The sequence below is a fragment of the Lissotriton vulgaris genome, chromosome 9 (genome assembly GCF_964263255.1).
Source record: "Lissotriton vulgaris chromosome 9, aLisVul1.2, whole genome shotgun sequence".
Lineage (NCBI taxonomy): Eukaryota > Metazoa > Chordata > Amphibia > Caudata > Salamandridae > Lissotriton > Lissotriton vulgaris.
This window is the reverse complement of record NC_141697.1, coordinates 447,513,990-447,586,078: the sequence shown is the minus strand read 5'-3', so window position 1 is coordinate 447,586,078 and position 72,089 is coordinate 447,513,990.

Below are 72,089 nucleotides of genomic sequence, written 5' to 3'. Positions count from 1 at the left end.
TTCCATCACTTTTCATCTTTCTCACATTCTCTCAGTACCACTGCTTTAGTTTTCTTCCCCTCTCTTTCTTTATTTTGCTCCTTTACTCTTTTTCCTTTCTCACTCATTGTACTGCAGTTCACTCAGTCCTTCCCTTTGTTTTTCTGTGTACTTACTCTCTCACTCCTTTTTCCTCCATCGTTCTATATTAACCTCATTCCCTTCATCCCTTCACTCTGTGACTCCCCTTCACTCACTCTCAGTCATCTTCTATTCCTCTTTCTTATTAATAGTTCCTTATGTAGACTCCTCTCCTTTTCACTCATTTTCCTTTTACTTTCTTATCTTTCCTGATTTCGTTTTGGTATCTCACATTCTTTTAGTATCTTACTTACCTTCAGTAATTTGTATGGCTGAGATACCCGCCACCCCCTCTCAACACAATCCCCAAGAATTGGGAAACCGGAAACAGTTCTGAACTTTTGGAAGGCGGGAGAGAGTTACCCTCCCGGCCGTATTTATTAAAAATATGAAACAAAATCAAAACATTAAAATAACAGTTTCATATCATGTACAATTTCATATCCACATTACGATGTTTGGCTAACCTTAACACATATCTAATACAAAGGTTCTCCTAGCCGATACTAACATCCTTACAAAATGCATTTCAAATTGAAATTGTACATCCTAACGTTAAGGGCCAACGGCAAGGTCGTAACCGGTGTCAGATCCCTAAACCAGAACTCCCCCCTCACTTGTGAGGGGCGGCCGCACAGAGGACTGCACCTCATGTGCCATACCAATTTCCCTTGTCTTGACGGGGGCCCCTGTTAACTCGACGCCATGTACGTGGTCGTCCGAGGACTAATGTGAGGTGTCTAGAAGGTAGCGTAGACCCCCCTCCCCACCCCACACAACTTACCACATCTGCCGTCGCAGATGTCCTGGCCCCGGGAAATTCCCAGGAGGGGCCCGTAGCCCCTCCTATCCAGGGAAGGGGCCTTGACCGCCTTCCCTTTCCTTTAGGCGAACCGTCCTTTAGAAGGGACCGCCTCCCCGTTGAGGGGCCAATGGCCACCTCCCCCCGGGCGCTCCCATCCGTAATGGGTGATGCCCCCCCTAGGGATCTTCCAATGACTGCTCACCGATCATGACCTTACCGCCACAGGCCGGATAGTTGACCGGCTATCCGGACCCCCCACAAAACTCCTACCTAAAGGTCATGCTGTAAACTCCTTAACCAGGCTACGAAGTCTCCTATGAGTAAAGAATTCCCCACCCGGGACAAATGGACCCCATCCTCTAGATACATATTGTCCCCCCTGATACAACCATGAGGAATCGAATGCAATGTACTGGTACGGAACAGTCTACCCAACTTGTTATTCACCTTTTTTACAGAATGATTTATAGCAGACACTGAATTAGCCCCCCGCCATACCTTTCGTGGAATCATATGGGACCATGCAATCGTGCACCCTGGAACTCTTCTCGCCAACCAACTTACTGTGGATAGTATCGCCTCGAGAAGTAGTCGTCTACCAGTGGTCACCAAATCATTGCCCCCAAGATGTACTATGAGTATAGATGGCGGTGACCTTGTCCGCCCTAACAAACCCTCGAGAAACTGTTGAAACTGGTCAATACAGAGCCCGCCCCTTCCGTAGAAGGTCACCCTGTACCCATATTCCCCAGCTGTGTGAATCATGTCACCTGCTTTGAATACGTCCTCACGTATGAGTGGCCCACGACCCACACCACTCTTTCCGCAGCCGGTGATCTCTGACCGCTGGTTCCCAGGTGTCGGGTCGACTGCACAGTCCGCCCCGCCTCGTAGGTTTGCGAAACTGTAACCAAACAAAGACAAGAAGCGTGAGTACATGATATCAGCTTCACAACATGTGCAACCGCACATACCTTTTGTAACAATTCGAGGACCAACGCCCCAACTGTTTCACTTTTTCCACACTCAGACCCCTGGCTGTAGCCTCTGTAGCAGCCCCTATCCGGAAGGAATGAGTCCCAAACTCGCCCGGGTTCAAGCCCGCGGCCGAAATTGCCATTGCAAACACCCGCTGGAACTGAAACCTTGTCAGTGGGGTGGCATCTGCGTGCCTCAGCAATGTCCCCCCCCATGATGCCGCCCTCTGCGCCAAATACTCCTCAACGCATGCCACCGGGCACATGGGAGATCCGGGAATCCGCTGGACTACTACACTGTCCCCGATCGCCCCCTGATCGGTCTTGGACCTGACAAACGAGACAATCATCGTCTCCCCTTTTACTTAAATGTGCTCTCGGCACAACCCCCCCCGTATCCTGCTTGTTTCTTGCCACCAGTTCGCTTACCCGCATAGCCCCATAGAATGCTAATGCAAAAGCGGCCCGGAATAATACTGTTTCCGACTGGGACGAACATGTTGCAGGGAGTACGGATAGTAACAGGGCCAACCTATCCAGACCTATCGGGTGCCTTTCATCTACTCTGCGACCCTCAAGGCGTTGCCACCCCCGCAGCGCTTTCTGTACTACGAAAGACGCTGTAGGATCCTGGATACCATGGGCCCGCGCCATGAAGGAAATGGCGGCCCGATGCCTCTGGGCCGTAGCCACCGATTTGCCTGCCCTGCGTAATGACAGTAAAAATTCTATGACAAATTCCTCCTGGCCCCAAAACTCCCTCCTAGCAGAACCCAAAAAGGACCAATAGGAACGGAACGCCCATTCATATGCCTTCCTTGTCCTGGGTGCTAAACTCTCTCCCACGAGGTTTTGTAGTTCGGGGCACCGAGAGACCAGAGAGCTTCGGGAAATGGTGCCGCCACCGGGTCCGCTGTGGGCAGAAAACCCCAGAAGGCCTGCATACGGAAACGAGAAAGCGCATCAGCAGCCTGATTCAGCACCCCTGGCACATGCCTCGCTCTAAAGAGCACGTTCAATTGCATACATAGTAAAACAATTTCCTTGAGCAACCTCAGGATCCACTTGCATCGTGCTGCCTGACTATTGATACACTCAACCACGGTCATGTTATCAGACCAGAACACCACAGAGTGATCCCTAAACCCCTCAGGCCATGTTTTCAAAGCCACCAGAATAGGGAACAGTTCGAGAAAAGCAATGTTACTTGTAAGTCCACACTCGTGCCACCATGACGGCCATGTTTGCGCCGACCAGTGATTGCCAAATATGGCGCCAAAGCCTATACTCCCCGCCGAATCTGTCCACAGCCCCAACTCTTCGGAGGACACCGCCGGCATGGTCCAGACAACCCGACCATTGAAATCCGCCAGGAATGCCAACCAAATGCGCATGTCCTGGCGAATCTCAGCCGAGAGCCTCGTGCGGTGGCGCCCCTCTTTAAGACCGACAATTGGCTTGTGCAATCGAGCGGGAAAAGGGGCGGGCCATTGGCATTATCCTAAGGGCAAAATTCAACTGACCCACAGTCTGCTGCAATTGATGCAAGTTCACCTTAGTTTCTCTAATGCATGCCTCAAGCGAAGCCCTGAATTTCCGCACCTTTTCTTCTGGCAACCGGAAACAACCTTCCTCGGAATCGAGCTCTATTCCAAGAAACTCGAGCGAAGTTGATGGCCCCACAGTTTTGCCTGGCGCCAATGGCACACCAAACTGTCTCATCAGATCACAAAATTCTTTTAAAGCCTGTGCACATTCTGTGTCCCCGGCAGCCCCCAGAAACAGAAAATCGTCTAGATAATGCATAACATGCTGAAAACCCGTCATCCTTGTGAATGCCCATTGCAGGAAACAACTGAATTTTTCAAAATAAGCACAAGATATGGAACAGCCCATTGGCATACATTTATCCATGTAATAGCGCCCCTGAAACATGAAGCCCAGGAGACGCTGATCGTCCGGGTGTACCGGGAGCAACCGGAACGCGGACTCAATGTCAGATTTGGCCATCAGCGCTCCGGGCCCCAGGCGATTCAACATGGCGACTGCATCATCGAAGAATGCATACCGCACCGAACAAAGCTCTGGGTCTATCGCATCATTAACCGACAAATCCCTCGGGGCTGACAAATTATGTATCAGTCTAAACTCACCCGGGTCCTTCTTGGGGACCACTCCCAAGGGTGAACAAACAAAATCAGGAACTGGTGGCATGTTGAATGGTCCCGCCACCCGACCCCGGGCTACCTCTTTCCCAAACTTCGCTTGCACCACTGCCGTATTATGTAGGACCGATAGTTGGTTCCTACACTGTGCTTTACCCTGAAAATTCCCCACCGGGATGCGGAAACCATAAGAAAAACCGTCTTGCAACACCCCAGCGGAGACATGATCAGGGTATTCACTGAGCCAAGGAATCATTGCCATGGTATCAACTGGTGTAGGTAAAGCTGCCCCTCGGACTATGTCAGACCTGTTTGGCGCTTCCCCTACTTCCGTTATCACCCGTTTTGGCTCTGCACATGGTCTCGGGATGCGAGGACTGTCCACACCCCCCACAGTCATGCCTAAACTTGCATGACCCCTGGGGCCTCGTACACTTTCCCCTGTTAAAGTTCCAGCATACCCCTTTTTTACCTGTATTGCCGTTCGGCCTTGGGTGATGCTCATTACTTGCCCCTGTCCGAAAGGGCGCCCCAGATGGTTGGCGGGAAAACTCACCCCCGCCCCCCCCCAACAATGGCGCCTTTAACATGCCTGAGTTCTCCATTTTTTGCCAAGAAATGGAGTCGTAACAATCCCACGTCAGGCACGTGTCGAACTCTTTAGCCTTACGAAAAATATTATCATAACAAAACCACTCATTGCCAACATATGTCTGAGAAAATTCCATAATACGTGACTGGTACACAGGTAACTCGGTCAACAAGTCAGGTCTCCGTTCCCCCATAATCGAAGTGAATATGCCAAATGCTCTACCCCAATTACCTATCGTCTCATCGACTCTAAAGGCGGCCATTTTTGCGCGCCAAACACTCGGATGCATAAGTTCTTTCTGAACTTTCACATGCTCAATCTCATAATGATCAGTGAGCAAGGAGAACATGTTTACATATTTCTCAGCCCATATCCGTTCTTTGACTTCCATCGGGATATGCTGAGCCAATTTCTCCCTTCTCGAGGGTACTGACCCCTTCCCCGCAATCGGCATTAGCTGCTTACCTGAGCTAGAAGCTGTAACCGCCGTTGCTGCCGAACTCGTGCCAGCTGCGGGTTGCTCTACTGGAGCCTGCGGGGAAACAAATGGACAAGGTGGTTTCGCGGCCTCTCGTGACTGCCGCAACTGCCTCATTAATTGCTTGGCCTCCTCGGCTGTGTCCCCCGGAGCCACAGGACCCCCGCTGCTATTACCCAACCATGCCGCCAGCTGGGCGGCCAACTCCGGGGGCATGTCTCCCTCGTCCACTGGGGTAACCACCACGGGGATCCGCTGGCCCTCGGCAGGAGCCGGCGCGGGAATCTCCGCTGGTCTAGGAGGGCTCGCTGGGGGAGCCTCCGGAACTGGGACCTCGTCCTCATTTGACCCATTCCTGGCCCTCTTCCTTCTTCCGACCAGGGCCTCCGTCGGGTTGGATCTTTTTGGCCTTCCCGCACCGTCCCTGGCCGCCATTTTTCTCTTCATCTCTGCCATGTCTTTCACCAACATCCGGAGCATCTGGTCGGTGCTGACCTTCTTTGCGACTCTCTTGCCCGGCATTTTCCCCACGTAGGTGAAAGGTCCTGACGCGATCTGCAGTGCTGGAAGAGAAAAGAGAGAAATTACAAATTTCAAAATTGGCTCTTCGTTCCGTCTCGAGCTCACGTGCAGCGAGGAGGTGCAGCTTCAGAGCACAGGAACAAGAGGATGCTTCCTTGGCTCCTTTTATTCTTCTCTGGGCGGGCGTAAACCCGCCTCCTCCCGCCTCCAGGGGCGTGGCTGACGGCTTCAGTGTCTAGGACAACCCACTCTTGGGCGGGAAAAAGCGCGCCCCGGCTACGCCGCTTCGGGCATACCAGCCGAGACGCGCCTCCCGCCCAAAATGGCTTCCCGGGGGGATCGGGGTACTCCACCATACGTTCGGGGGGACCGAGTGGTCGCCCCTTTCCATTCTCCTTCTATTTCTTTTTCACTCTTTTTTGTCTTTGTACATTACTTTATTTCTGTTTTTGTATCCTTCACTCTTGCTTTATTTCTTAGTACACTTTTTTGATTTTTTACCTCTTGACCTGTTTCTTCTATTTTAAAATATATATTTTACTAATTATAACTTGTTTTTTCTTTTGTCTTTCACAGATACAAGTAAGTTTTCATTAATTATATGGTAAGTGTGTCTACAAAATGTAGTTTGTCATCACCCTTTGCTTTAACCTCACTACTTTCCTCTCACCCTACCTCACCCCTATTTCCTTACTCTGCTTCCCTCACTAATTCTTATCCTCCATGTTTACTTCTCTTTTCCTTACTTTCCCACCACATTCAACTTCTTTCAGTGCCCCTGCTCATCCACACTCCTTCACTTACCTTTTTTACTGGTTCACTTAGTCCCTTTCTGACACTCCTTCCTTTACTCTCTCTGTTCTTTCTCTCTGTCACTCCCCATGTCTTACCCTTATTCACTTTTATCCACCCTCTTTCACTCCTATTTACTTACACTCACTGCTATTTTCTTTCCCTCAGTCACCACTGTTCCTTTTCTCTGGTTCTGTCACTACCTGTCATTCCCCATCCTTAACTCTCCTTCCTTTTACTTTCATCACCCATTCACATTCTCCCAGAACCTCTGCTTTAGTTTTCTTCCTCTTTCTTCTCTTCTTTTGCTCCCTTATTCATTTTCCTTTTCTCAGTTACTTCCTCTTATACCTTTTCTCTGTTTTACTATCTATTACACAGTCCCTCTGTGTTTCTCCCTCTAGCTCTCTTTCTCTTTACACTACTCTCTTTGTCCCCATTCCTCATGCTCACTCCTTCAATATTCTTTTTTTTGGTGCGCTGACGGGACGCGCCCCGGTATGCGCACCGGGGCGCTTACCGGTACGCACACCGGGAGCGCTCCAGAGTGAAATATAAGAAAAAATATTATATTTAAAAAAATGTATATTATATTATTATGCAATATAGGATTCATTTTTAGAAAAACATACCTTTCTCAGCTATAGACATTTGCGAAAAAATAACCTTAGAAATTCACTAAAAAACACATAGGTATGAGGCCCTATAAAAAGTTAGGAATTAGCAGTTAAAAAACCTATGAAATTCACCGAAAAAAACCATAGTTTTCACACCAGTTATAGTTAGGAATTAGCAGTTAAAAAACCTATGAAATTCACTGAAAAAACCATAGGTTTCACCGCAGTTATAGTTAGGAATTAGCATTTAAAAAACCTATCAAATTCACTGAAAAAACCATAGGTTTCACACCAGTTATAATTACCTGGAAATTTTACTGACATAAAACCATTGAAATTCCCACGTTATAGTTAGTTGGACTCACTATAACTTGCGCATGTAATGCACTGCTGATGACATCACATATTACATCACTCATGACATGGTCAGTGACATCACTCATGACATCACTGATGACACCATCCTTGTGACAGAGTGACTGACCTCCTTTCACTGTAAAGTAACCCTTGAAACACATATTTAAAAATAGAAACTAACATTTTCAAAAAAGTGGAGATACCTATACCAGTTACAACAACCAATTCAGTAATTCCACCATTTATATACACATCCACTCATTCACCAACAGTTCTATATAGTCACTCATACATATACTCACTCATCATATGTAGTGAGACACCTATACATCCGTTAACACACCGACAGTCTTCCAAAATTTGCTCACACACATACTCACAGATGCAAATAAACTACTGAACATCCATTTATTTGCATATAGAGCAATACACACACTACCACCTTACTTCTATTGAAAATTACACATATTTATTCTCTTAAACAATCACTTTTCGAAACACATACTTATTTAAACAGGAACTCTTACAATCTCTTACTCTCACATATACTCACTTATATGCATCAATATTCACATATTCTAGATTAAAACATATGTAGTTACTGTTTAAAACACTAGTGAGACAGTCATTTACTCACTAACATACACATATACACACTATTCAACCATACAGTCCTGCACATATGTAGTCTTCAAAATACATACAAAAAAGAGTCAGTCACTCATGCATCAATGTTGTAAGTAATTCCAACACTAAACAATACAAACACTCATACTGATACTCAAAAAACATCTAATAACCCACATACACACATGTAGCTACTCACCAACCCATGCAGCCACTTGTACACAAAGTGAAACACTGATACAAACATTTAAATATTTAAACAATACTCGCTAATATATGTATTCGCTATGATACACTTAATAAGCCAGTTAACCAATCAATTTTATTTTTTTTAAAACACCCATTAAGACACTTATTGAAACATTGAAACATTTATTCTTCCATCGACCTTTACATATACATATATAAAACATGTTTATTTTCAGAAAGACACACATTCACTGGATGGTGTCATCAGTGATGTCATGAGTGATGTCACTGACCATGTCATGAGTGATGTAATATGTGATGTCATCAGCAGTGCATTACACGCTCATGTTATAGTGAGTCCAACTAACTATAATGTGGGAATTTCAATGGTTTTATGTCAGTAAAATTTCCAGGTAACTATAACTGGTGTGAAACCTATGGTTTTTTCAGTGAATTTGATAGGTTTTTTAAATGCTAATTCCAAACTATAACTGGTGTGAAACCTATGGTTTTTTCAGTGAATTTCATAGGTTTTTTAACTGCTAATTCCTAACTATAACTAGTGTGAAACCTATGGTTTTTTCTGTGAATATATATATATATATACATATATACATATATTATATATAAACATATATATGTGAACAAGGGTACTCAGTATCCGAAATGCGTCTGACAGTGGTGGTTAAATAAACAAAGCCTCCAATACTACAAAAAGCAATTTCAGTTCTAATACATTCACCGCAAATTATGACCCGCATAATTACATACATGGACAGACACATGTAAGACATTCAAATTTGTGCAATACAGTTTGTACACTCTAAATTATATTGTTTCTACGTGCCCTTTAAGTTTATGTGGGTGTGCACTTATTAGATGTATGGATGAGCATTTCATCTATGTCTATGCACCTTGTGATTCACCAAAGAGGTGGAGTATCACGTACTAAAAAAATGTATTTAAATGTTTGCTGGCCAGGTGTATGGTGTGTGGTCAAGAGCACAAGTTGCTTGAAACGCGTCGCCTGAGAGGTTGAAATAAATCTCCCTTACTGCAGTCTTGGGTCCGTGTCTTCATTGCAGAAGTTTGCTGATATGAAGATTCTGTTCGTACATTTTACGGAGGAAAGCTGTCCCCGTTCACGGTACCCACTCGTTGATAAGAGGTCTCGTTTAACAGCTAATTGTGTTTTTGTTCCGAGGAGGAAATTTGCTTGACCCCCTGGACTGAACAACAACCACGAGGATCGGAGGACGAAGACGTGCTAACGGCTGGTCTGATAGGCGGGCTGGGAGCGAGTGGCGTCCAACCACAACAGTGGTGTTATTCCGGAAAACCCAGGTAACGAGTGTAAGGCGCAGGCAGTAAGAAGACCGGCATCGGCAATTGTCATCGGTGCGTTATATTTTAAAAATCCTCTCGCGAACACCATGTCAGCGAGTTTGGAGAGAGAGCGTGAAGACACTGCAAAAGCGCTGCTTAGTAATGTACAGAAGAACGCTTCAAATGCTACCGCGGCTATCAGCCAGCTCAGTAGCGTGCAACAGGACGCGAAACAGTTACTGAAGACACTTGAGAAAAAAACCAAGTCAGAAATCACGAAATGGTGGGAGCACAAATCGCTCACCAAATACGTGGAGGCAGCCAGAGTTCCACGTGGCCTACGGATTATGCTGGCGCCCAGTTTCGAAGACCCAAATCCAGCTATGTTGAAAGAGTGGGGCGAAATGAATTTAGACGTCTCAATGAACCTGGTGAAAGTTCTTATCAAGTATGCCGTTATAGACCGGGAAAAGCAACTGGAGGAAATTAAAAGCCTGGATGAGCAACTGGATTCAATTACCGACCCTGATACAAAATTGTTGGTAACATCCACGCGCAAGGAGATAAGTGAACGGCTTCGCAAGCATGAAGAACGCATAAAAGTCAGGAAAGTGCATAAATTTGCGAGGGACTTAAAAGACTACGAAACCGGTCAAGTATATACATTCTCTCGCAAATATGACAAAGCCAAACAATCTAAACTGACCAAGCAAGCTGTCACCAGTGGTGGTATGACTAGAACCAATCCACTGGAAGAGCACAATGAAAACTCTGACTCGGAAACAATCTCTCTGGCCAGCACATCAAGCACATCGCTTTCTGAAATCAGCAGTGCGGAAGGAGGACAAGCAAGTAAAATATTAAATCTTGGTGAAGAGATTGATTTTTTAGTGGAGGACCGGTTGCAAACATTGCGTCCCAGACTGCGAAGGAATCAAATCGCAAAAGGCGCAATGCAAAACGCCATGCAACACAAAAGAAACGAAAAGCCTCAGCAGCAGCAGCAAAAAAAGAAGAAGCAATGGTACAACAAAAGGAAATAATGCGGGACTGTACCATAACAAACCATTCAGATGTGGTTCTATCAACGGCAGAAGAACAATTATTATCTCTTGGATTGAACTTTTGTCCCGAGAGTTCGTTCAATTACACGAATACCAGAGCGGATGTTTTTAAGTTTATCCTTAAACTTAAACTAAAAAAATTCTTTTCTTCGAAACCAGCAACCAAAGACAAGGAAAGTAAAGCCATTCGGACTGCCAAATCTGTGGGTAACTCTACGGCTCCAGCAGCCCGAGATGCCAGGCTGCTACTAACCCTCTGTGATCTGGGGGAGTCTGGGAACTCAACATCCCACACCAATGATGAAGCCATTTTAAACACACAACGTGAACTTTACAATGTGGATATCTGCCAGAAGGGAGCTGGTGACAGTCCATTCAAACCGGTAAGCACGTTTCTTCCTGTTATGCCTAAAGACGCGGTAGACATTTATCACAAATGTGTTATAGAAGATCTCAAAAAGTTAAACCGCAAGGTGCAGGCACAAACACATAAAAACAATGCCATTGTGAATCAGTATAACATGTTGATGAAAAAATTGAGTCAAAATCAGGAAGTGGTGGTTAACAAATCTGACAAGGGTGGAAATATTGTTTTGTGGAAGAAGGAAGAATATATTGTAGAGGCCATGAGACAATTAAATGACACCAATTGTTATGAAAGGTCGAATGGAATGGCATATAAGAAAGCAAAGGATGAACTTAAAAAGATGCAAATTTCATACAAAAGAAACAATTCGATCTCCCAAACTGAATTTGACTTTCTACACATTGAACATCCTGTAATACCCATCTTATATATGATTCCAAAAATTCATAAACAGAAAGTCCCTACAGCGGGCAGACCGATCATATCGGCCATCAACAGTGTAGGAGAAAACATCTCTCGCTACATTGATTTCTTTTTACAGGACATTGTTAAAAGCTTACCGAGCTACCTGAAAGATACGGGGGATTTTTTAAACAAATTGGACTCAATCCAGTGGCAAGATAATTGGTGTCTGTTGACTCTAGACATAGAGTCTTTATATACTTCAATAGACCACTCAAAGGGTTTAGAAGCAATCAGACAATATCTAGGTTTAAGATCATGTGAATATTATACTCACAACAAAATGTTATGTGAACTAATACATTGGTGCTTGCACAACAACTATTTCATGTTTGCTAAGGAAGTGTGGAAACAGGTCCGGGGTGTGGCAATGGGATCGTGCTTCTCCCCCAGCTACGCGTGTTTAAACGTGGGCTGGTGGGAGGGGCGCGGTCTCATTGAAACACCGGGATTTCAACATGTGCAATACTGGAAACGGTTTATTGATGACGTGTTCTGCATATGGGAGGGGGATGAGCAAAGTGCTCTTACATTTGTTGATGCACTAAACAAGAATCAAGAAAATCTTTTCTTCACCTCCAACATCAGCAAAGTGCAGGCAGACTTTTTAGACGTCCATATAACCATTGAAGATAATACTGTGACCACATCTTTATTCCGAAAACCCACAGCCGGAAACAGTATATTACATGCCAGTAGTAAACATCCTCAACATGTGATTGCCAATGTTCCATATGGTGAATTACTGCGTGTTAAAAGAATAAGCAGTACTCCTGAGATGTTCGAACAGGAAGCTCAAAACACCATTTGCAGACTTAAAGCTAGAGGTTATAATGATAAAATTTTGAATAGTGCCTTGAGAGGTAGCCGCGAAAAATCTAGGGAAACTCTATTAAGAACTGAAGCACTAGAGTCAACAACAGATAACAATACTCCTTGCTTAATTCTGACTTATAGCAAACAGGAAGGACAAATCAGGTCTATTGTTAAAAAACACTGGCCCATCCTTATGACCGATGGTTTCTTCAGTGATACATTACCGATCACTCCTACAATAACCTACAAAAAATCGCAAAGCATGCACAACAGTCTGGTGAAAAATAGTCCAGAGCTAGGTAGTGGCAGCGCCTGGCTTAAACAGAAAGGTTTTTTCAAATGCTCCTCCTGTAGGGCGTGCAAATTTGGTGTAAATACCACACACTACAGCACACCTTTCAGTTCCATCAGAAAAGCTATCCGGGGTAATTACAATTGTCATAGTGATTTTGCAGTATATGTCCTGACATGCACCTGTGGCCTACGATATATAGGCAGTACCAAACTGCAGGTGCATGTCAGGATTCTGCAACACTTACGGGCAATAGTAAATAATGACAACACATACCCGGTAGCACGCCACTTCAGGTCAACTCACAATAATGACCTGTCAAATCTAACATACTTTGTCATAGATGTGGTGGCTCCTCTTAAACGGGGAGGTGACAGAGAGAGATTACTGAGGAAGAAAGAAACAGAATACATAGTGGAGCTGGATAGTAAATATCCTAACGGACTTGACACCACAGAAGATTTACATCATTTGTTATAATTTTTCATATGATTTCAATTCATTTCATTTTGTGTGTACTACAGGCTACGTCAAAGGTAGATATAGAACAAACTTTTATGTTTTCACATATTTTATTCTTTAAGGTCTTCCAGAACTACAAATTTTGTATGAAATACAGAAAATCTTACTGCATCAAGTTGCACCATGGGTGAACCAGTTGACAAATTCCAACTAAGATGAAAATTAAAGCTGATACTATGATTCGTAATTGTTAGAAACTCACCTCAATACCATGTACATATTAATGAGTATTAACTTTTTGTAAATAACAAAAAGGTTTTTTTCTGCTTTCACTGTTTTCACATTATCACGTCTAAACTTCTATTTTAGTAATCACTAAGGGTTAGATAAGCATTATGGGCACTTGAAGCATTTTCGATGCATTAAACATGAATATCAATTATGATCACATACATGAATTTTGGAATCCAGTATAGATATAATTATTGAGTACAGAGATATAAAGTCATGAAATTTGGATGGTCGAAATATTTAAATTTTGATTACAGATGTATATAGATATATTATATGTAAATGTGTGTATATAAGAAATATGTGTATATATATATATAAAAATATATATATATATATATATATATATATATATATATATATATATATATATATATATTTTCACTTGTATATACATTGTTTACATTTTTTGCTGGATTATTTTTATAATGATGTTATTTTTCATGACTTCAGAATTCAATAGTTAGTATGATAGAGAAATGGACTATGCATTCATGCAGTTATATTGTTTCTACGTGCCCTTTAAGTTTCTATGGGTGTGCACTTATTAGATGTATGGATGAGTATTTCATCTATGTCTATGCACCTTGTGATTCACCAAAGAGGTGGAGCATCACGTACTAAAAAAATGTATTTAAATGTTTGCTGGCCAGGTGTATGGTGTGTGATCAAGAGCACAAGTTGCTCGAAACGCGTCGCCTGAGAGGTTGAAATAAATCTCCCTTACTGCAGCCTTGGGTCCGTGTCTTCATTGCAGAAGTTTACTGATATGAAGATTCTGTTCATATATATGCATATATACATATATTATATATAAACATATATATGTGAACAAGGGTACTCAGTATCCGAAATGCGTCTGACAGTGGTGGTTAAATAAACAAAGCCTCCAATACTACAAAAAGCAATTTCAGTTCGAATACATTCACCACAAATTATGACCCGCATAATTACATACATGGACAGACACATATAAGACATTCAAATTTGTGCAATACAGTTTGTACACTCTAAATCCTTATTAGAACCTTAATATATCACACTGTACAATCTGTAATTATGCTAAGGTTATTGAGTCTTGTGTTGTGCACAAGAAGTGCGTTTACGCCTTTTGATGGTAAACAATGATTAATCCATCTTTGTCAAGACTATATCTTTGTCTCTGTCCTAAATGCAGGGTCATGTACAATAATTTGCCCTACAATAAAATACATGGTATTAGTTACACCAGATATGGTAAGTGTTATAACAATGCATACATAATATACACAACACTATATTTAAAGAACATTGGGTGATTGTTAATGAGATTACATCAAGGTTTAATTCTGAGGACTGATGAATATCCCCCCTAGGTCACATTTATCACATTAAGCAAGACATATGATAACAGACTGTTCCTAGGAAACCCTATTGAATCCTCGCCTTTCTATAAAGGCTCTAGTGATCTGGCACATTAGATACTATGTTGTCTATTACGTATCTACCCCACTGTATCTCTTTCATGTTTTGCTAAGTATTCATGGTTACTACCCTTTCTAGGTGTCCTGTATTATTGGAGGGATCTGTTTTTTTAAACTATGTATTTTATGGTGTTTTTAATTTGTTTTACTTTGAACTATTGAATAAAACATATGTTCTTTTATATTCATTTGTTATTTCACAATATTTGTGCCAGAATCTCGTAGCAGACCCAAGGGGATACTACAATTCTTTCAGGTGTGCTACCTCTAATTCCTTGATAGTTCTAAGGGGTACCTCCCACTTTGTGATATATTGATTGTACAACCTTTGGGTTGGAGAGGCTTTGCTGTCTCACATAACGACTGCAGGTGATTTATCCCTGGTCCGAATACTGTTCCATCAGATTATTCGAGATGGAGAAACTAAAAACTTTTGGGTTTTTGGATGATCGGTATAGTAAATTGATTAATTTAAATCCACGCTCTGGGGCGTCTAAGGGATTAAATAACACAAACCATGAGCAACTAGTGAAGATTCTCAATTTAAAAAAGAAGCAGATTCGCACAGAACTTCACGCTGAATTCCTTATTGAATATTTAAAAGCTGGTGTAATACCAATTGGCCTCCAGGTTCGTAATGAGCCAGGTTTATTTGTAGAACATCCAAAATTCATTGAAACATGGACATTGATAGCGAATCACTGTAGCCGTGATTGGCTAATTCTCATCATAGAGATGGCCCAATAATTAATTGAAATAGAAAAACAGGAAATAGAGAGCCTAGAAGCAGCATTACAACAAAACTCATCATTGGATGATGCGAAGAAAAAACCTGAGGAAATTGAAACGGATGTGAATGGCTGTAGAGAATATTTAACTAATAAAAAGTTGAAAAAATTCAAAAAGGATGAGGAAAGATATTTAGAGGAGGGGGTATATCCGTACACCCAGAAAGACTACTTTGACAATAAAAACGAACCGAGATGGGAGAACCCCTCCCTTCAAAGATCAGTTTACTTAAGAGGAGGGAATAAATGTATCACTTTCTCCGAAGCCTCAGGCTCTAGCAGTGAGGAAGAGCAGGATAGACCGCATGACACGAGAGGTGGGCAGTCTTATGAACAGGAGTCTTTTTTAGGGAGACGCCCATTTCGAGGGCACCGAGGGTTCAGGAGCTGCAATCGGCCAGAGATACCCCGGAGCCATCAACCTCCAAATGGAGCCCAGGACTACCTGGCAACCAGGAGAAAACAATATTGGAGATAGACAATTTCCCTATTATCAATCTTTACAAAATACCACTTAACTCAGATGAACAAGAAGTGCTCAAAAAGGGATTTAGTATTGCCCTAACTAACAAACAGAGTCTGTTTAATTCAGAAAGTGATTTGAATTTTTTTTTTAGGAAAATCAGACTAACCAAATTTTTTGAGAACAGGTAATACAGTCCAGAACCCAATGTGACCGGTTTCAAACCCAAATCTCCCTTTCTTCCAAATCTTAACCAACTAGATAAGAATGTAGAAATCTTTGAAAGTATTGTTGATATGGAGATCAAAACCCTCTATACCAATACGAGCACAAAGTTATCTAATTACAACTTATCAAGGGAACAAAGACAAGCCCTGGTAACCCTGCAGCGTAATGAACTTACAATAAAACCAGCGGATAAAGGGGGAGGTGGGGTCGTTTTTGACACCCCTACATGTGAAAAGAAAATATATCAACTCCTCAATGTGAGTGAACACTATAAGCGCTCCAAATTCATGGAAATTGGCAAATTGAAAACCGAAGTGAGTAACCTTCTGAAATTAAGTAAAGAAGAAGGCTGGATCTGCGAGAACGAATTTAAATTCCTTCTCAACTTGCATCCGGTCATCCCGGCCATTTACGGCCATCCCAAAATTCACAAGAATGTGGGGGACCCCCGTATGAGGTTATGAAATTAAAGGAGGACCCCGCACAGGCTAATAGGGGACTGGGGGGATAGTAGATCTGAAAAAGGACAAGGGCGTCCCCACACAAAAAAACACACAAAGTGAGTATTTTACTCTAAGACCAGCATGCCGTTATTACTGCGGGAAAGGTAAAGTTACAAGACTTGAAATCCAATTTCTAAAAGCGTATTTTGACTGGGGATGCAAGTTCTGTGTATTAATATTCCTGTATATCTACAGTTACCAAGTTTTTAGAGAAAGGCCTATTTTGAACTATATATTTAAATCAAACATAAGCTTAAACTCTGTCCACTGTCTGTTGACACTATCTTTTTATGGGCCTGGTCCATGTATTCTTTTCGATGCAGTTCCGGTTCATCTATCCTTTGACTATAAGAGTTTGCTGTTTCCGTGGAATAATTCTTGCTAAGTCTTCATTATTTCTCTAACTCATGCTGTATCATCTGTGTGCAGTCCTTTTTCTTCATTTACAGAAGTGTATTATGATAAGGCTCTTGGTGTGATGGGCATCTTTTCTGCATATCTGTGACTGTACTATCTGTCTGCACTGTTTTACATACATTTGCAGAGGTTTATTATGATGTGCTTCCTCATGGATAGCATGACATTTTGTACATGCTATGAAATTCACATGCTGAGTATGCTGTTGAAACATAAAAGCAACTGTCTCAGTGGGAAGTAGTAATCTGTTAAGTGAATGTTATAGTTTGTACCTTGTGAGCCTCCCCTTCAGACTGTATATAGTTTGAATAGCAGTTTGTAGTGGTGAACTCATAAAATGGATACCTAAAAATCAATTATAAAGTCTATCAACAGATGTGATATCCATATGGCTGAGATACCCGCCACCCCCTCTCAACACAATCCCCAAAGGAGGGAAACCGGAAACAGTTCTTGAAGTTTTTGGAAGAGGGAGGGAGTGACCCTCCCCGGCCGTATTTATTAAAACAAAATTAAACATTAAATCAACAGTTTCATATTAATGTACAATTTCATTACCACATTGCGACGTTTGGCTAACCTTAACAGATTCTCTAATACAGAGGTTCTCCTAGCCGAACTAACATCCTACAAAACATTGACTTGAAATTTTTGAAATTGTACATCCTAACGTTTAAGGGCCAACGGCAAGGTCGTAACCGGTGTCAAGATCCCTAACCCGAAATACCCCCCCCCACTTGTGAGGGGCGACAGCACAGAGGCGTACCTCAAGTGCAACTACCAATTTCCCTTGACTTGACGGGGGCACCAATAAAACTCGACGCCACTTAAAGGTCGTTCGAGGACTCGTGTGAGGTATCTAGAAGGTAGCGTAGACCCCCCCCAAACCCCGCACAACTTACCACATCTGCCGTCGCAGACGTCACTGGCCCCGGGAAATTCCCCAGGAGGGGGCTGTAACCCCTCCTACACAGGAAGGGGCCTTGACCGCCTTTCCTTTTCTTTCGGCGACCCATCCTTAGAAGGGACCGCCTCCCCGTTGAGGGGCCAATGGCCACCTCTCCCGAGCGCTCCCATCCGTGTTGGGTGACGCCCACTCGTAGGGATCTTCCAATTAGTGCTCACCGATCATGACCTTACCGCCCGACCAAAATAAATACGACAATGCTAACTAACCTACTAAACTAAACAAAAACATTGGCCACTATGACCGTATTAAAAGCATAATTTCTTTAATCACAAACATAAATGACATAGACCATTCTTTATTACGTACTCAAAATCAACACGATAATACAACAACCTGTAACGAACTTAAACTTATTAATCAACTTTTATTCAAAACAACTGGCTGTCTTCAGGGGCTGGTGGGTGGGTCAAAATTGGCTCTTCGTCCCGTCTCGAGCTCACGTGCAGCGAGGAGGTGCAGCTTCAGAGCACAGGAACAAGAGGATGCCTTCTGGTCTTGCGTCCTCTTTTATCCGTCTTCAGGGCGGGCGTAAACCCGCCCCTGCCTGCCCCGAGGGCGTGTCCAGCCGCGTCAGTGTCTAGGCCAGCCCACTTTAGGGCGGGAAAAAGCACGCCCCGGCTACGCCGCTTCGGGCATACCAGCCGAGACTCGCCTCCCGCCCAAAATGGCTTCCCGGGGGGATCGTGGTACTCTGCCATACGTTCGGGGGGACCGAGTGGTCGCCCCTTTCCATATGGCTGAGATACCCGCCACCCCCTCTCAACACAATCCCCAAAGGAGGGAAACCGGAAACAGTTCTTGAAGTTTTTGGAAGAGGGAGGGAGTGACCCTCCCCGGCCGTATTTATTAAAACAAAATTAAACATTAAATCAACAGTTTCATATTAATGTACAATTTCATTACCACATTGCGACGTTTGGCTAACCTTAACAGATTCTCTAATACAGAGGTTCTCCTAGCCGAACTAACATCCTACAAAACATTGACTTGAAATTTTTGAAATTGTACATCCTAACGTTTAAGGGCCAACGGCAAGGTCGTAACCGGTGTCAAGATCCCTAACCCGAAATACCCCCCCCACTTGTGAGGGGCGACAGCACAGAGGCGTACCTCAAGTGCAACTACCAATTTCCCTTGACTTGACGGGGGCACCAATAAAACTCGACGCCACTTAAAGGTCGTTCGAGGACTCGTGTGAGGTATCTAGAAGGTAGCGTAGACCCCCCCCCAAACCCCCCACAACTTACCACATCTGCCGTCGCAGACGTCACTGGCCCCGGGAAATTCCCCAGGAGGGGGCTGTAACCCCTCCTACACAGGAAGGGGCCTTGACCGCCTTTCCTTTTCTTTCGGCGACCCATCCTTAGAAGGGACCGCCTCCCCGTTGAGGGGCCAATGGCCACCTCTCCCGAGCGCTCCCATCCGTGTTGGGTGACGCCCACTCGTAGGGATCTTCCAATTAGTGCTCACCGATCATGACCTTACCGCCACAGGCCGGATAGTTGACCGGCTATCCGGACCCCCCACAAAGCTCCTACCTAAAGGTCATGTTATAACGTTTTTAACCATGCTAAGAAGTCTCCTATGAGTAACTCATTCCCCACCCGAGACAAATGCACACCATCCCCCAAATACATACTGTCATCATTAATACAGCCATGCGAAATAGAATGCAATGTCCCGGAACGGAACAACCTACTCATTTTATTATTAAGCTTTCTAACAGAATGATTCAAAGCAGGAACAGAAATAGCCCCCCGCCACACCTTTCGTGGGATCATATGGGACCACGCAATTGTGCACCCCGGAACTCTCCTCGCCAACCAACTTACAGTGGAAAGCATTGCCTCCAAGAGAAGTCGTCTACCGGTGGTGACCAAATCATTGCCCCCCAGATGTACTATGACTATAGACGGCGGTGACCTCGTCCGCCCTAACAAACCCTCGAAGAATGCTTGAAACTGGTCAATACAGAGACCGCCTCTTCCGAAGAAGGACACCCTGTACCCGTATTCCCCAGCTACGTGAATCAAGTCACCTGCTTTGAATACGTCCGCGGCACGCCTCACGTATGAGTGGCCCACGACCCACACCTCCTTTTTCACAGCCGGTGATGTCTGACCGCTGGCCCGGTGTTGGGTCGACTGCATAGTCCGCCCCGCCTCGTAGGCTTGCGCAACTGAAAACCAACCAAAAACAAGAGGCGTGAGTACATCATTACAGCTTTACAACATGTGCAACCGTACATACCTCTTATAACAATTGGAGGACCAACGCCCCACTCGTTTCACTTGTTCAACATTAAGACCCCTAGCTGTAGCTTCTGTGGCAGCCCCTATCCGAAAGGAATGGGTCCCAAACTCGCCCGGGTTCAAGCCCGCAGCGGCAATTGACATCGCAAGCACCCGCTGAAACTGAAATTTTGTCAGTGGGGTGGCGTCCGCGTGTCTCAACAAGGTCCCCCCCATGATGCCACCCTTCGTGCTAGGTAGTCTTCTAAACACTTTACCGGACACATGGAGGACCCGGGAATCCTGCGTATGATTATGCAGTCACCCATCCCGCCTTGATCGGTCTTGGACCTGACAAAGGAGACAGTCATTGTCTCTCCTCTGATCTGAATGTGTTCCCGGCACAAACCCCCTGTCACATCCTGTTTACTCTTTGCCACCAATTCGCTTACCCGCATCGCCCCATGAAATGCCAGCGAAAAAGCGGCTCGGAACAACACTGTCTCAAACTGAGATGAACATGTGACCGGGAGTGTGGCCAGCAACTGGGCCAACCTATCCAAACCTATCGGGCGCCTCTCATCTACTCTGCGACCCTCAAGGCGTTGCCACCCATGCAGCGCTTTCTGTACAACGAAAGACGCTGTCGGGTCCTGGATACCATGAGCCCTGGCAACAAAGGAAATGGCAGCCCGATGCCTCTGGGCCGTAGCCACCGATTTCCCAGCCCTACGTAAGGACATCATAAAATTCACTACCCATTCCTCGTGGCCCCAAAGCCCCTCTTTACCCGACCCCAAAAAGGCTAAATAGGACCGAAACGCCCCTTCGTATGCCTTCCTCGTTCTTGGTGCTAGACTCTCTCCCACGAGGTGACGAAGTTCGGGGCACCGAGAGACCAGAGAGCTTCGGGAAAGGGTGCCGGCTCCGGGTCCGCTGTGGGAAGGAAACCCGAGAAAGCCTGCATTTGAAAACGAGACAGTGCATCAGCCGCCCGATTCATTACCCCCGGGACATGTTGTGCTCTGAATAGCACATTCAGTTGCATACACAGTAAAACAATTTCTTTGAGCAGTCTTAAAATCAGTTTACATCGTGCTGCCTGGCCATTGATGCACTCGACCACGGTCATATTGTCAGACCAAAATACCACAGAGTGATCTTTGAACCCTTCGGGCCAGGTTCTCAGGGCCACCAAAATGGGAAAAAGTTCCAGGAAAGCAATATTAGTTGTCAGTCCATTGTCATGCCACCATGCCGGCCACCTTTGTGCCGACCATTTTGTGCCGAAGATGGCACCAAAACCTATGCTACCTGCCGAATCTGTCCATAGCCCCAGCTCTTCAGAGGACACAGCCGGTTTGTTCCAGACGACTCGACCATTAAAATCCGCCAGAAATGCTAACCAAATGCGCATGTCCTGGCGGACCTCAGCAGATAATCTCGTGCGATGATGACCCTCCTTTAGGCCGATCATAGCTTGGGTAATTGAACGGGAAAAGGGGCGGGCCATCGGTATAACCCTCAGGGCAAAATTCAACTGTCCCACTAACTGCTGTAATTGATGCAGCGTAACTTTGGATCCATTTATACACATCTGCAGGGCTGCCCTGAATTTCAACACTTTGTCAGCTGATAAACGAAAACAACCTTCACTGGAGTCTAACTCGATCCCCAGGAACTCGAGGCAAGTCGCAGGACCCACCGTCTTACCTGATGCCAATGGCACACCAAACTGCTTCATTAACACACAAAATTCGGCCAAGGCCTGGCCACATTCGAGATCCCCGGCTGCCCCCAGGAACAAAAAATCATCAAGGTAATGCATTACATGTTGGAAACCCGTCTTCTTCGTGAAGACCCATTGTAGAAAACTACAGAATTTCTCGAAATAGGCACAAGATATAGAGCACCCCATCGGCATACACCTATCCATGTAATAATGACCCTGAAGCATGAAACCCAGGAGACGCTGGTCGTCTGGGTGTACCGGGAGCAACCGGAACGCTGACTCGATATCTGACTTTGCCATCAGCGCCCCGGGCCCCAGGCGATTCAAAATGGCTACGGCCTCATCAAAGGACGCGTACCGCACCGAACACACTTCCGGGTCTATTGCCTCGTTCACAGAAAGACCACGTGGAGCTGATAAATTATGAATCAGACGGAACTCACCCGGGTCCTTCTTGGGGACCACCCCTAAAGGAGAACAAACAAAATTCTGCACCGGGGGTACACTAAACGGCCCGGCGACCCGACCTCGAGTAACCTCTTTCCGGATTTTATCTTGTACCACGGTCGCATGCTGCAGGACCGAAAGTTGATTTTTACACTTTTCCACACCCTGAAAGTCCCCTACTGGGATGCGGAAACCATACGAAAAACCGTTCCGCAGCACCCCAGCAGAAGTACGATCCGGGAATTCGCTGAGCCATGGAATCATCGCCAAGGTATCAATCGGGGTAGGTAAAGGCGCCCCTCGGACTATGCTAGACCTGTTTGGCACCTCCTTTACCCCCGTTATCACCCGTTTTGGCTCTGCACGTGGACTCAGGATGGGACCACCCGCAACCACTACATTCGTGTTTAAATTTACACGATCCCTGGGGCCTAGCACATTTACCTCTGTTGAAATTCCAGCAGAACCCCCTTTTTCCTGTATTGCCGGCAGGTCTCGAGTAATCGTCGGTACCCGTACCTGATCGAAAGGGCGTCCCCGCATTTTGGCGGGAGGATTCGCCAACATTACTCCCTACCAATGGCATTTTCAACATACCTGTCTCCTTCATTTTATCCCATGTCAAAGAATCATAACAATCCCAGGTTAAACTTTTATTATGCTCTTTAGCCTTTCTAAAAAGATTGTCGTAGCAGAACCAATGGTTACCGTGGTGTGATGTTGAGTACCCCATGATTCGCGACTGATAGGTCGGCAACTCGGAAAGCAACTCGGGCCTACGTTCCCCCAAGATTGACGTAAAAATCCCCCATGCTTTGCCCCAATTGCCAATATTCTCATTTACTTTAAAGGCGGCCATTTTTGCGCGCCAAACACTCGGATGCATGAGGTCTTTCTGGGCCTTAACATGCTCCACCTCATAATGATCAACAAGCAACGAGAAGATGTTCACATATTCCCCCGCCCAAATCTTCTCTTTAATTGCCAAAGGCACATGTTGACCCAACCTTTCTCTACGAGAGGGTGCTGACTCATCCCTCGCAATCGGCAATGGCCGCTTACCTGCACCGGACGCTGCCTCTGCGGTCGTAATCGTCCCTTGTGGCTTGTCAACAATTCCCGCCGGCGCGGATACCTTGGCTGCATCCCGTTTCTCACGCAGTTGCTTCATCAGCGCCTGCGCGTCGACAGCCGTGGCGCCCTCACTACCTTCGCCCAACCACGCTGCTAGTTGTGCTGCCAGTTCGGGCGGCATATCTTCATTCGACACAGGGGTGACCACCACGGGAATCGGATTCCCCTCCACTGGTACTGGGGTTGGCGCTTCGAGCGGGGTACAGGGAACCGGGACGTCTCCCCCAGCTGCTCCCCTCCTTGGCCTCTTGGCTCTTCCACCTGGAGCTGCTCCGGCCGGAGGATGTTCCGGCCCCCCTTCCCCCTCTCTCTCTGCCACCCGTTTCTTCAGCTCGGTCATCTCCTTCATGAGAAACCGAAGCATCTGTTCAGTCGTCATACTCTTCCCGCCTTTCTTGGGCATTCCTCCGACAGAGTATCTGAAAGACAAAAAGAAAGATTATAACGCTCAAAATTGGCTCTTCGTCCCGTCTCGAGCTCACGTGCAGCGAGGAGGTGCAGCTTCAGAGCACAGGAACAAGAGGATGCCTTCTGGTCTTGCGTCCTCTTTTATCCGTCTTCAGGGCGGGCGTAAACCCGCCCCTGCCTGCCCCGAGGGCGTGTCCAGCCGCGTCAGTGTCTAGGCCAGCCCACTTTAGGGCGGAAAAAAGCGCGCCCCGGCTACGCCGCTTCGGGCATACCAGCCGAGACTCGCCTCCCGCCCAAAATGGCTTCCCGGGGGGATCGTGGTTCTCTGCCATACGTTCGGGGGGACCGAGTGGTCGCCCCTTTCCAGAAAACCTAAAAACAAATTTCACAGTAAGATGTCTTTTTACAGCAGTAATTATTTAATGAAATAAAAAGGAATAGTGTTAATGTCTAGGCTCATAGTGTCAATTTGTTTTCAAACAAGAGGAAGGTGCTATCTTAATATATGTAGTTAATGAGTTACAAAGTATAAAAATGTATATAGTTTAAAAATTAGTAAAGGTAGTTTTAAGTTATCTATTGATGAAAAAGATATAATTTAGTCTTTATATTTTTTTAAAAGGATACAGAAGACACAAAAAAGATTACAAAAATGGAGAATTACTCTGTGAAAAGTTGAATTAAATTTTGAAATCACTAATGAACTAATTGCGGAATTACTAGATGGAGTATTTGAGGAGGAAATTGAGACAGAAAATGGGGACTTTATGGACAATACATTCGACAGTGCTTATTTAGAGATGGTGGAAGGGGAAGAGCAGATTTTGGAGGATGAGAATTTTGAATCTGAAAAAGTACCCGATGAAATTATGCTACAAGTCCTTTTAGAAAATGAACTTTTAAATAAATACAATTATTTTTGATACTAAAGCATTCTTGAAGACAGTTTTCTTGTACTATTCGTCATTGATCTGCTTTCTGAGAGTGACAATACATGTTCTCATGAAGTGTGTAAGAGATTATAGTCAAAAAAATTAAAAGCACTAGGATCACCGACAGTGCTTGAAAAACAGTGTACTGTTTGTATGCCTTAAAAATTTGAATCAGAAAATACGTCTATAATGTTGACACAGCTATGGACTGTCATACATTTAGTACCAACATTCACTACAGGATTTCCTACTCTGTTCAGAGACTGTTTCTTTGTCTTTATTCTACTTATAAAATGAACCAGTGGTTATAATTTGTATGTTATATGCTAGTAGCGGTCTATAATATTTGTTATCTTTTTTCTTAACAGATTGTCATTTTTATCAGAAACATAAATCAGTATGCCGACCAGAAATGAAAAAAGAAAGCTGTATAAACGCACATACCATTTGAAGAGGAAAGAATTGGAAGAATTATCAAATCAACAAAGGACGGATAAAAAGAAGGTAAGAAAAGCAAGGATTTCTTAAAAAAGTTATGTCAAAGGAAAAGTGCAAAGGATAATCTTCAAAAGGAAAAACAGTTATCAGTATTCACAAGGAGAAATGCCAGAAAAAAGCAAAATGTTTCTGAAATCAGCATAGAGGAAAATATGTACAGTAAAAGACGTACTAATCAGTTTGAGGGAATCAGGAAGCGTATGTTTTATAACAGAGTAGTTTCGAATTTATTAAAAAAGGAAAAAGTTTCTAAAAGGAAATCTGCTTTTCATAAGAAGAAAAAATATATAGAGGATGTTGTTGAGCGCGCGTTTGAGACAAAAAGAAAGTTATTTATTTTAGTAATTAATAGAATAAATACACTAAATAAGGCAATCAGAGTTTTAAAAGCTAAGAGTAAATGGAAGAGACACATAAATAGAAGTAATTTTTGTAAAGTGTTTTCTGGGAAATGGATGCATACTTCAACTTCTGAGCCATTTTTTAATGAAGAGAGTTACTTTCAAAGTAACGATTTGTTGCATGCAGTTGACACCAGTGGTCGAGCATATGAGGTGAAGGATGGTTGTGCTATTGAGAAAGAGAAAATTGTGGTTAGAAATGCAGAAGAGGTGATAGCTGGAGAAGTTTTAGAGGGACGACCTAATGTTCCTGTTTACAGATGCAATTGTAGTAGCATTTGCAGTGTACGACAGGATTCAAATGATTTCTTTCGCAATTTCTTACGTAAGTACACTAAGGAAAGTCATAAAAAAATTGTAATGTTGCAAGAATTAGACCATTGCAGAGTGCGAGAAAAAATAGGTCTGCAAGGCCATTCTCTGGCTTGTCCTTCTAAAAAAATATGCCAGAGTGTGTTTCATCATTTCAGGATGTTAGCAGTGCATCATACGAAAATTAGAAAATTAGTGAGAAAGTTGTATTATGCAAAAAGTCCAGCACTTAAACATAAACAGTTAAATAGTGCTCTTTTGCATGGATGTGAATTAGATGTTAAGAAGTTTTGTGCAGAAATTGAGGTAAGTTATGTTGGTCCAGATAAAGACAATGTAGAAACTGATATAGTTATAGAAGGAAATGTGTTAGAAAATGTCGGAAATTTTAATACTGAAAATTTTGAACAGGAAATAACAAAGTTTAAGGTCATTGCAGGTGAAAAACCAAATTTTCCTTGTGTTTGTTGTCGACGCATTCATTACAAAAGTCAAACTAGGTTAGTTGATTTATATTTAAAAAGTGAAGATGAAAATAATAGTCAGTGGAAAGATTTTGCGACTTATTTGTTGGTAGAAAACTATTTTGATTTGGGTTTTGAGCAACGTATTTGTAAGTATTGTTATAATAAATTAAATAAAAATAGAATGCCTGCTAGAGCTGTACATAATAATCTTGAGTTGATAAATATTCCATCGGAACTGATGGATTTAAATACTTATGAGACTATTCTGATTCAATGTGTACATCCTTTTCAGGCTATTGTTCGTATGGAGCCTAGGACTGGCAAATTAAATCCTTCAGATTTACAAAGAGGATTAAAGGGCAAAGTTGTATATTTGCCACTTGATTTAAAAAAATAATATGGAGACAATTGGTGTTCAAAATGTAGAAGAGGAACCTCTAGTTATTCTAGTTAATGGTGTACCTACAAAGAGTAAGAAAATCTGGCAAGATTCAGTGGATGTTAGAAAAGTCAAAAAGGCAACGTTGTATTTAGTCAAAAACAATACATACTATAAAAATGTATACATAGAAGAAGAAGAAGAAGTAAGTGAAGAAGAGGACAATGATTTGTCTATTTGGACAAATTGAAAAAGTTGACTTATCCAGAAGTGAAGAAATTTATGAACATTACAGTGTTCCTATTGCTTCAATCCAAATAAGCAATAGGGAATGCTATTGAATTATTTCAGATGAAAAAAGCAAAAGGAAGTCCTATTAGTGTATGGGAAGAAAGTTTGGAAGGTTGTTGTTTCCCACAGTTATTCCCTACAGGTGAAGGTACACGATATGATGATCGACCTATGCAGATTCCTGCATCTGAGTACCGGACAACAAGATTATATGCAGAAGATCCTAGATTTCGTCAATGCATTCCATATTTGTTTCATCTTCTGTTTGAGAGTGACTTATCTGGTCTTTCTTATGCAGTAAATCATATCTTAAAAAGTGGAGTGCATCTGCAAAATGTTTCAGCAAAGGAATTTATGGATAAAGTGCAACAGAAATATAGTGTTTTGGATTCACACCTAATTAATTTAATGGCATGTCAGCGTGGTACTAATGAGTATTGGTACCGTCGTCATGGAGATTTGAAATGCCTGCTTAGAAACTTAGGAGCACCTACATGGTTTTTAACTCTAAGCTGTGCAGAGTATGCTTGGGAAGATTTACTTGAATTTCTTCGGGAGGCGAATGCAAACATGGAAAATATAAACTACAAGACACCTGGAGAACTGTGTTCATTGGATCCAGTTAATGTTTGCAGATATTTTAATCATAGATTTGAAGCTATGATGTATTTTATTACAAAGAAGAAAAATCCACCTCTTGGTGAAGTTCTGGATTTCTTTTGGAGAAAAGAATATCAAGCAAGAGGTGCTCCTCATATTCATATGCTATTATGGATCAAGGATGCTCCCAAATTTGGAACAGACTCGGATGAGACTGAACTGTCTTTTATTGAACAATATGCCGCTTGTGACATACCTAATAGTACAACTGATAAGGACTTAAGAGGAAAAGTGTTACGCTTTCAAAGTCATTGTTGTGGAAAATATTGTCGGCGAAAATTCAAATCAAAGAATAAATTCTACACCAAATGTCGTTTTGGATTTGCATGACCGGTACTTTCAAAAGGAAGAGTCAACAATTTTATGTCATCTTTGCGACATAACATCACAAGAAGGTCACCTAAAAATACCTACAATTTAAGAAGAAGTGAAGAGTCCAAATATATAAATGACTATAACCCAGTCATTTTGTCCATGTGGAATGCTAACGTGGATATACAATATGTTGCAGACAACTCTATTGCTGTGGCTCGATATGTAACATATTACATCACGAAATCTGAAAAGATGGAACTGAAGGAAATGTGGGAAGACATTTCTCATGAAAAGAGCCTAAGCAAGAAATTGTATACGTACAGTTTGAAGATGTTATCTCATCGAGAAATTGGAGCATATGAATGTTGTGATCGCTTATCATCAGCAAGTCTTTATGCAAAATCAAGAACTATCCTGTGGGTGAGTTTGGGTCTTGCAGGAACATGAAACCGTGTTCTGAAACCTGTGCAAGAAATTGAATATTTAGCACAGAAAGAACCAAACAGTACAGACATTCTGAAAACAAAGATGTTGGATACATACTATCCAAATAGAAGTACTCTGCTTGAAAACATTTGTCTGTATGAAAACTTCAAAACTACAGTTTTAAAAGGAATATTACAAAGAATATTGATAAAGGTGTACACGCTGTAATTGAACATGAAGGATGTTTCGTCAAACAAAGAAAAGGACACTTGATTAATCACTGAAAACTGAGTTGCGAAACACCTGACAAAAGAGAATTTTACTATTTAGCTATTTTGCAACTCTTTAAACCATGGCGTACAGAAGAGGAACTACTTGGTGACTTTGATAGTTATGAAGATTCATTTAACGCATCTAAAAGTAGTATAGAATGTCCTGTTTTTAGTAATTATCTGCAAATGATGAATGACCAAATAGAGCAAGAAGCAACAATTGCAGCGGAGATTGCTAGAGACAGTTCACAAGGTAGTCAAAGTTCGGCTTCGTTAAGTCAAGATCCACTGGGACAACCAATTATCCAAAATGAAGCAGCCACTGCCATGGATGAGGTGGAAAGAGCAATGCAGCAAGGTCAACAGGAAATAATAAACTTAGAAGAATGGAGAAGCAACTTAATCTTGAGCAAAGACAGATATATGATGAAGTGACAGAGCACATTGAGCATGGCTTTCGTCATGAGAAAAAAGAATGCTCATGTATGTCATTTGAACCTATTCGACTATATGTAAGTGGAGAAGCTGGAACTGGTAAAAGTTTCCTAATTAAAGGAATTACTACATATCTACAGCAAAGAACTCAGTCAACACTGTCTTGTGTTGTTACTGCTCCAACTGGATTGGCAGCACATATTATTAAAGGTATTACTTTACATCGTTTACTGATGCTGCCAGTTGAACATGAAAATAAATTACAATATCACAAGCTATCTGGAGAAGCTTGTTGTGAAGTTTCTAGAGTCCTTAAAAAAATGAAACTTCTCATTATTGATGAGGTAAGCATGGTATCCAATTTAATGCTTGCTTTTGTGCATTTAAGAATGCAACAGATATTTAAGACAGAGTATGATGTGTTATTTGGAGGCAAACATGTCATAGTTTTTGGAGATCTACTGCAGCTAACTCCTGTGAAAGGACAACCTGTATTTGAAACTGTTACGTATGAAGAGACCAGAATGTGCCTGGGCAGTATTGGAAATGTTAATATATGGTCACATTTCAAATATACTGAACTGATTCAAAATATGCGACAGGCAAAGGATACTAAATATGGAAATATTCTTCAAGATATAAGGATTGGAAAATTAACTGAAGATGCGAAAGAAACTCTACGAACACGATTACTTTCGAAGTTGTTTCCTAATGAAGATAATGTACCTGATAAAATATATAGTAAAGAGGTAGCAGATAAGTCAGTCATATGCTTGATGCCTACTGTCAAAGAATGTTCGGTTTTCAATGAAAAAATGTTGAAGTTAGAAAATCAAGAAATTAAGAAACTGAAAGCTAAAGATAGATCAGAGCATGAAGGTAGTACTATTGTTTTGTCTGAAAAGTTGAAGTTAAAATAGGATTCTCTTCAGAAATCTATATCTAAAACTGCTGGCTTAGAAAAAAATCTCTATGTATGTTTAAATTGTGGGATTATTTTACGGAGAAATTTACATGTAGAAAGAGGTTTGGTGAATGGAGCAATAGGTAATGTTGTTGGTTTTGTCAATTACCCAAATAGAGATGAGATTGAATTTTTAAGAATCAAATTTGATGGAATTGAGGAAGTTCAACAATTCAGTCGCTGTTCAACTCGTTTTTTGCTTGTGAAAGACTTATATGTCCGTCGGAAGCAATTTCCAATTTGTTTGGCATATGCAGTGACTATTCACAAATCTCAAGGTTTAAGTGTAGATTCTGCTTTGGTAAATATTGGAAGCACTGTATTCAAAGAGGGTATGGCGTATGTTGCTTTATCTCGAGTTAGAACTTCATGTGGACTTTATCTAATTGATTTTGATGAGACAAAGATTAGTGCAGATTTAAATTGTGTGAAGGAGTATAATAGGTTAAGAAGAGAATATGCTCCAAGTTTACCTCAATATTCTTTAATTCAAAAGTGTATGATTGGTCAGAAAAGGAGAAATGAGGAAAAATGTACAGAAGTAGTAGAGAAACGTAGAAAAAAGATGTAGCTGTCATTGGTAGCAGTAAGAAAAAGGTTAGTATTGAAGAGATTGTTGGATTTAAGTTTGAAAACAGGTCTGGTGTCAACTGCTATGCAAATGTAGTGGTTAATGTTGTTTTTTTTCTAAAAAGATTACAGCAACAGATTGCACAAAATCGGGAGCAAACATTTTGTTGTTCGTTAAATTCTTTATTTGAAAAATGTAGCAGTGGTAATAGTGAAGTAGCAAGTGTTTCAGAACTAAGGAATGTTTTAGACATATGTGCAGGACTAAATCAATTTTCTCGGAATATTCAGCAAGATTGTCAGGAATTTATTATGTATATGATTACAGTTTTGGAAGATGAAGGTGTAGATATTGATAGTCTTTTTGGCCTTTCCTATAAATGGGAACATAATTGCGATAATTGTTCATTTTTAAGTAGTACTGATAAACACACTGAAAGATTTATATATTTAACATTACCGGACTGTAAAGCAGTGTCCTTTAATAAACTAGTTAAAGATGCGCATAAGAACATGGTCTGCTCTCAATGTAACTCTGAAATGTTATCAACATTATTTATCCACAGATATGGAAAATATGTAATTTTAATGTTTCAACGATGCAGAGCTGATGGGAGTAAATTGTCAACTTTAATTAAAAATTTTGTGGCTTCTCAAATATCTATGTTTAGAAGAACATTTGTAACTGTAGCCATTATTTTTCAAGAAGGGCCTCCAACATCATCAGGACATTACACAGCTTATTTGAAGTCTCCAACAGGCTGGACGCTCTGTAATGATAGTCAATTGACTTTTAAGAAACGTTTGCCTTTTGACTTAACTAATTCTTATCTGCTATTTTTGCAACCCAAATTTCAGTAAAATTACTTGGTGTAGGAAGATTAATACTGTAAAGATATGAAACTCTGGGGCATATTATCAAGGGGGTTTATCTCCGCTTTTTTGGCTTTAAAAGCCAAGAAAGCAGAGATAAAATTATCTCCCTATTACCTAGCTGCCGCTAACACCAGTTAGCGACAGCTAGTAGGAGATAGCGACCATCTTGGGCCCCACTTTGCATGTCAGTGATATTTATCACTAATGAGATGCAAAGTGGGCGTACCAAGATGTTAGAGACTGAAAACAGTCGCTAACATCGCTATCTCCTATTACCAACTTTTGGAGATATTCGCGCTAAGCGGGAATATCTCCAAAAGCTAACACCTGCCCTGAGCAGTTCTTAGCCATGTTATCCAATGGGAGGTGGATAACATGGCTAAGAGCATTAGCTCGCTAATGCATGAATATCGCTGACTTTTCAGCGATATTCATGCTTTGCGGCGATTTTTACCGCATTTGCGTTAAACCTTGGTAATACCAAGGTTTATTTGCGGTAAAAATCGCCGCAGCGCTGCGATAAAGTTTTGTCTCTAACCAAGCAATAGCGATAATTATCGCTATTGCTTGGTAATATGCCCCTCTGTTGTTTAGAAATATCATGTGACTGAGGGTGTGCAAATCTAGAAATGAAACTTGTATTTGGCATAGTGATAGCATCAGGTACAAGTTTACTTAATGTTTGATGGTACAGAACACGTTGGAATTTTTACTCGAAAGGTTGAGAAAATAATTACTAAGACTACGATTAAGTAATTTGAGAAAATAACTACTTAACTCATACTATTTGGCCACGCGGAAAAGTATGAGACAACAAAATGTGTACTTGAGATAAATGTTTTTAGAACATACTTGGACGGAAGTTTGTTGAGAGGTATTTAAAAAATAACGAGTTAACGCATACTATTTGGCCACAAGGAAAAGTATGAGAGAAGAAAATGTGTAATTAAGATAAATGTTTTAGGAACATACTTGCACGGAACTTTGTTGAGAGGTATTTAAAAATAAGTGGTATGGCTTAATTAGTTTGTAACTGTTGAAGATGTACTGTGCTTACTCAAGAAATTGCGAATTAGAGAAAAACATTTAAGACATGTTTTTTCAGGTATTTATATTATGTATAGAAATCTTGTATGGGTTTTTTAAACACAATCATTTAGATTGTGTTTTTTCCCCCGCTGTTACATGATGATTACTATTGAAATCACTGTTTATAGTGAAAATCAATATATTCTGAGGACAGCAAAAATAAACCATGTAATATGTTGTCTAAGTTATTTTGTTACATTGGATTTAGAAATATGTATTATAACAGATTTGTTTATTGTCTTCCACAGACATTACATTTATAAGGTAAGTACAACTAATAACATCCGAGAGTTTCCTCTGCTTCTCTCTTATCCTTATTGCTTTCATCCCCTTCCTTTGTCAGTGCTCTTCAGTCATGCGTATTCCCTTTAACTCATCCACATTTTGCGTTATTTAATTTTCTATCCTGTTTCTCTTAAATCTTTTCTGTCACTATTTCATTCAGTCTATCTATCTCTTCAGTTTGTTAATTCCGTTGTCTCATGGTGACTCACCTTTATTGACCCTGTATCACCTTTGTTTCTTGAATCTTAATTTGTTTGTCTTACCGTACCTTAATATTTGTTCCCTTACTCTGCTTTCATTAATTATGCTCAATTCCTAAACTTAAATCTATAGTTTACTTCCCTTACCCTACTTCATTTCTATTTATCTGTCTCTTACAGTCCTTGTCTGTTTCTACCCCGTTCATCTTCTGTTACTCACCCTTTTTCACTCTGTTTCTCTTACTGTTCTTCCTTTATTTTATCTATCACCTTAAGACATTCCCGTACTCTTAGTCCGTTTCTTTAAGAGACTGTTTATTTCGTGTACTATCACTGATCATACTCTCATTTTCTCTCTCACTTTACTTTTGTTTAGACAGTCATTCCTTCAGTGCTATTATCTCTTTCAATTAATTATCTTACTCATTGATTTATATACTACACATTCTGTCTCTGTCTCTCACTCTCCCTCAGTGTTTTTTTCTTTCACTTTCTGTTTCATTCACTTCTACTTTGTTTTGTTTTATGAAATGTACATTATAACCTTATTTTTACTTTTCTTCCTCAGATACTATGTTTTTTAAAGAAATTTAGTTTTACTTTGTTACTATTTCTTAGGTAAGTATAAAAAATAAAGAAACTTTTCCATCACTGTGTTATTTCTTTGTCTATCCTGGTCATACCAGTATCATGTTTTATGTGAGCACTTCCACGCAGGATTGGGTGCCTGTCACATGGAGCGCCTTAAAAGTGATTTTATGAAATCAGCAACATTTCACTGAGTCAGTTCACCAACGCTGATATATGAAAACATTGGAGGTAAATGATGTGTGTTAAAGAACTTTGGGGCATATTATCAAGGGGGTTTATCTCCGCTTTTTTGGTTTTAAAAAGCAAAAAAGCAGAGATAAAATTATCTCGCTATTACCTAGCTGTTGCAAACACCAGTTAGCGACATATAGTAGGAGATAGCGACCATCTTGGGCCCCACTTTGCTTGTCAGTGATATTTATCAGTAATGACATGCAAAGTGGGCGTCCCAAGATGTTAGCGACTTGAAACAGTCGGTAACATTGCTATCTCCAATTACCCACTTTTGGAGATATTTGCGCTAAGCGTGAATATCTCCAAAAGCCAACACCTGCCCCTGAGCAGTTCTTACCCATGTTACTCAATGGTAGGTGGATAACATGACTAAGATCAGTAGCTCGATAATGCATGAATATCGCTGACTTCACAGCAATATTCATGCATTTCGACCGATTTTTATCGCTTAGCACAGTGGTTCCCAAACTTTTTTGATCTGTGGCTCCCTTGACCTGATTGGCAGTTGGCCGTGGCTCCCCACTATTTTTTTTACCGGTGGGTGGGTGGTATGTACCTCCTGTTATCTTACTTAAAGTAATTGGGACCCATTCTTTCACTTATCCAACCATCTGTTCACGCATTCTGCCTTCCGCTGTCTCATCCATCCACCCTTTTACTTCACTCATCTATCCATCCTTTTGTCCATGTACCCCCATTCACTAACTTATCAATGCTTACATTCACCGTTTCACTCATCCATCCATTCACCATTTCACTTATCAATTAATCCATCCACCCATTCACTTGCCCATCATCTACCCTTTCATTCATTCATCCATTCATCTATCCTTTCACAAACCCATCCACCCTCTGAGGCCTCTCAGAGGGGAGCAGCGCTGCTCCCTGTGATGGCCACAATTACAGATAACAGGGTAGGGACGTCCGTGGAATTTACGGACGGTTAGTCACCCTAGACTGTGCGCGGCGCCCCTGGCACCTCATCACGGCGCACTGGGGAGCCGCGGTGCACAGTTTGGAAACCACAGACTTAGGAGATAAACCTTCATAATAGCAAGGCTCCTAAGCGATAAAAGTCGCCGCTGCTCGGCGTTAAAAATATCGCCGCTATCGGCCAAATTTTCTGCGGTGTTAGTGCGGTAATATCAATGCGAACACATATGTGATAGTAAATCCTGTAACAGCCGGCGGTACTTAACATTACCATGTGAAAACAAGCGTTGTTTTCACGCACTAATGTGTGCCTTGTAATTAGGGGATGGGGTGGATTCAGTTTTATATTCCACACCCCCATGTTAACGCTGCCGAATGCTTGATTAGAGCAGGCTTTGGCAGTCCTACGATAAACAAGTTTATTCCACCTCTTTTTCTCGCAACACCTGTTTTCTTGATAGGGTCTTTTCCACCCCAACCACATTTTCTTGCATGTGGTTTGACATACATCCACTTTACATGTCATTAACTTACTGTGTGGCACATATGCAAAGTGGTCTTACGGCAGGCATTGTAATGCCGTTTTCAATAAGGTGCTGGGGAATATTTTCAAGGATAGGCAAAACATTAACGCCGCTTTTATCGGCAGAAAACTGCAGATATAGCGGCGATAACGGCCTTGATATTATGCTCTATGAATTGAAATCGAACCTAATGTTAGATATAAAGACAACTAACATAGGTTTCGATTGCAATTCGTAGAACATACTATGAAGGCCATTATCGTCGTTTTATCGGCAGTGTCCTGTCGATGAAACCAATGATAATGTATTACGTCTCCTTCATAATATGCTCCAAGTATCGTCACATTTTGCATAATTGTCCTGAAAAAAAGCGTTGATACTTCAGCTTGTGAATAGAGCTCTTTTTGGTACAAAGAGTTAGTTTTGAAAAGAACCATTTTTTTATTTTTTTATATTGTTTTTGATTTTTGAAACTGGAACCGAAATTTTGAACTGTAAAACTGTGAAACAGGATCAAAATAAAATGAAAAAAATCATCTTCTGTCGAAGCATGATGATCATTAATTCTTTTTTCAATTAAAGTGAGGCTCCGCTCTCCGTACAGAATAATTTCTCCACACAAGTTGCATTTCATATGCACCTTTGACAAATATGGTCTCAAGTCCATCTGTGGAGATGCAGGTCGTCCACCAGATGATGTGCTGGCCACAGCTGATGGTAGTTGTGTTGCCAGAGCTTTTGGAGATGCCTGTGCAAATTTCTCAGGATGTACTTGTCTCACATGCCTCATCATCGTATGTATTGAAAAGGAATACTTTTTCGAAGGATTTCCTCCTGAAAGAACTGTGTTACATATTGTGCAAGTAACTTTGGGCGCATTCACTTTTTTTTCTTCCTTAGGAAAAGTAAAAAAATGCCAGATGAAAGATTCCTTCCTTTTTGTTAAAGGTAGCCGATAATTTTCTTCAGATTCAGAAGATGAATTCTGTGCGGCAGCCATTTCACCAAAGTCTTCGGAAAGATGTAAAACGTTCTTCTCCCTTCAGAGTAAAAAAGATAGTGAGGGAAGTGGGTGGGATTCGTGAAAATTCTAGAACAGAAACTACTAAGAACCAATTGGAAATGTTGTTTTCGAGTCACATGACTTGACATGCGCGCATTAGGACGTGTACGTGGTGACAGTACCCGGTCACGTGCATCATTTGGAAGTATCGGTCTAATTTACTGAAGTTTCAAAACGTGAAAAGGAGGAAAGTTAAACACACCCCGATCTTGTACATCTTCTCAGGGGGATCCAAGAACAATATTGTTAAAGTATAAAACCTTTTATGTTTTTGTAAAAATACCGGGGTGCACGCACCCGGTCGCGCACGAAAGTTTAAAAAGGCGTTCGGCTCCATTTAGTGAAAAGTTTTAAAATGTTAAAAAGAAGGCAAGGTACAGTCTCCTTGACCTACTACAACTTCTCTGGGGGGTCTATGAAGAAACTCGATGGGTCGAAAAATGCAATGTTTTCCCGAAATATATATGATGTAATATGTGAAGTCATCAGCAGTGCATTGCGGGCGCGCAAGTTATAGTTAGCTGAAGTAACTATAACGGGGGAATTTCAATGGTTTTATATCAGTGAAATGTCCAGCTAACTATAACATGTGTCAAACCTATGGTTTTTTCAGTGAATTTCATATGTTTTGTAAATGCTATTTCCTCACTATAACGTGTGTAAAACCTATGGTTTTTTCAGTGAATATATATATATATATATATATATATATATACATATATATATATATATATATATATATATATATATATATATATATATATATATGTATATATATATATATATATGTATATATATATATATATATATTCACAGAAAAAAACATAGGTTATAGTGGATATATAGTTAGGAATTTGCATTTACAAAACCTTGAAAATTCAATGAAAAAACCATTGGTTTTAGGCCATATATAGTTAGGGATTTGCATTTACAAAACCTTATTTTACTCGCATAAAACCATTGAAATTCCATATATAGTTATAAGCGCTAACTATATATCGCGCACCCGCAATCCACTGCTGATGATGTCACATATTACATCATTCATGACATGGTTAGTGACATCACTGATGACATCACTAATGACATCTCAAATGACATCACTGATGACATCACTGATGACAACATCCAGTGACTGTATGTTTCTGTAAAGTTAAAATATCTCTTACATATTGAAGAATGAGTGGATATATGAGTGTCTGGATGAAGGATTTAGTAGGTGCATGACTGACTGTATGAGTGAGTGATTAAATGTGTCTCACTGAGTGCATGGGTTAGTGACTAAACTGTCTTAATTTGTGCATCATTATGTCTGTTGTTCTGTAAACTGTTGCATGTGTTGATAAGTAGCTATATGAGTAACTATATGGGTTATTGATTGGTTGCCCAAGTATTTGTATGGGATACTGAGTGTGTGTGTGGGTGGCTGGGAGGTGTGTGACTCTGTGCATAGATGTGTGAGCAGTTGATTCACTAGATGTATGGTTTCAAAAGTGCATGTGGAAACAGCTGTATGGGCGGTTGACTGTGTGCATGAGTGTATTGGTGAGTGAATGGATATCTCAGTGCTACATGTCAAAGTAAGTACATATGTAAAACACAGTACATGTGAGAGTTGACATATATAAATAACTGTGCATAAGAGCCAGTGAATGTGTGAGTGGCTGTATGGATCATTGTGAACTTGTATCAGGGATTGTATAATAGAGTAAATATGTGTTAGTATATGTTTGCATAAGTAAAGTTTGTATAACTGTATAGTTGAGGAAATGGAGGTGTGATTGATTCTTTGCATGACTGACTAGGTGTGTGAGTAACTCCATGGATGAGTGACAGTCTGTGAGTGTCTGTTTACACTGATTGTATCTAAGGTTATATTAGAGTCTGAAGAGGTTCATCGTATTATCACATGAATGATATCATCAGTGATGTTATCAGTCATGTCAAATGAGATGTTTTCAGTGATGTCATCAGTGATGTCATTTGAGATGTCATCAGTGATGTCATCAGTGATGTCACTAACCATGTCATGAATGATGTAATATGTGACATCATCAGCAGTGGATTGCGGGTGCGCGATATATAGTTAGCGCTTATAACTATATATGGAATTTCAATGGTTTTATGCGAGTAAAATAAGGTTTTGTAAATGCAAATCCCTAACTATATATGGCCTAAAACCAATGGTTTTTTCATTGAATTTTCAAGGTTTTGTAAATGCAAATTCCTAACTATATATCCACTATAACCTATGGTTTTTTCTGTGAATTTCATTGGTTTTTTAATAGCAAATATGAAAAGCTTTAAAATGTCAAGTACGTGATAGATAAAAACATTTTCGTATTTATGCACGCTGATGTGCTTTGAACGCTGCACCCCCCCCCCTCCCCTCTTTTGTCTTAGTAGTACTCTCTCTTTGCAGATACTGAAGGGTAGTTAACGCAGGCCTTTACCCCCGTTGTAATCCGTCGTGCCTGCTTGTCTCTCCATTTGATTGATTGTTGTCCAAGCATTTACTGTTTTAGAATTGGTTCTCTTTGGATCATTCTCTATTTACAAACAAGCACAAAGTCGCAATACTCTGTTTAGTCTTTGCAGATAGTGAAAAATCGTGTAAAAAAATAAAAGTAATCGAGCAAAATCAGTAGGCCACTAATTGGATCTCTTTTTGACCTCGCTAAAATAGAAATATTAGGAACAACCCTTCATGAGAAATACGAAAATAGTGAGATGAACTGAGCTCCACACCATGAGGGCTGCAAGACAGCTCGGCTCCATCACCCATCCCGCACAAAATAACGACAAACCCTATGCAAATATTAAAAATATAGACAACACACCAGCAAAGAAACAGGGTAAAACATTTTATTAAAAAACTATTTACATAACGTTGGTTTATAAGATGATGTCAGTAGTGGACCGATGTGTGAATAGGTCGAAAGCAGCACAAGGCTCCAAGATCCGGATGGCAACCTCCTGGATGTTGGGTGCCATAGTTCAGAGTTCTGAGTTTGAGCCTTTTTCAATGCCTGTGCTTTGTTGAATCAAAATGGCGGCTTGACACAAAGCTGACTCAAGCGTTGCTACTGATGCTATGCAGACCAAAACTGGTTTTCAGTTTGTACATTTTTCTAGATTTTTCAATCCAAGTTTGGTTGACTTTGTAGAACGATGGCTTCAAATTTTCAACATACGGTGTGGTGGCGCTGACTGGGAGGGGGCGCTTCGCTCCTGCCCCCTCCCCAAGTAAGATTTTCATACGTGAAAGTACGTTAATGGTTTTGGTCCCTGAGTTGCTTCGATGTCACTGCCATTCTCAAATGGCATAAGTTCTGGATGTTGGGTGCCATAGTTAAGAGTTCTGAGCAGTGCTTGTAACACTGTCTGAAGCTTATTTCCACCTACTGCAGCTTCACTATTCTCAAAGTAAGTGAGTGTCGTTTGTGGACCTGACTGCATTAGAAAACAATGTGATATGTTACCTTCCTAAACAGCTTGACGGAGGCCCCTTAGGGGCGGTGTGATGGCCATGGACTCGGAGAAGACGCTTGGCTCCGACACCCTCCCCAAGTCTTATAGCACTGGTGTAGCCTGAGATCGCCCCCGACATAGGCGGCCGGCTCCCGGGGTCCGGCAGAACTTTTTGCCTTTTGATGACTCTTCAATTCTGAACCTTGTCCCACAATCCGTTTGACCTGAAGACACGCTGTAGTGGGGCGCCCCTTTACCGTTTCAGTTGCCATTCGCCCGCTTTTGCTACACTGTGCCTCTTCCGCCATTCAGCTGTTTACCGCCCGCTCTTGCGACTACAGCGTCTCGCTCATCATGTAGTTGAGTTGCTCCCGCTCTTGCGGTGCAGCGATAGGCGGCTGCCACAGGACTCTCAAAATGGCGGCCGGCTCTTCGGTTTTGGGCCTGGTCCACTAAAATGGCCCTGGGACACCTTTGAACTCGGACGCTTCCCTGATAGGGCTTGGGTCCCATTCTCGAAAAGCGTCCCCTCAGCCGTGAAGATTCTACAAAAGTCTTGGGGGCCTCCGACTCCCGCAGGCTTCTGGTGGGGAGCGGCTGCCATGATTGCTCGTGGAATGGCCACGACGGAGCTACGAGATGGTAGTGGTCTCATGCTGACGCCAGCTTTAGTCTGAAACATCCAGAAACACTGTAGACTACCAATTCGATCAGTTCCGGTAGCGCCCCAACATGACCCGGAAGAGAAGAACTTGCCCTCCCCTCTTTGACTGATGGTTCTTGTTGCCTGTCCCCTCTGTTGTCATTTAACAGAACTTTTTGGACTGCTGAAAGGGGTTGTGTTCCGAACGCTGGTTGGTGGAGACATTTTGACTATATTCTTGACCTACGTTGTCGCGTAATGCGTTATATGACACGCCGCGTTAGCGCACCCGGAAGTGATCCGAGGCGCGGCGCGCAGCGCGTAACGTAAGCATAACAGGTCATGTGACTTGTTAATAAAACTTTTCATTGGTTCATTTTACTTTTGTTAATTTAATGATGAAAAGCTTGATCATATGACCTAAAAATTACGCTTTTTATTGTTTTCGAACAATATTTTTTTTTCAAACATATGTTATAATATTCCAGGCTAATGTACTTTCCCGGAAAATTTACAACTGTCTTGCAAGTAAAATATATTTCTTTTTCGAGAAAAAGGGCGTTTCTTCCTTCCATGACGGAGCCGTTGAGTAAAAGAGATTCGGCCTGCTGTCTTAGTCGCCGATACGCCTGATTATCAGATTCTTATCGATCACTTTATGTTGCAGACATGAAAAACACAACTGCCCTTGACCATTTATCTTTACTGCGTTCCTACATATTATACCTTTTATCCGTCATGTAATTGGACTGCTTTATTTCACTTGCCTTTTACTGATTCGAAAACAGTGACTAAAAGTAAAAACTTTACCAATGTAAATACTACTACCGTGTTTTGTTTTAAAAACCTTTATTGTGAAAATGTCAGTATACAAATACGGGCCTATAACCACGTGGGCCGGCCACGGAGCAAACTGAAATCGTATATGATGAGGAGACATTTACACTGTAGAAGAACGTAACGAGCGGGCCATTAGGTTGCAAGAACAAAGGTGTCTAACAGTTGCGGAATCGGTGGACGTACATTTTGTAATTAAAATACGACAGGGCCACTTACAATAACATTTTCTAGATATACATTTGCGGGCAAGGAGTTACGAGTCCCATTTATACCGGCGCCATTTTGGGCGAGGCCGGGCAGGTCCAAGATATAGTCAAAATGTCTCCACCAACCATCGGCCAGACCAGAACCCCTTTCGGCCCTTTATGCTACAAGATGGTGTCTTCCATTCAGAAAATATTGTTGGCAGCATTTTGAAAGGAAACAGAAACAGCCGTTCTCCTAGTGAGTTTCACATTGTTACATTTAGGAAGAATGTTGAAGAGTAGTATGTGGAAAATCTGAAGCCATTTTTCTACAAACTCTCAATCAGACTTGGATGGAAAAAAAAAACATGAAGAATGTACAAACTGAAAACCAATTTTTGTCTGTATAGCATCAACAGTAACGCTTGAGTCAGCTTTGTGTCAAGCCGCCATTTTCATTCAATCAATAGCGTCCCCCTACACACATTCAGGGACCTGGTCGTGTCTTCAGATGAAACGGATTGTAGGAAAAGAAGCAGAAAGGAAAAGGAAAAAAGTTCCGCCGGACCTCGGGAGCCGGCCGCCTATGTCATGTGCGACCTTTGGCCACACCAGGGCAATAGTGAAGCTGCAGCAGGTGCAAATAAGCTTCAGACAGTCTTACAAGCACTGCTCAGAACTCTCAACTGAGGCACTCAACATCCAGGACTTGCCATTCGGATCTTGGCGCCTTGTGCTGGTTCCGACCTATTCACACATCGGTCCACTACTGACATCACCTCATAAGCCAACGGGGCACCCTACACTGACTTTCGGCGCAGCATTGTAGGATGGCCACACCAGTGCGGCAACTTGCTGGACACGACCTCAGTGCCATCCGGATCTCGGCGCGTTCGAGTCACTGTACCGCAAGAGTGACCGGAACTCAGCTGAACACGCCGTCTTTCGGCGCAGCATTGTAGGATGGCCACACCAGTGCAGCAATTTGCTGGACACCACCTTGGGCAATAGTGAAGCTGCAAAAGGTGCAAATAAGCTTCAGACAGTCTTCAACTTACTCTGATTCTTATAATAAACTTAAGATAGTCTTACAAGCACTGCTCAGAACTCTCAACTATGGCACTCAACATCCAGAACTTGCCATTCGGATCTTGGCGCCTTGTGCTGGTTCCAACCTATTCACACATCGGTCCACTACTGACATCACCTCATAAGCCAACGGGGCACCCCACGCCGACTTTCGGCGCAGCATTGTAGGATGGCCACACCAGTGCGGCAACTTGCTGGACACAACATCGGGGCCATCCAGATCTCGGCGCGTTCGACTCACTGTACCGCAAGAGTGACCGCAACTCAGCTGGACACGCCATCTTTCGGCGCAGCATTGTAGGATGGCCACACCAGTGCGGCAATTTGCTGGACACCACCTCGGTGCCATCCGGATCTCGGCGCGTTCGAGTCACTGTACCGCAACAGTGACCGCAACTCAGCTGGACACGCCGTCTTTCGGCGCAGCATTGTAGGATGGCCACACCAGTGCGGCAATTTGCTGGACACCACCTCGGTGCCATCCGGATCTCGGCGCGTTGTGCTGCCTTCGGCCTATTCGCACATCGGTCCGCTACTGACGGCGCCTCACGTGCCAACGGATTTTCTACGCTTTTTGTAGCCCTATGCCGCATAACAGGTCATGTGACTTGTTTATAAAACTTTTCATTGGTTCATTTTACTTTTGGTTTCCTAAAGATGGAAGTCTTGGTCATATGACCTAAAAATAACACTTTTCATTGGTTTAGAACATATTTTTTTCCCAAACGATGAAAGCCCCACCTTGTTTCTGGATCATTCAGACTGAAGCTGGCGTCAGCATGAGAGCACCACCATCTCGTGGCTCCGTCGTGGTCATTCCGCGAGCAATCATGGCAGCCGCTCCCCACCGGAAGCCTGCGGGAGTCGGGGGCCCCCAAGACTGTTGTAGAATCTTCACGGCTGAGGGGACGCTTTTCGAGAATGGAGCCCAAGCCCTAACAGGCAAGCGTCCGAGTTCCAAGGTGTCCCAGGGCCATTTCAGTGGACCAGGCCCAAAACCGAGGAGCCGTCCGCCATTTTAAGAGCCATGTGGCAGCCGCCTATCGCTGCACTGCAAGAGTGGGAGCAACTCAACAACATGGTGAGCGAGACGCTGTAGCCGCAAGAGCGGGCGCAACTCAGCTAGATGGCCGCCACCTGGGGAGGCCCGTTCACGCCGCCTCCCCCACGCCGCCCCCCCCCCCCCCCCGGGCCGCCGCACGCCAATTTTCGGAGCAGCATTGTAGGATACCAAAACCAGTGCGGCAGTTTACTGGACATCACCTGGGTGCCTGTCGTACATGTTGTGTCAGCCATGGGACACTGGACACAGTCCCATCAACATCTCAACGCGTTCTGCTGCCTTGGGACTATTCGCACAACAGACCGCTACTGACGAGGCCTCCCCCCGCACCACCCGGGACGCCCCACGCTGTTTTTCCGTGCTGCATTGTAGGATCCCAAAACCAGTGTGGCACCCAGGCGACATCACCTGGGTGCCGTCCAGAACTCTGCACGTTGTGCTGCCTTGGGACTATTCGCACAAAAGACAACTTCCAACCATTGTTGCTTTTTGAGTTGAAAAATGTTTAAATGTTTTTAGTTTTTGTTCCGTTCATTATAGTTAAAAGTTAATAAAGTTTTATAATCTTACTTTGTTGGAGTGTTATCTATTTTTTTTAAAAACGGGTGAATAGGGCCTTGAATCGGGTTATTGTCATGTGTGGGCTTTGGAAGTGTGCTGCTGCAGGATCGGACATTTCAAACTCAAATGCACGTTCTTTTTCTTACCTTTCCGAAGCATGGAGCGCAATAGCAGGCAGAGAAAGGGTGATGCACGTGTTGAACACTACCTGACCTGGCAAGTTGCTGGCAGTGCCCCCCCGCCCGCTCCTGAAAGAGGGCACACACACACCGCCGCCCGAGTACTTCACAAATCTTTAAAAGACCATGCGCTTGTTCATGAGGCTTAAATGGTTTATCACCTCTTCTAGAACCCCTGCATCGACCCTCTGACGTTTCCTGGAAAAATTACCATGTAACACAATACCAAGCCCTGTCAGCTGAAACCCCCAAGGAATCGTGGGGCATATTATCAAGGGGGTTTATCTCCGCTTTTTTGGCTTTAAAAGCCATGAAAGCGGAGATAAAATTATCTCCCTATTACTAAGCTGTCGCTAACACCAGTTAGTGACAGCTAAAAGGAGATAGCGACCATCTTGGGCCCCGCTTTGCATGTCAGTGATACTTATCACTAATGACATGCAAAGTGGCGTGCCAAGATGTTAGCGACTGGAAACAGTCCCTAACATCGCTATCTCCTATTACCAACTTTTGGAGATATTCGCGCGAATATCTCCAAAATCTAACACCTGCCCTGAGCAGTTCTTAGCCATGTTATCCAATGGGAGGTGGATAACATGGCTAAGAGCATTTGCTCGATAATACATGAATATCGCTGACTTTTCTGCGATAATAGCAAGGTTTATCTGCGATAAAAATCGCCGATGTGCGGCGATAATTTTTGTCTCTAAACAAGTTAGAGACAAAAATTATCGCTAGTTGTTCGTAATATGCCCCCGGGTTTTTGCTTGCAGAAATCGGGAGGCGGGAGACTAGCACTGAAATCAGTAGTCACACGCCTGAATCGGGAGGGTTGGCATGTCTGAATTCTCTACAGCTGGGGCCATAAACTACATCCGCAGGGGTAGGTGATAGCCTGGGACCAGCCTGGCATCTAAAATGGCTGCCGTGCACGACAAAATTGTGGCATTGGAAAAAAGGCAAGATGGCGCAGCCGCTGGAAGAGATGTATCAACATATATGAGCCTCCTCAGCCACCCTCAGGAAACATAGGGGATTAGGATACGTCTCCCGCACCCCCTTATACCTAGTAATTTAATTAACGAAGCACAAAATGGCGAATTCCCGTTTCGCTACCAGTTTGCGGCCCGTGAAGCGCTTCTACCGTGAAAAATCATTTTTTTTTTATTTTCCCCACGGGACCCTTTAATAACCCCAACAACATTCCTAGGGGGTCAAGAGGGTGATACCTTGCCCCCTTTCATTAAATTCCCCCTTCGTTTTTCACCTCTTCTTCTCTCTCGATCCTACCGAGAGACAAGATGGCGGCCGCTCCGGACTGTCACGCAGCAAAAAAAAAAAAAAGCTCACGCACAGCCGCTGGAAGAGATGTATCAACATATATCAGCCTCCTCAGCCACCCTCAGGAAACATAGGGGATTAGGATACGTCTCCCGCACCCCCTTATACCTAGTAATTAATTAACGAAGCACAAAATGGCGAATTCCCGTTTCGCTACCAGTTTGCGGCCCAGTTCGCGGCCCGTGAAGCGCTTCTACCGTGAAAAATCATTTTTTTTTCTTTTCCCCACGGGACCCTTTAATAACCCCAACAACATTCCTAGGGGGTCAAGAGGGGGATACCTTGTCCCCTTTCATTAAATTCCCCCTTTGTTTTTCACCTCTTCTTCTCTCTCGATCCTACCGAGAGACAAGATGGCGGCCGCTCCGGACTGTTTAGAATGTTGACAGACACCGGAGAGCCAATCAGCTTTCTGCGCGCAAAGTTCCGAAACGCGAAAAGTAAGCGGACCGGATCGCTGCCCGGAGCGCTGTTACAGATATATATCTTGATTTAAACGTTAATTTCTCAAAATCCACTGAAGCACATATATTGAGACCTAGCAAAGGCACATCGGGCTAACAGTCCCTACAATTTTGCCAAGTTTCGTGCAAATCCATTCAGCCGTTCGAGCTAAAAGTGAGTCCAACCGCCCTATGGAAAAATGAATGGGAAAAACGCGTTTTGGGACCCCCCCTTTTTTCTCGGCCCCCCCTTGACGAAACCCCACCAAATTTTCAGGGGCTGCTCAGAAACAAAATGTGCCATTTTCCTGGAAATTTCAGCCGATTCCGTCCACAAACGCCAAAGTTATTAGACATAGAATTTTCAGAAATGCCATAGGGAATTAATCCTAACTATATATACCTACTGGCGATAGCCAGTAGGTAATATATATATATATATATATATATATATATATATATATATATATATATATATATATATATATATATATATATATATATATATATATATTGTTTGCAATACAAAGACCAGCGCTTTGAAGCTGCACTCGAACTCGGAATATTTGCCTCCTGCCGCTTTTCTCCTCACAGAATTCTATTTTCGCCTAACGCGTTTCGGGGCTATGCAGCTCCTTATTCACAGGCATTTATGGAGTGAATGCAGGCATGGAGGCACCTATTTCAGCATTACCTTTGCTCCGCTCTCAAGTGCAGCTTCAAAGCGCTGGTCTTTGCATTGCCTATATATATATATATATATATATATAATACTCTAACTCGTCGTAGTAGTGCTTGGTTGCACAAACGGGTTTGCAGACATCAAAAGTAACGCCAAAAGCCAGTATTCTCATTTCGAAAATTATTTATTCTCTTGTGGTGCAAGCCATCAGACGCATTTCGGACATCACGTCCTTGCTCACTGATGGGGAAAGTGCGGGCTGCTGCCATTAAATACAAACTGTACATTTGAAAAGCGTGCCATTTGCTAGAGTCTTACAACAACATAGACATATGGCCGGGATGCCTGTCACCCCCTCCCAACACAAATCCCCAAGGATGGGAAGACGAACGCAGTTCTGAACTTTTGGAAGGCGGGAGGGAGTTACCCTCCCGGCCGTATTTATTAAAATATGAAACAAAATTAAAACATTATAATAAACGTTTCATATCATGTACAATTTTTATTTATTACATTTCGATGAAGACATGTTCATTGGCTAACCTTAACAAATCTCTAGTACAAAGGTTTTCCTAGCCGAGTCTAACATCCTGCAAATGCATACTTTCTAAATTAAAATTGTACATCCTAGCATTACGGGCCAACGGCAAGGTCGCAACCGGTGTCAGATCCCTACTACCAAAACTCTCGCCCTCACGGTGTGAGTGGCGGCCGCGCAGAGGACTGTACCCTCTGTGCCAACTCCAATTTCCCTTGTCTTGTTGGGAGCCCCCCATTTAAACTCGACGCCATCTTAAAGGTCGTCCGAGGACCCGTGTGAGGTGTCTGTAAGAAGGCAGCGTGGACTCCCCCCCCCACCCCACACTGTCTATCACATCCACCGTCGCGGATATCCGGGCCCCGGGAAATTCGTAGGAGGGGCATATAGGCGCCTCCTCCCCTGGAAGGGGCCTATGGCCGTCTTCCCCTAGGCGACCCATACTTAGTGGGTGCCGCCTCCCCGTGGGAGGGGCCAATGGCCGCCTCCCCCCGGGCGCTCCCATCCATAGTGGGTGGCGCCCCCCTCTAGGGACCTTGAAATTACTGCTCACCGATCATGACCTTACCGCCACAGGCCGGATAGTTGACCGGCTATCCGGCCCCCCCACACTCCTCCTAAAGGTCATGCTTCCTCACACCCCTTAGCCAAGCTATGAAGTCTCCTATGAGTAAGACATTCCCCTCTCGGGACAAGTGAACCCCATCATCTAGATACATGTGATCGCCCCGAATACACCCATGCGGAATACTGTGCAACTGCGCCGAGCGAAACAACCTACCAATTTTGTTGTTGACCTTCTTTACTGAATGGTTCAGTGCTGATACCGAAAGGCCCCCCCGCCATACCTTCCTGGGAATCATGTGGGACCATGCAATCGTGCACCCCGGGATTCTTTTCGCCAGCCAGCTAACGGTAGACAAAACTCGCTCGAGTAATACTCGCCTACCGAGGGTCACCATGTCATGGCCCCCACGTGTACTATGATTACAGATGGCGGTGACCTCTGCCGCCCTAAGAGTCCCTCTACAAAAGATTCGAACTGGTCAATACAGAGCCCGCCCCTTCTGTGGAAGGCCACTCTGTACCCGTATTCCCCAGCTGCGCGAGTCGCGTCACCTGCTTTGAATACGTCCCCGGCCCGCCTCACGTATGAGTGGCCAACGACCCACACCAGTCTCTCCTCAGCCGGTGATCTCTGACCGCTGGTCCCCTGGTGCCGGGTCGACTGCAAATTCCGCCCCGCATAACATGCTCGCGAAACTGTAAATCAAACAGAAGACAAGAAGCGTGAGTGCGTGTAACTTGACTTTACAACATGTGCAATCGCACATACCTTTTAAAACAATTCGAGGACCATCGTCCCAACTGTTTCACCTCTTCAACACTCTGACCCCTGGCTGTAGCCTCGGTAGCAGCCCCTATCCTATAGGAGTGGGTCCCAAAATTGCACGGGTCCAAGCCCGCTGCTGCGATTGCCATTGTTAGCACCCTCTGAAACTGAAACCTCGTCAGTGGGGTGGCATCAATGTGTCTCAGCAGGCTCCCCCCATGTATCCGCCCTTCGCGCCAAATATTCCTCAACGCACTGTACCGGGCACATGGGGGACCCTCGTATGCGCTGGACAACAATACTGTCTCCCATAGCTCTCTGGTCAGTCTTGGACTTGGCTATTGTGACCACCATTGAATCACCCCTAATCCGGATGTGATCCCGACATAGACCTCCCTCCACATCTTTCTTATTCTTTGCGACCAGTTCGCTCACCCGCATAGCCCCATGGAACGCTAATGCGAAAGCGGCCCGGAACAGAACTGCTTCGAAATGGGAGGAACATGTCGTGGGCAGTATCGACATAAGCAGGGACAACCTTTCTAACCCAATCGGGCGCCTCTCGTCTACTGTACGACCTTCCAGGCGTTGCCAGCCACGAAGGGCTTTCTTTACCAAAAAGGACGATGTCGGGTCCTTGATGCCACGCGCCTGCGCCATGAATGAAATGGCGGCCCGGTGCCTATTGGCTGTTGCTACTGATCGGCCTTCCCTGTGTAATGCTACCAGAAACCTTAGGAAGCCATCCTCCTGACCCCATTTGTCCTCCCCTGCCGGACCCAAAAATGCACAATAGGAACGAAACGCTCCTTCGTATGCCTTCCTCGTCCTGGGGGCTAAGCTTGCTGCCACAAGGTCTTGTAATCCGGGGCACCGAGTAGCCAGAGTGCTTCGGGAAATGGTGCAGCCGCTAGGTCCGCGGAAGGTAGATAACCCCTGAAAGCCTGCATGTGTGAACGAGGAGTGCATCAGCAGCCTGATTCAGTACACCCGGCACATGTTTCGCCCTGAATTGCACATTCAGTCTCATGCAAAGTAGTACAATTTCCTTCAATAATCGCAATATCTACTTGCAGCGTGCTGCCTGATTATTTATACTTTCAACAACAGTCATATTGTCGGATCAAAACACCACAGAGCGATCTCTGAACTCATCCGGCCATGCCATCAAAGCCACAAAAATGGGGAATAACTTGAGGAACCCAATGTTACCTGTGAGACCCGTGGTGTGCCACCACGTCGGCCATATTTGCGCCGACCATCGATTACCAAAGATTGCGCCAAATCCCACGCTCCCCGCCGAGTCGGTCCACAAACCCAGCTCGTCCGAAGACGCTGGCGGCTTGTTCCACACCACTCGAACGTTGAAATCCGCCAGAAATGCTAACCATATGCGCATGTCCTGGCGAACCTCTGCAGACAGTCTCGTGCGGTGGTGTCCTTCCTTGAGACCAACCATAGCTTGTGCGATAGAGCGGGAAAAGGGGCGGGCCATTGGTATCACTCTTAGGGCAAAGTTAAGCTGACCCACTGCTTGTTGTAACTGATGGAGGGTAACTTTCTCCTTGCTAATGCACAGTTCCAGGGAAGCCCTGAATTTCGCTACTTTCCCTACTGGCAAACAGAAACATCCCTCCACAGAATCGAGCTCAATTCCCAGAAACTCGAGTGAAGTAGATGGTCCAACCGTCTTACCTGGTGCCAATGGCACTCCGAATCCCTTCATGAGGGTGCAAAATTCCTGTAGCGCCTGCGCACATTTTATGTCGCCGGCTGCCCCCAAGAACAAAAAATCATCTAAGTAATGCATAACATGGCTATGGCCAGTGGCTTTGGTGAATGCCCATTCCAAAAACAGCTGAATTTCTCAAAATAAGCACAAGAGATGGAGCAACCCATTGGCATACATCTATCCATGTAGTAACGTCCCTGGAACACAAAGCCTAACAGACGCTGATCCCGTGGGTGTACCGGGAGCAACCGGAACGCCGACTCGATATCTGATTTCGCCATCAGCGCTCCGGGCCCCAGGCGATTCAACATGGTGACGGCATCATCGAAGGATGCGTACCGCACCGAACAAACTCCCGGGTCAATCGCATCGTTCACCGAGAGACCCCTCGGAGCTGATAAGTTATGGACCAGCCTAAATTCCCCCGGATCCTTCTTGGGAACCACTCCTAACGGGGAACAGATGAAATTAGTTACTGGCGGGTGCCTATATGGGCCAGCAACCCGGCCAAGGGCAACCTCTTTTGCAATCTTCCTCTCCACCACCGCTGGATTATGCTGAGCCGACAGTTGGTTTCTACAAAGTGGCTCCCCACGAAAATCCCCCGCCGGGATGTGGAAACCATATAAGAAGCCATTCCTCAACACCCCAGCGGAGACATGATCAGGGTATTTGTTTAGCCAGGGGATCATTGCCATGATATTCCACGGGGGTAGGTAGCAGTACACAGTGGTCCCCCTCAGTCTTGTTTGGACCCTCCTCTACCCACCGTCCCACTATTCCTGGATCTGCACGAACTCTCGGGGTGCGAGGAATTCCCGAAACCTGCACACGCATGTCTGAACTTACATGTCCCTTGTGGCCTGGTGCAATTGCCCCTGTTAAAACTCCAACAGACCCTTCTCTTACCCCCATTCCCACCAGTCCTTGCTTGGTGGTCGCCACCGGGGCCCGCTCGAGAGGGCACCGCGGGCTGTTGGCGGGAAGGCCCCGACCCATTTCCGCCTAGCGAGGCCAACTTCGTCGCGCCCGGCAGGAGCTGCTTCTGCCTAGAAATTGAGTCGAGACAATCCCACGTCAGAGATGAATCGTACTCCTTGGCCTTACGGAACTTCATATCGTAACCCATCCACTCATTGCCCTCATACGTTTCATAAAAATCCATTATTCGTGCCTGATAGCAAGACAATTCGGGCAAAACCTCGGGCTTACGTTCCCCAATAATTGCAGTAAACATCGCAAAGGCCTTGGCCCAATTTGTGATTGTCTCATCAACCCTGAATCCTGCCATTTTTGCTCGCCATAGACTCGGGTGCCACAAATCTTTCTGCGTCTTAGCATACTCCATCTCGCGATGGTCAGTCAGCAGAGAAAACATATTTACATACTTATCAGCCCATATCAATTCTTTCGTGGCCAACGGTATATGTTGGACCACCTTCTCCCGTCTTGAGGGCAAAGACCCCTCCCTCGCCATTGGCAATGCCTGCTTTCCCGGCTCTATTGTCGTTCCCGCTGTTTTTTCGACGCCAGCTGCCGGTCCTTCCAAGGTCACCTGTGGGGGGACAAGAGGGAGATTCGCCTTTGCGGCATCTTGTGACTGCCGCAACTGCTGCATTAGTAACTTGGCCTCTTCGGCCGTGTCTTCAGGCGCCTTAGCACCCCCTGCTTTTCTGCCGAGCCATGCGGCCAGCTGGGCGGCTAGTTCTGGAGGCATGTCCTCCTCGTTGGCGGGCGTAACAACAACCGGAATCGGTTGACCCGCGTCCGGGATTGGTACCGGGGCCTCGAGTGGACTGGCCAGGCCCGCCGGGGGTACCTCGGGAACCGGGACCTCCCCCTCAGCTGCCCTATTCCTGACCTGTTTACCCCTACCCGCGGGGACAACTCCCGGCAATGCCGGGCCTATTACTTTCTTCGGTTTACCCGTATTGTTCATCGCAGCCATCTGCTTCTTCATGCTCGCCATATCTCTTACCAGCATGTGAAGCATCTGGTCAGTCTCGGTCTTCTTTCCTGCCTTCCTGCCAGGCATTGTTATCGAATATTCGATCCAAGTTGATCAACACGGTCCTGGATCCTTAGCCTCGAAGTCGCTGAAAGAGAAACACAAGAATTACAAGTTCTCAAAATTGCTCCTTGTTCCGTCGAGGGCTCACGTGCAACGAGTGGGTGCAGCGTCCAAGCACAGGAACAAGAGGATGCTTCTTCGGATTCCCGCTCTCTTTATTCCTCTTCGGGAGGGTGTGAACCCTCCGCCGGTACGCCTACTGGGCGTGGCCATCGGTGTAGGTGTCTAGGACAACCCCTCTTGGGCGGGAAAAGGCGCGCCCCGGCTTCGCCGCTTCGGGCATACCAGCCGTGACACGCCCCCCCCGCCCAAAATGGTTTCCCGGGAGGATCGGGGGCCCCCAACCATACGTTCGGGGGGACCGAGTGGTCGCCCCTTTCCATGTGCCAAGGACGCAAGGGTCAGCGAGAAAGAGTGCGGTGCAGCAAGTCCTTAAAATGAAACAGATAAGAATGAGACCAAAGATTACATTATTATCTACGGCAACATCACTTGCATGTACCTGTGTACCCAGGCTGCTGCACCCCAGTCCCTTCCCTCCACTGTGCTCAATTGCAGCTGCTGCGCCCCGAGGCTTCACTACTCACCTGCCACCATCGATGTGTCCAACAACGTTTCGGTGCAAGCTCTGAGTCCGGGGTGCCTCTCTAGGGTGGCACAGCAAGTCTCCGGTAGGGGACGTTGTCTTGATACCACAATGGAAGGTGTCAGAATGTCCAGCGCATCATCACGGGGTGAGCACCCCCTCCGCCTATTTTGGCGCAACCAATTCAGTGTCTGAAAAGGGACAAATAATATAATGGTGGGAACGTCTGGAGGTAAATGAAGGTTTATTTCAACCTTAAAAGAGAATACCATTTGAGTGCATCCTTACTTCTTGAAGTACAATATACCAACTGTTAGTGGTAATCGTGGTTCAAAGAGGAGTAGGAGTGCACGAGAATACACTAGGCTAAATAATAATATGTTATGCCAACGTTCACATACAAAGGAACTGAGCGCATGCTAGAAGCATAATGTGCGTGTGTAATGCAGTGGTGCAAGCCTGTGTGCATGTACACTTAGTAATCAGCTCACTACAGTTGCAAAAAAGCCAATGCCACATCTGAGTAGGGCAGCGCTGCCACTGGCTCAGGCCTACAGTATGGTCCAGCAGGTCCTTAAAATGAGACAGAGATGTGACTGAATGAGGTCAGAGATCACATCATTACGCACGGCAACAATGCTTGTTCTGACCTGCACACCCAGGCTGATGCACCCCACCCCTCTTGCAGCACTGAGCTCATTTGCAGCCCCTGTGCACCGAGGCCGCACTGCTCACCTGCTGTCATTGTTGAGTGTCGAAACACGAGCAGCAGAATTCACAATTCATGTGCAGTGTTGATTGCAGGATGGTGTACACCTCATGGATCCCTTTAGAAACACGACCTCCAGTAGGGTTCAAAATTCATGTCCAGTGTTGCTTGCAAGGATGGCGTACACCTCATGGATCCCTTTTTTTACTGCGCATTGTGATATGCGAGGTGGATGCGGCCATATCATCCGAAGCAGTGCGCAAGAACTGGGACATGTGGCGTCATAGTTATCCTATTTATACGTACCCAAAGTGGGCTGGGCTTACATACTCAAGGCCAGCATAGGGGTGTGAATAATTGTTCCGGGGACCTGGGCATTGTTCAGTTCCTGCCTGGCCAGGAAGTGTAGTTATGTGTATTTCTGTTTCTCTTTGACGTCGCAGAATGAGCAATTTACATTAATGTAGCATGTACCGGGAGAGCGGCAACTATCGCTAATGAGATGCTGTTCGAAAACATTGAATGGACAACATCAAATGTCGTTGTCAAGCTTGTGGATATGCACAGACATGCATGTAAATGGTGTGAGGTATTATTGAAAGTGTTGCTATCGCGAAGCGCACACATGTGAATGTGCTCGGATGGAGTCAGGATCAGCAGTGAGGCTACGTCATACATAGTGATAACGCTCATTACAGTCAAGCAATACATGCCAAACGTGAATCTGAAAGTCTCACATATGACACACTACTATACTGGTAAAGCATGACAACAGAGCATACATCAACACAAATGTACACATTACTCTTTACTGTTTGTCACTTGTGATCTAGGATGTGCACTCTGCCCATGGCTGATGATACTAGTTCGAGCCACTAATACCCAGGTGGAAAGGCAGCACAATAATGTGCACACATACACACAAGGGGCATCGTGTAAAACACATTTGTTTTTTGATGTAACGTTTCGGATGCATGGCCATCACACGTGGAAGGCTAATGTACAGACCATGGATATTGATCAAGATGATCGTTGCATGTTGTGCGTAGTATAAGATATGTGTACACAGCAAAAAAACCTTTGGAAAAAAGCTCTCTGGGAAGAAGCGATATGTCTCATCAAACACTGTAGAGAGAATGACTAAAATGGGTGGGGTCCTCCAACTGTTACAATGGGAAATGTTATGAAGTAATCAAATGCTTTTTTTTAAGGTCACATGGCTATTCGCGCACCGAGCGCACAATGAGGCCGACCCGATGCGATTTTGAAAAAATATATTTACCATAATATAAGTTTATTACAGTGAGAAATATATAAATGTTTAAAATATTTAAGATTATCGCTTGTTCTCATATACACTTTAAACTTATTTAGATATAGTTTTGAGACATAAAATAAAAATGAGGGAGTGGTGTACCTGGCGTGATACCATACGTCTGTGACTTGACACAGGGCCTGGCAGCGTGCACTCATTTCATACGTAATGTGCAGTGGGCGCGACCCCATACGTACATGACATAATGCATGGCTTGGTACTGCGTCCTCATTGGATACCAAAGTAGCAGCTGGCGCAACCTCATACGTATATGATGTTACGTGGGATGTGGTGCCACGAATCCCTCGGATACGAAATGCGCATCATTTACGAGTTTAGCAATATGATGGAAAGGATTCACGTGGTGATGGAGCTTGGTACACTACCGGTATGGGACTCAACAAAAAACATATACATACTTTTATGGGAAGATATAAAGCATTACATAATTTTTAAAGTTAAAAAAAAGAAGGATAATAGAGTTCCAAAATATATTTTTTTAAATAGAAAAAATATAGGTTTTATAAACATTTAAATATAAAATTAGCAATTGAAAAAACATTGAAATTCACCGAAAAAACCATAGGTTTTAGAGACGTTATAGTTAGGAATTAGCATTTCAAAAAACCTTTCAAATTCACAAAAAAAACATAGGTTTCAGGGACGTTATAGTTAGTTGTACATTTGATTCATATAAAACCAGAGAAATTTACCTGTTATAGTTAGTTGAGCTACTATAACTCGCGCGCCCGCAATGCACTGCTGATGATGTCACATATTACATCATTCATGACATGGTCAGTGACATCACTGATGACATCAGTAAAGTAAATTTAACTCATTCCTTCACCATGTACAATGTTATCATGAATAATGTTAATTCAGATGTCAGCAGTGATGTTATAAATCATGTCATAGAACATGTTATCATTGATGGGCCATGTGAGGGTTTAAGCATTACATGGCATGGGGGTCATTAAAATGTTTATACTTTCACTTACTGCCACACTTTGGATGGTGTTGTGTGAAACTAAAATCTGCCCAATTGTTCACCCACTCAAAATAGGGATGGCAGACAAATGGGAAAACATCTAATGGTGCTTTCTCTATTAGACCGTCAGAGGAGTATATCAGTTGCAGAGATGGAGTAGTTCCAATTTCTTACATACTTAAGTTCCGCCCAACTCTAAATAAGGCAGGCAGGCAAAACTTCAGTTTGGTGGCTGGGGAGTCTGTCACTTTTGCAGTACTCTCTCTGTAAAACTCTAAATGAGGCCCTAAATTAGAACATGCAGATGGGATGATTTTCACTCATAATATAACCTGATCAACGAGTAGCTCAAAAGTTCCTAGGACTGCATTCATTCTAGAATTACATTGGAATCACCAGCCATGATGCTTTTTGAAAAATCCATCTCTGTCTTCAGGCAAGTCATTGACAAAGCAATCTTGTACTACCTTGAAAAATGTAATATGATCACCTGTTTGGGAAATAAAATATTCTTCTTCGATAAAACATTCTGCTCGAGGAATTTCTTTCTCGGGAATCTAATTTCTTTATGTCTCATTGTATCATTTCTTTTTTCATCTAGATTTTCTCTCTGGCTATATGTTGTTTCATTTGTTCTACATCGTCTTGATTGTACTTTCATAAAAATAAATACCAGGACATGATAACACACCATGAGTAAATAAAAAATATACACAGACATTTAATTGTGTATTTATAATTGTGTCAATAATTATATTAATTGCAAGGTGATATGTGATGCCAACAGTGATGTCATTGATGATGTAATTTTTTATGTTCATATGTGAGGTAGTTAGCAGGTAAAATCTTTCAATGACTGACCTTTGCGATCCAGAATGGTTGCGGAAAATTTTATTTTTAAATCTTTAATATTATATATTATTTTGTAACTATAAAATCACTTTATTGCAGTTTTGTTCAGGGAATACATAGTCAACACTGAAAACGGGCTAATGCTCATGTCATGATGACAGCCATATTTAAAAGCGTTTCACATATTCAGTTTTGTTTATTGAACATCCAATTTACGGCAAATATTACAATGTGAAATTTGGGAAATTGTCCTAATATTGAAATGACATGAAACAAACAAAACATGCATGCATGGCCGATGCCCTAATATTCTGCCAACTGGATACACATTCTAAATTTCGACGCTGAAAACAGGCTAATATTCCTATCATGATTATGGAAAGGGGCGACCAACTCGGTCCCCCCGAACGTATGGCAGAGTGCCTCGATCCCCCCGGGAAGCCATTTTTTGGGCGGGAGGCGCGTCTCAGCTGGTATGCCCGAAGTGGCGTAGCTGGGGCGCGCCCTTTCCCGCCCTAGAGTGGGCTGGACTAGACACTGACGCAGCCAGCCACGCCCTCGGGGCAGGCAGGGGCGGGTATACGCCCACCCTGAAGACGGATAAAAAGGGACGCAAGACCAGAAGACATCCTCTTGTTCTTGTGCTCTGAAGCTGCACCTCCTCGCTGCACGTGAGCTCGGGACAGAACGAAGAGCCAATTTTGAGCGTTTTGATCTTTCTTTTTGTCTTCTAGATACTTCGTTGGAAAGATGCCCAAGAAAGGCGCGAAGAGAATGACGACCGACCAGATGGTTCGAGTCCTCATGAAGGAGATGTCCGAAATAAAGAAGCGGTTGGCGGAGCGAGACGGGGAGGAGGGATCGGGGCGTCCATCGGCTGGAGGGAAGCCAAAGAGGCCGAGAAGGGGGCCAGCCGGGGGAGACGTCCCGGTTCCCTGTTCCCCGCTCGAGGCGCCAGCCCCGGTACCGGCCCCGGTACCGGAGGAAGGGAATCCGATTCCCGTCGTAGTCACCCCAACATCCACTGAGGATATGCCTCCCGAGTTGGCGGCACAGCTAGCAGCGTGGTTGGGCGACAGTAGCGAGGGCGCCACGGCTGCCGAAGCGCAAGCACTGATGAAACAGTTGCGCGAGAAACGTGATGCAGCCAAGGTACCCGCGCCGGCTGCGGTGATAGACAAGCAACGAGTGGCGGAAGCAGCGTCCGGTGCAGGTAAGCGGCCATTGCCGATCGCGAGGGATGAGTCAACACCCTCTCGTAGAGAAAAATTGTGGCAACATGTTCCTTTGGCAATGAAATAGAAGATTTGGGCGGGGGAATATGTAAACATTTTCTCCTTGCTTGTTGATCATTATGAAGTTGAAACTGTTAAGGGTCAAAAGGATCTGATGCACCCGAGTGTTTGGCGCGCAAAAATGGCCGCCTTTAAAGTGAATGAAAATATTGGCAACTGGGGCAATGCATGGGGAATTTTTACGTCAATTTTGGGGGAACGTAGGCCTGAATTGCTCCCTGAGTTTCCAGTATATCAGTCACGAATTATGGGGTACTCGACATCGCACCAAGGTAACCAATGGTTCTGTTATGACAACCTTTTCAGGAAAGCGATGGAGCATAACAAAAGTTTAACCTGGGACTGTTATGATTCTTTGACATGGGATAAAATGAAAGAGTCAGGAATGTTGAGAATGCCGTTGGTGGGGAGTACTGTTGGTGAGTCCTCCCGCCAATATGGGGGGACGCCCTTTCGGTCAGGTACGGGTACCGACGATTATCCGAGACCCGCCGGCAATGCAGGGAAGAGGGGTTTCTGTTTTAATTTCAACAAAGGTAAATGTACTAGGCCCCCGGGATCGTGTAAGTTCAAGCACGAATGTAGTGGTTGCGGGGCACCCCATCCTGAGTCCTCGTGCAGAGCCAGAACGGGTGGGAATGGGGGTGGAGGAGGCGCCAAACAGGTCTAATGTAGTCCGAGGGGCGCCTTTACCAACCCCGATTGATACCTTGGCGATGATTCCCTGGCTCAGCGAATACCCAGATCGTACTTCTGCTGGGGTGCTGCGGAACGGTTTTTCATATGGTTTCCGCATCCCGGTGGGGGACTTTCAGGGTGTCGGGACGTGCAAAAATCAACTTTCCGTCTTGCAGCATACGACTGTAGTGCAGGATAAGATCCGGAAAGAGGTTATCCGAGGTCGGGTTGCCGGCCCGTTTAGTGTTCCCCCGGTACAGAATTTTGTCTGTTCTCCTTTAGGGGTGGTCCCCAAGAAGGACCCAGGTGAGTTTCGATTGATCCACAATTTATCAGCTCCTCATGGCCTTTCTGTGAACGATGCAATTGATCCAGAGGTATGTTCAGTGCGGTACGCATCATTCGATGAGGCCGTAGCCATTTTGAATCGCCTGGGGCCCGGGACGCTGATGGCGAAATCAGATATCGAGTCAGCGTTCCGTTTGCTCCCGGTACACCCGGACGACCAGCATCTTCTGGGATTCATGTTTCAAGGTTCGTATTACATGGATAGGTGTATGCCGATGGGGTGCTCTATATCTTGTGCATATTTCGAGAAATTCAGTAGTTTTCTACAATGGGTCTACACGAAGGAAACGGGTTTTCGAAATGTGATGCATTACCTTGATGACTTTCTGTTCCTTGGGGCCGCTGGGGATGACGAATGTGCCCAGGCCTTGACTGAATTTTGTGTATTAATGGATCAATTTGGCGTGCCATTGGCACCAGGTAAAACTGTGGGTCCCACGACTTGCCTCGAGTTTCTGGGGATCGAGTTGGACTCTAGTGAGGGTTGTTTTCGTTTACCAGCTGCCAAAGTGTCGAAATTCAGGGCAGCCCTGCAAATGTGTATAAATGCATCTAAAGTCACGCTGCATCAATTGCAGCAATTGGTGGGGAAGTTGAATTTTGCCCTGAGGGTGATCCCAATGGCCCGCCCTTTTTCCCGTTCAATTGCCCAGGCGATGGTTGGCCTAAAGGAGGGTCATCATCGCACGAGACTATCGGCTGAGGTCCGCCAAGACATGCGTATTTGGTTAGCATTTTTGGCGGATTTCAATGGTCGAGTCGTCTGGAACAAACCAGCCTTGTCCTCTGAAGAGCTTGGTCTATGGACGGATTCAGCGGGAAGCATGGGCTTTGGCGCCATCTTCGGCACAAAATGGTCGGCACAAAGGTGGCCAACATGGTGGCATGAAGAGGGGCTGACGAGTAATATTGCTTTCCTTGAACTGTTTCCCATTTTGGTGGCCCTCAGAACCTGGCCCGATGGATTCAAAAATCACTCTGTCATATTTTGGTCTGACAATATGACCGTTGTAGAATGCATCAATAGTCAGGCAGCACGTTGTAAAATGATTTTAAGGCTGCTTAAAGAAATTGTTTTACTGTGTATGCAACTGAACGTGGTATTCAGAGCGAAACATGTCCCAGGGGTGCTGAATCAGGCGGCTGATGCACTGTCTCGTTTTCAAATGCAGGCTTTCTCGGGTTTCCTTCCCTCAGCGGACCCAGAGCCGGCACCCTTTCCCGAAGCTCTCTGGTCTCTCGGTGCCCCGAACTTCGTTACCTCGTGGGAGAGAGTCTAGCACCAAGGACGAGGAAGGCATATGAAGGGGCGTTTCGGGCCTATTTAGCCTTTTTGGGGACTGAGAGAGGGGGGCTTTGGGGGCATGAGGATTGGGTAGTACTTTTTCTGATGTCCTTGCGTAGGGCTGGGAAGTCGGTGGCTACAGCCCAGAGGCATCGTGCTGCCATTTCCTTTGTTGCCAGGGCTCATAATATCCAGGACCCGACAGCGTCTTTTGTGGTACAGAAAGCGCTGCGTGGGTGGCAACGCCTTGAGGGTCGCAGAGTAGATGAGAGGCGCCCGATAGGTCTGGATAGGTTGTCCCAGTTGCTGGCCACACTCCCCGCCACATGCTCGTCTCAGTTCGAGGCCTGTTTGTTCCGAGCTGCTTTTACGCTTGCATTTCACGGGGCGATGAGGATAAGTGAGCTGGTGGCAAGGAGCAAACAGGATGTGGTGGGGGGTTTGTGCCGGGAACACGTTCAGATCAGGGGTGAGAAGATGACTGTATCCTTTGTCAGGTCCAAAACCGATCAAGATGGGATAGGGGACTGCATAGTCATTCGTAGGATTCCAGGGTCCTCCATGTGTCCGGTAAGGTGTTTAGAAGACTACCTAGCACGAAGGGTGGCATCATGGGGAGGGACATTGTTGAGACACGCGGACGCCACCCCACTGACGAAATTTCAGTTTTAGCGGGTGGTTGCGATGTCAATTACCGCAGCGGGCTTGGACCCGGGCGAGTTTGGGACCCATTCCTTTCGGATAGGGGCTGCCACTGAAGCTACAGCCAGGGGTCTTAATGTGGAACAAGTAAAACGAGTGGGGCGTTGGTCCTCCAATTGTTATAAGAGGTATGTGCGGTTGCACATGTTGTGAAGCTGTAATAATGTACTCACGCTTCTTGTCTTTTGTTTGGTTTTCAGTTACGCAAGCCTTCGAGGCGGGGCGGACTATGCAGTCGACCCAACACCAGGCCAGCGGTCAGACATCACCGGCTGTGAGAAAAGAGGTGTGGGTCGTGGGCCACTCATACGTGAGGCGTGCCGCAGACGTATTCGAAGCAGGTGACGTGATTCACGTAGCTGGGGAATACGGGTACAGAATGTCCTTCTACGGAAGGGGCGGTCTCTGTATTGACCAGTTTCAGGCATTCTTTGAGGGTTTGTTAGGGCGGACGAGGTCACCGCCGTCTATAGTCATAGTACATCTAGGGGGCAATGATTTGGTCACCACCGGTAGACGACTTCTCCTAGAGGCAATGCTTTCCACTGTAAGTTGGTTGGCGAGGAAAGTTCCGGGGTGCATAATTGCGTGGTCTCATATGATCCCACGAAAAGTGTGGCGGGGGGCTGTTTCGATTCGGGCTTTGAACCATTCTGTTAGAAAACTTAATAACAAAGTAAGTAGGTTGTTCCGTTCCAAGACATTGCATTCTATCTCGCATGGTTGTATTAATGATGACAGTATGTATTTAGGGGATGGTGTGCATTTGTCTCGGGTGGGAAATGAGTTACTCATAGGAGACTTCTTAGCATGGTTAAAAACGTTCAAACATGACCTTTAGGTAGGAGTTTTGTGGGGGGTCCGGATAGCCGGTCAACTATCCGGCCTGTGGCGGTAAGGTCATGATCGGTGAGCACTAATTAGTAGATCCCTATGAGTGGGCGTCACCCAACACGGATGGGAGCGCTCGGGAGAGGTGGCCATTGGCCCCTCAATGGGGAGGCGGTCCCTTCTAAGGATGGGTCGCCGGAAGTAAAGGAAAGGCGGTCAAGGCCCCTTCCTTTGTAGGAGGGGTTACAGCCCCCTCCTGGGGAATTTCCCGGGGCCAGTGACATCTGCGACGGCAGATGCGGTAAGTTGTGTGGGGTTGGGATAAGGTCTACGATACCTTCTAGATACCTCACACGAGTATTCGAACGACCTTTAACTGGCGTCGAGTCTTTAGGTGCCCCCGTCAAGTCAAGGGAAATTGGTAGTAGTTGCACTTGAGGTACGCCTCCGTGCTGTCGCCCCTCCCAAGTGGGAGGGGTAAGTCTGGTTAGGGATCTTGACACCGGTTATGACCTTGCCGTTGGCCCTTAAACGTTAGGATGTACAATTTCAATATGTCAAGAAAATGTTTTGTAGGATGCTAGTTCGGCTAGGAGAACCTCTGTATTAGAGAATCGGTTAAGGTTAGCCAAACATCGCAATGTGGTAATGAAATTGTACATAACATGAAACGTTTAATGTTTTAATTTTGTTTTAATAAATACGGCCGGGATGGTCACTCCATCCCACTTCCAAAAACTTCAAGAACTGTTTCCGGTTTCCCTCCTTTTGGGGATTGTGTTGAGAGGGGGTGGCGGGTATCTCGGCCATATGGAAAGGGGCGACCAACTCGGTCCCCCCGAACGTATGGCAGAGTGCCTCGATCCCCCCGGGAAGCCATTTTTTGGGCGGGAGGCGCGTCTCAGCTGGTATGCCCGAAGTGGCGTAGCTGGGGCGCGCCCTTTCCCGCCCTAGAGTGGGCTGGACTAGACACTGACGCAGCCAGCCACGCCCTCGGGGCAGGCAGGGGCGGGTATACGCCCACCCTGAAGACGGATAAAAAGGGACGCAAGACCAGAAGACATCCTCTTGTTCTTGTGCTCTGAAGCTGCACCTCCTCGCTGCACGTGAGCTCGGGACAGAACGAAGAGCCAATTTTGACCCACCCACCAGCCCCTGAAGACAGCCAGTTGTTTGTAATAAAGTTGATTAATTCTGCTTCTGTTTCGTTTGCAGGTTGTAGTATCATGTTGATGTTGAGTATAATAAAGAATGGTCGGTTTGAGTACATTTTGCCATTAAAGAGATTCAGATATAGTGTTGAATTTTTAAGCATGCTCTTTTCGGTCATAGTGGCCAATGTATTCTTAGGTCTAGTTAGCACTGTCGTATTTATTTTGGTAGGCGGTAAGGTCATGATCGGTGAGCACTAATTAGTAGATCCCTATGAGTGGGCGTCACCCAACACGGATGGGAGCGCTCGGGAGAGGTGGCCATTGGCCCCTCAATGGGGAGGCGGTCCCTTCTAAGGATGGGTCGCCGGAAGTAAAGGAAAGGCGGTCAAGGCCCCTTCCTTTGTAGGAGGGGTTACAGCCCCCTCCTGGGGAATTTCCCGGGGCCAGTGACATCTGCGACGGCAGATGCGGTAAGTTGTGTGGGGTTGGGATAAGGTCTACGATACCTTCTAGATACCTCACACGAGTATTCGAACGACCTTTAACTGGCGTCGAGTCTTTAGGTGCCCCCGTCAAGTCAAGGGAAATTGGTAGTAGTTGCACTTGAGGTACGCCTCCGTGCTGTCGCCCCTCCCAAGTGGGAGGGGTAAGTCTGGTTAGGGATCTTGACACCGGTTATGACCTTGCCGTTGGCCCTTAAACGTTAGGATGTACAATTTCAATATGTCAAGAAAATGTTTTGTAGGATGCTAGTTCGGCTAGGAGAACCTCTGTATTAGAGAATCGGTTAAGGTTAGCCAAACATCGCAATGTGGTAATGAAATTGTACATAACATGAAACGTTTAATGTTTTAATTTTGTTTTAATAAATACGGCCGGGATGGTCACTCCATCCCACTTCCAAAAACTTCAAGAACTGTTTCCGGTTTCCCTCCTTTTGGGGATTGTGTTGAGAGGGGGTGGCGGGTATCTCGGCCATATGGCCATACTTTAATGTGTTACACATATTCAATTACATTCATTGAACATCCAATTTACGTCCAATCTAATACAACTCTGTGTATAACTTTAGTAAATTGAAAAACAGGATAGAATACTCATACCAGGAGAACATACTGGGCAAGTGCCCTAATGTGAAGATGCCAGAGTTCAATAAATGGTAATTCTAATACAACTATTACAGCTCTGTATATTGCATTAGTAAATACAAATAGAAAATAAGATTCTCATGTCGAAAAAACATAGTGGGCAAGTACATTGATATTGTAAAGCCATGAAACATAAACAAAACATGTATGGTCAGTGTCCTAGTACAATGCCAATAGACACACATCCTAAATTTCTATGCAGCCGTACTATACCAATCCAACAATTATAACAAGACCTGAAGTCGGACATAAACAATACGTGAAGTGAGCATTAGCCTGTTTTCACTGTAAAATACTAAAAGTATGTCAATAGGAAGCTCTTGTTTTCGCAAGCGTCGTGACAAAGAATGGGAAAGCCGAAACGCGTTTGACGCTGCCTTTTTCTCTGCCACGCTAATTAAAAGATTCTTACACCGCTCGGAGTGCAGACCTGTACTTTATCTTTGGAACAGTTTACTTCGGAATTGAAATCACACCCTGTTTATGAGCACCCCTGGCATTCTGGATGCATGTCAGTCATTCGCATTTCAAGATGATATATGTGATCAAGGCTGCAAGGACAGTCGAAACGCGTTATGGCTACTCAATGTGAGCAATAAAACAATTTGCCAAACCTGAAAAGGAGTTTGTGCCTTTCCTTCATCACCTGTGAGGAAGTTGAAGTCGGCAGTATTGTGATATATATATTTATATATATATATATATATATATATATATATATATATATATATATATATATATATATATATATATATATATACATATCAAATTCAAACACAGGAAGCCCCATTGAAGCACAGCCACACAAAGTTCAATTCAGCACGTTTATTTTGGATCCATTTCACAGCTCGCTCCTTGGATGCTTTCAGAGCAATCTTCAAACATGTAAAGCCTGACGCATTTCAGGAATCAGTCCTTTCTTCAGAGGCATTGTTCGTGAAGGGCTGGAGGAGCAGATTTCAGGCAGCGTCTGCTCTTATAATCAATGTCACCTGCCACAGTGGGCGTGGCTACACCGCAAAGCATTCTGTGCTTTGTAGTACGCTGACCTTCTTCCTCCAGTGGGGCCACTCACCAGTCCTTACAAATGGAATCAAGTGTTCACCAAGAGAAGTAGAGAGTGCGTTGGAAGCTCTCCAATTGCGTTTTTGCAGCCGTGAAATCGTGCGCAAGGCAGCGCCACCTGTATTGGAGCTGATCTTGTCTTCGTTCCGTTGTTTGCAAGCCCCAGCTCAGAGCCTGCACTGACCCTATCAAAGGTGGGCCTCGCTTCTCGACTGGGCAACAGCCGATATACATCAAATTCAAACACAGGAAGCCCCATTGAAGCACAGCCACACGAAGTTCAATTCAGCACGTTTATTTTGGATCAATTTCACAGCTCGCTCCTTGGATGCTTTCAGAGCAATCTTCAAACATGTAAAGCCTGACGCGTTTCAGGAATCAGTCCTTTCTTCGGAGGCATTGTTCGAGAAGGGCTGGAGGAGCAGATTTCAGGCAGCGTCTGCTCTTATAATCAATGTCACCTGCCACAGTGGGCGTGGCTACACCGCAAAGCATTCTGTGCTTTGTAGTACGCTGACCTTCTTCCCCCAGTGGGGCCACTCACCAGTCCTTACAAATGGAATCAAGTGTTAACCAAGTGGAGTAGAGAGTGCGCTGGAAGATCTCGAATTGCGTTTTTGCAGCCGTGAAATCGTGCGCAAGGCAGCGCCACCTGTATTGGAGCTGTTCTTGTCTTCGTTTCGTTGTTTGCAAGTCCCAGCTCAGAGCCTGCACGGACTCTATCAAAGGTGGGCCTCGCTTATCGACTGGGCAACAGCCGATATACATCAAATTCAAACACAGGAAGCCCCATTGAAGCACAGCCACACGAAGTTCAATTCAGCACATTTATTTTGGATCCATTTCACAGCTCGCTCCTTGGATGCTTTCAGAGCAATCTTCAAACATGTAAAGCCTGACGCGTTTCAGGAATCAGTCCTTTCTTCAGAGGCATTGTTCGTGAAGGGCTGGAGGAGCAGATTTCAGGCAGCGTCTGCTCTTATAATCAATGTCACCTGCCACAGTGGGCGTGGCTACACCGCAAAGCATTCTGTGCTTTGTAGTACGCTGACCTTCTTCCCCCAGTGAGGCCACTCACCAGTCCTTACAAATGGAATCAAGTGTTCACCAAGTGGAGTAGAGAGTGCGCTGGAAGCTCTCCAATTGCGTTTTTGCAGCCGTGAAATCATGCGCAAGGCAGCGCCACCTGTATTGGAGCTGTTCTTGTCTTCGTTTCGTTGTTTGCAAGTCCCAGCTCAAAGCCTGCACGGACTCTATCAAAGGTGGGCCTCGCTTCTCGACTGGGCAACAGCTGATATACATCAAATTCAAACACAGGAAGCCCCATTGAAGCACAGCCACACGAAGTTCAATTCAGCATGTTTATTTTGGATCCATTTCACAGCTCGCTCCTTGGATGCTTTCAGAGCAATCTTCAAACATGTAAAGCCTGACGAGTTTCAGGAATCAGTCCTTTCTTCAGAGGCATTGTTTGTGAAGGGCTGGAGGAGCAGATTTCAGGCAGCGTCTGCTCTTATAATCAATGTCATCTGCCACAGTGGGCGTGGCTACACCGCAAAGCATTCTGTGCTTTGTAGTACGCTGACCTTCTTCCCCCAGTGAGGCCACTCACCAGTCCTTACAAATGGAATCAAGTGTTCACCAAGTGGAGTAAAGAGTGCGCTGGAAGCTCTCCAATTGCATTTTTGCAGCCGTGAAATCGTGCGCAAGGCAGCGCCACCTGTATTGGAGCTGTTCTTGTCTTCGTTCCGTTGTTTGCAAGCCCCAGCTCAGAGCCTGCACGGACCCTATCAAAGGTGGACCTCGCTTTTCGACTGGGCAACAGCCGATATACATCAAATTCAAACACAGGAAGCCCCATTGAAGCACAGCCACACGAAGTTCAATTCAGCACGTTTATTTTGGATCCATTTCACAGCTCGCTCCTTGGATGCTTTCAGAGCAATCTTCAAACATGTAAAGCCTGACGCGTTTCAGGAATCAGTCCTTTCTTCAGAGGCATTGTTCGTGAAGGGCTGGAGGAGCAGATTTCAGGCAGCGTCTGCTCTTATAATCAATGTCACCTGCCACAGTGGGCGTGGCTACATCGCAAAGCATTCTGTGCTTTGTAGGACGCTGACCTTCTTCCCCCAGTGGGGCCACTCACCAGTCCACTTGGTGTTCTTTCCACAGGGGCAACTCTAATGAATTTATGTTTGCGGGCTTGTCCGGTCGCGGAAGGAAGACACTGCTAATGCGGGCCGGAGATGCCTTTGAGTGATGACATCGTGAATCGGGAGGTGGTGCAAGTGGTGAAATGCGGCGAACGCAGTGCACCCCCAAAGAATTGTGTGACTTTCGCCCACTGAGGTTATTGATGACCCATGAGCAATAACAAGGCAAAACTCACTGGAGTAAGAGTGCGAACTACACGAACCAGAAGGCCGATGGTGTGGCCACACCCACAAAGGGAAGTTCGTAATGGATAAAATATGCACAAGCTGTGCCTTGAACACTTGCAGTCCCGGGGCTGCTGACGAAGAGGAAACTTGAAATGCGTTTGGTCGAGGGACAATTTTCTTTGAAAAGCCGGTCTTTTTGGAGGTGTAATTGCAGTATTTCATTAAATCAAGGCGAAATCTAATCCACTTGGTGTTCTTTCCACAGGGGCAACTCCAATGAATTTATGTTTGCTGCCTTGTCCGGTCGCGGAAGGAAGACACTGCCAATGCGGGCCCGAGATGCCTTCGAGTGATGACATGGTGAATCGGGAGGTGGTGCAAGTGGTGAAATGCGGCGAACGCAGTGCACCCCCAAAGAACTGTGTGACTTTCGCCCACTGAGGTTATTGATGACCGATGAGAAATAACAAGGCAAAACTCAGTGGAGTAAGAGTGCGAACTACACAAACCATAAGGCCGATGGTGCGGCCACGCCCACAAAGGGAAGTTCGTAATGGATAAAATATGCACAAGCTGTGCCTTGAACACATGCAGTCCTGAGGCTGCTGACGAAGAGGAAACTTGAAACGCGTTTGGTCGAGGGACAATTTTCTTTTGAAAAGCCGGTCTTTTTGGAGGTTTAATTGCAGCATTTCATTAAATCAAGGCAAAATCTAAACCACTTGGTGTTCTTTCCACAGTGGCAACTCTAATGAATTTATGTTTGCGGCCTTGTCCGGTCGCGGAAGGAAGACACTGCTAATGCGGGCCTGAGATGCCTTCGAGTGATGACATCGTGAATCGGGAGGTGGTGCAAGTGGTGAAATGAGGCGAACGCAGTGCACCCCCAAAGAACTGTGTGACTTTCGCCCACTGAGGTTATTGATGACCCATGAGCAATAACAAGGCAAAACTCACTGGAGTAAGAGTGCGAACTACACGAACCAGAAGGCCGATGGTGCGGCCACACCCACAAAGGGAAGTTCGTAATGGATAAAATATGCACAAGCTGTGCCTTGAACACTTGCAGTCCCGAGGCTGCTGATGAAGAGGAACTTGAAACGTGTTTGGTTGAGGGACAATTTTCTTTGAAAAGCCGGTCTTTTTGGAGGTGTAATTGCAGCATTTCATTAAATCATACCGAAATCTAATCCACTTGGTGTTCTTTCCACAGAGGCAACTCTAATGAATTTATGTTTGCCGCCTTGTCCGGTCGCGGAAGGAAGACACTGCTAATGCGGGCCTGAGATGCCTTCGAGTGATGACATCGTGAATCGGGAGGTGGTGCAAGTGGTGAAATACGGCGAACGCAGTGCACCCCCAAAGAACTGTGTGACTTTCGCCCACTGAGGTTATTGATGACCCATGAGCAATAACAAGGCAAAACTCACTGGAGTAAGAGTGCGAACTACACGAACCAGAAGGCCGATGGTGCGGCCACACCCACAAAGGGAAGTTCGTAATGGATAAAATATGCACGAGCTGTGCCTTGAACACTTGCAGTCCCGAGGCTGCTGACGAAGAGGAAACTTGAAACGCGTTTGGTCGAGGGACAATTTTCTTTGAAAAGCCGGTCTTTTTGGAGGTGTAATTGCAGCATTTCATTAAATCAAGGCGAAATCTAATCCACTTGGTGTTCTTTCTACAGGGGCAACTCTAATGAATTTATATACATATATATATATCTATCTATATATATATATATATATATATATATATATATATATATATATATATATTCACTGAAAAAAACATAGGTTTCAGGCATGTTATAGTTAGAAATTTAATTATAAACATTTACCCACTATCCAGCCATCAGGACAAGTTGGTCCAATACAGAGAGAGTTAACCACTTCACCAACAGAAATAATTAATCTTTCCATGAACATAGCAAACCTTAGTGTAAACAGTAACACGGGTGGAGGGTTCAAAATTTGAGGTATAAATAACCAACTGCTAACTAGATTAGGGGAATTAATTAAAATCTATATGCAACCCATTGAACTGACCCTCCTAAAGATTGAAAAGCAGATAGCAGCTCTGACTGCAACTTCAAAAATCCAAAAGGGGACGGATCCTATACAAACAGTGGTGCAAAAAGCAAATAACAAAACCCCTAAGGGAGGGGCGCAAGCCACAAAAGCCGCCATTGAAGTGTCATCTGTAAAACAAAAGCCCCCCGCCACAGTGGTGAAGAAGGGCCCTGATACAATCAAAACTTTAGTTCCCCCTAAAACTCAGATGTCCGACCAAGCCAAGCCCCCAGGGGTACAAAATACCAACACCAGGTCCAGGGGGAGGGGTGGACATCCAATACACCTACCACCAGAAGCAAGTCCCTATGTGATGATTATGACTGGGGTTCCCGAGCTGAGTACAAATACGGAAGAACCAGGCTGGTCTTTAAAAAACAAAGCATTGCACTGGTTGTCTATCAATAGACCTCTACCACCGTACTCTGCTAGTAGAGTCTCAATGGTTCGCAGGGTCCCATGGATAGGCAAGGAGCCGAAAAAAATCCTGGGAGACTGCGTTATCCTGCGTTATCCTGGGAGACTGCGTACGTTGTACTTTTTTGTTAACTTTTATATTAACCTCCAGTCTGCTGAATGTGTCAAAACTCTAACTGAAATTACATCTTTTCTAATTGAACAACGGAACAAATACACCTCCCTTACTTGATATGTGTTTTGGGGGAGGGGATGTTAATGTTTCTCTGTGTAATACCCAAAAGAATGGTACTTGTGGTCTCCAAGACGAAAACGGATGCTCCTTGACCCATTTCACACACACGAACCTAGGTAACTGCCTGAATGAGTGTCTTTTTTCACTGGAGTTGGAATATGCGAATGACCTTGTGGAACCACCCGTGGAATTCCTTCAAACATTTCACGGAAGGGGTCTGTCAAGTGTCATCGACTACATTCTATGCTCCCAGATAATAAAGGGTCAACTGAAAACTTTTAAAACAGGTTCAGATATTAGTAGCGACCACTTTCCTAATAGTGTTGCCTTGTCAATAACAATGCTTTTACCCAGCTAAATAGGATCAGCTTATTAAACCAACAATCATTGTCCATGGACCAAGTAAATGGCTTTTCTGTAAAATGGTCCAAAATCGACCCAGTAGCAATTACTGGTAAAGTGATATCCAAAGCCCTTCCATGGATGAATAACTGTTTGGTAATAGATTCCTCACCCCAGTTGATTATATCTAGTTTTCGGAAATTATCAGAATCATACGGGCAGAATTGTTTCGTAATCATAAATCCAAAAAACAGAAACCATAGGCTGGTTTAACTCAACCAGCCGTAAAGCTTTAACTGACCTAAAAAGAGCCCTCCACAACCAAGTCAGAGATCCTGCCGAGATTGTTAAACTTAGAAAGACTTACAAAATGGCACAGCACAATCATAAAAAGGAAATCAATAAGAATCTATGGGCCCAACTACATGAGAGCTGCCAACGCAAAGACAGCTCTCTGTTCTGGCGTACGGTTAAATCACCCTTTCTGGTAGTTGGCACATCGTCCCAACATCTAGATGTGGCAGTGACGGCCGACGAGTGGGAGGCCCACTTCTCAAAGATATTTGGTGGCCCCTCCGCAGATACTATAACTGAGGTTCACGTGGCAGGGGAACGTACCGGAGACCAAATATTTCCTATTGACCTCCATTTTGATCACAATGAGGTTATTAACGCGCTGTCATCTTCCAA